Raw genomic sequence first — 72,089 nt, forward strand, 5'->3', positions numbered from 1 at the left:
TCTCACCTTTAGGCAAGTTCAGCAGTCCTCTCTCTGTGGGTTCTTTGTGTCCAGTTTATGAATCAGTCCAGGAAAGAGCAGTGTCTTGCCCAAATGGCTATCAAACTCCGTAAGGAGCCTCTTCAATGCCCATTTTCCTCTTGAAGTAGCTGGTGCTGCCAGGAGCAGACGTGTCACATTTTGATGAAAAGCCCGAAGTTATTAAAACATTTAAAATGTCATATTCTTTAGACTTTGAAAGATATGAAGAATTCCTATCTAACTGAAATATATCTCTATATATCCAGAAAATTCAACTAAAGTGCCAACAGGCTTGACTATTATTGACGAGTATCCATTAACAACCTAAATTTCCTAATTATACATTACATTTTTAAAATGAACTACACGATCACAATACCTTAATCAAGACCAGAAATAAATTTACATATAACAAAATTGACCTTAAATTTATGTCAGTAGAATAAAATTTATACCAATGTAAATTATTCATATCTATGTCATATCCCCCTTTAAATGTAAATAAACATTTATAAACAATATCTGGGAATGTGGACATAGTTTTTTCTCTCCAAACTTCTTTCTGCTGTATAGAGGCACTATTAATCTGGTCTCTTATGGTGTATTCTGTGTGCCAGGTTTCGTGCCATATCTAAACCTTATCTGTGCTGTTATTATGATAATTACCACAGTTCCTGCCTGAGATCAGCACAGTTCAGCATGGCAGAACAAGCCAAAGCTGCTCCTACCCCAACCATTTGGTGCCACTGAGCCGCGCACAATTCCAAGCACACAGCAAGTCCACATTGCCATCAAGCAAGCAACCAAGCATTTTACTCACAAAACCCCATCCAAATTCTCTTTCTCCTGCAAGAGACAGAGGTCAAAGTAGGAGTGCGGCTTTTTTTTTTTTTTTTTTTTTTGCCTCCAGGTAGGAGCCACATTCACCACTTTAACTCTGAGAATAAGCTTTTTATCTCAATTACAGCCTAATCTGCAACACAGACCACTATGCAGCCTGGAAACATCTCTCTGTATGGCGACAAAAATCTGCCATGCTTTCTCATCTGCCTAACCCTGATCCAACAGTCTCCACAGGCGGGGAGCTCAAAGCCATTCACATAGTTTCAGAGTACTTACTTCCCGATCCCAAGTGGGAAAACAAACATCCAGTCTCATAAAAATCATTGAAATACTTTAAAGCCAGAGTTTGCACTGACAGCACAGCCGAGGAAGCCACGTTTTAAAATGGTGGGGCTTTTTTTCTGCCACTATTTCTGAAACAGGATTTGCTATGGCACATCCTAGCAAACAGTAAAAGCTGTGTTAAACTCTCTTTCCCTTTTTTTAAAGCCCTCTCAGGTTTTTAAGTGGAATTGGTTACCACGTTGGGTACCCTTGTCAGAAAAGCAGTAGACTGTGTCCCACAACCCGAGAGGAGTATGGGCCCTTTATTCCATCTGCATACTGCCATCCAGCTTGTTTATTCCTCAAAATAACATCACACAAATTGCATTCATTTAAACACTGCCTGCCCTGTTACCTGTAACCTCTTATTGGCTAACTCTCACATCTTGACTAACCTATTTCTCATAATCTGCATGTTACCACGAGGTCGTGGCTTACTGGCACAAGTCTAGCCACTGTCCATCTTGGGAAAGGGAATCATGGCATCTGCCTGACTCTGCTTTCTTTCTCCCACCATTCTATTCAGCCTTCTCCACCTATCTTAGTTCTGCCCTTTCAAAAAGTCAAGGCAGTTTCTTTATTAACCAAAGAAAGAAACACATAGACAGAAGGCCCACCTACTCCATTCTGTAACATAGAAGGCTGGCTTGTTGGGGTTTTTTGTCCTGCCCAGTACCCCACTGCTAGCAAGCTCCAAAGAAAATCACACAGATATCTCTATAAGTTATAAAGCTGATTGGCCCATTTGTTCAAGCTTCATGTTAGCTCTTATGACTTATATTGATGCATTATTCTGATCTATTTTTGCCACATGACTTGGTACCTTTTTCAGCTGGCAGGACACATCCAGCTTCCTCGGTGGTCTGCACAAGACTGGGAAAATCAACTTCTTCCTTCCCAGAATTCTCCTGTTGTCATTGCATCACCTCTACTTCCTCTCTGGTTTTCTCACCTGTACTTCCTGCTGGATATTCAGCCTTTATTTAAAACATGATTGACAGAATACAGACAATTTTCCCACACCAACTAAGGATTTTATTATTATGGTTAACTGTCTATCAATCTTTATTTCTTAACTATACAATACATTTAAATTATCTGCAAAGACAATGCCTTAACCAAGAGCCGAAATACATGTACCAAAATCAACCTTTAATTTTTATCAGAAAACTAAGATCCATACCAAGGAAAAGGGGTCATCTTTATATAATACCCCACTTTAAAAAAATATCAACATTAATAATTATTTGGAAATTTGCACTTTGCTTTCTCCAATATGCTTCCTGCTGCTTGTTGGGAAACATTTTTATATGGTTTCTAGAGAGCTTTTGGCAGGTCTTGTTCCATCAAATCACATTAGCCTGGAAACAATCCACAGGTTCTCATCTTCTGTAGAAAAAAAACTGAACATATTTTCAAAAGTAACATATCCACCATGTGGTGATGGTGCACAACTTTAATCCCAGCACTTGGGACTCGGGAGTCAGAGGCAGGTGGATCTCCATGAGTTTGAGTCTAGCATGGTCTACAAGAGCTCATTCCAGAACAGGCTGCAAAGCTAGAGAGAAACCATGTCTTGAAAAACTGAAATACTAAAAGAATATATTTGGTCTCAAATTTCGATGCTTTTAAAATATATATTTTCATATATCATAGGAACCCCTGAACCAAATGTCCGTCTGCTATCTAAAAATTCAAAGATGTCACAGTAATACACATAATTCATTCACTTTGTGTACATTCTTTCTTTAAGTGACTGACTTTTTATATCACTTTATCATTTATTTTATTATCTTTACTCCTTTATGACAGTCTCTATTGTTTTATATTATATTTGCTGTCTCTAAAAAGAATTTGTTTAATTTTTTAAAGCTGTTTTATTATATACCTGCCTATATCAATTTTATTTTTAAGTCTATGAACAGTTTTAAACCAATATGACCTGCACAGAGGTTTATTTTTAATGAATCTACCTTTATTACATATGTGTAATCATTTTTCTGACAGGAAAGTTTTTTGTTTTTTATGTTTATCAGGTGTGAAAGATCATCCTGGCTCCTTTGCCTGTAGAATCTACCCAGTGCATGATGGCAGAGGTATGTTCAACACCTCCATGATGAATGATAATGCCCTAGCTCTAGGGACTCTTGGGGTCTATGTCAACATAAAGCAATTTGTAGCATACTGCTCATGAACCCCATTTAAGAGCTCTGAAGCTGGCCATTCTACAAGGTTCAGAATCATTTGTGCTTCCAGTGTGAACCAGGAAGCTGTCTCCTTAGTGAGTCATGTTTGTATTCACGGTCAACAACAACAACAAAAAGCCTTTCTGAAAATTGTGACTACCAAGAAGCCGCAATTGACTCCCCTTTTTGGGACTAAAATCCTTTCTAAAGCATTCGTATGCTTTATGTTGATGCTCGTTGTCAAACATTGGGCACCATGATGAAAGCAGAGACTCTGCTTTAAGTTTCACATGCACCCAGACCCAAATAATCACACAGAATCTATAACCATAAGAACAGTGTACGGCTAATGACTCACATGTATCTCTAGCTAGCTTTTATTCTTAAATTAACAGATTTCTATTATAGCCATATGATTGTGGCTTAATGCCATATTTCTGCTTTAGTAGCTACAAGGTATTTCTTTGATCCTGGCTATTCTTTCTCTGTATCTTGGTTGAGATTTCCTGCCTGATTATATTTGTCCTTGTCATAGGCCAAAGCAGGTTCTCTATTAACCAATAGTAATAAAACATAGTCACTGCATACAGAGTAGAATCACACGAAAAGAGATGAGTCAGCAACTCTGAAAGATACCACGAAATTTACTGTAGGATTAATTCCCATTTATAGAATCGAGAGCATTCTCTTTCTTTTTTCATATTTCAAACATAACTTGAATGCATGCACTTGTCAATTACACACAAACTGTGCTAATATATCATCAGTAAATTAAGGTCCTACCAGTCAGTCTCTGGCTATGTCCCATTTATACCTTCTCCTTGTTCTAAGCAAAACTTGAGTGTACACTGTCCCTGGTAAGGCAGACTGTTACTGACATCTGTATGAGACACGTTCCATGGACATTATAGAAGGTAGGTATTTAAAAACAATATGCACAAGAGGGTTTGAATAACGTACACATATGCCATATTTAGCACCAGTATTACATATGTTATTGCTTCCTCCTACAGCCTTCACTACTCAGTTTTCTTTTCTTTAGTTTTATTTTGGTCAAACTTTCATCATTGTCTTCTTTCTTAGTGGTCAGCATTTGTTCTCCTCGTTTTTCTTGTTCTATGTTGTGTACAACCTGTTTGATTTCTTTAAAAATAAAGACCCAAACAAAGAATCAAGATTTCTTCTGAAACCCGAGGACTGACTGTGTACAACTTTATCCTAAACCTCTGACTGAAGAAGCTTATATGATGTAGCACATTTCCTATGTTAGCATATGCTCGCAAAGACAGATATCTTCAACTAGGATGCTGAACACCTAACTGCAAAGTCCAGAGTAATAAAAAAGCAGATATTTGAAAAAAGAGACCATTTTTACAAATTGTAATGCATAGGGAGAAGAATCTGAAACTATTGATTTCCATACATATAAAAAAGATGAATATTTTTCAAAGTAGTATGGATAAATTCTGTTAGAAAGTACTTATTGACTGAAAAGAGTATCTCCAAGACAGTTAACCAAAATAAACCTTTACTACATTATAAATAAATTAGAATATGAGATTCATGTGGACCTGTAACAGAAATGAGCAATTTCAGTTACAGCATTTCTGCCTCAGTGGCTGGCTGATTTTTGTCTGGGACAGAGAGACACTTCAATCTAGTTAAGCTAATGCAACATCAAGTAGGCTACAAAGAAAATACAGTATTGCAAAGAGACTCACCATTGCTCAGAATGCTGCCAGATTTCTTCTGAGAGTGCCAGTTAAAGTTTCTGAGCCTGTACTTGTGACAGAGTATGGATATTTAGTATAAAAAAAGAAACATGCCCACAGTGACTGACACACAGATAAAAGACAAAGGTTTACATATAGAAATTTTGGGATATTTTACAAGTTTTCTTCAGCAATATATCACAAGGTAATTATTGTCGTTATTAGATCATAAAGAAGCAATTTAATGTTGATTTATAATTCTGAATGACTAATTTTTAATTATTGTACAATTTTCACTATCTTTTTATAGAATCACTTTTCTTGTTAGTGTTCCCCCCTATAAGGCATTCACTTATTTTTATTTTAATTTAATGATTTTCTTTTGTTATTTTCCAACATGATGATAACCTCTACTCTGCCTCCTATTCCACTCCTATGTTTGGATAGCCTTTTACTCTATTTCTCCACTGTATTTTCACAGTATGAAGGAGCTTCTCATGGACACAAGCAAAGCTTGACATAACAACTTGCCATAACACCAGGAACCTCTCCCTATATTTAATCAGAAAAATGCAATCCTGCATGAGGAAATGGTTTCACAGTATCAGCCAAATCCACAGGGTCAAACCAACCCCTCATGGCCAGGTGTCCCACAAATAGATCAAGCATCACAGCAATCACAAATAAGCAGAGGATCTAGGTGTGTCCCATGAAGGCACCGTGGTTTTTGGTATATCCACAGTAATTTTGAAAGACATTCACAGTTTGTCTTCTTTCTCTGTTAATTTTCATTTTCTGAGACTTAATTCCTTTTGGATACAATATATATTCCAAATATTCAAAAGTCTTTGTACTTTCACTGTGACAACAACTTAGCCTGCAAGGACAGGATTCTGCTGAAGCTGATAATATATTACAAAGAAACTTACTTCATTTATGTGGACAAGCAAGTCATCACCCGTAAAGAATAAAATAAACTTGTGGAAACTGAAAGGTAAGATTCTGTGCTGCCTGAGCCACTGATTTTTGCTATAATATAAAACATTCTGTCATACCCTGATGCAAGATTTTCTAATAATGTCATCAACTGGATTTTTGAAATTAACTGATAAAACACTAACTGCATATCTTTGTGATGGTAAAAAACAACCTTTTAAATCAAAAACAATGGTATAAGTATCTTTGTTATGGAAGAAACCGAAGGCAATGCAAGATATAAAGCTCCAATTAAGTCTCATTAACTCTTCTTAAATATTTTATAAATCTTCAATTTCAAGATTTCTTTGTTGGGGGAAGATCTTTAACTGTTTCTTTTTCCTGTAAAGCAGACATCAAAGCTAGCCAATGGCTAAATGAGTGTCCAATATATAAGAATATTCGAATATGATCAGAAATGTTATTTCTTTCTTAACAGTCTCAAAACAGACATAAAAATTACAATAGTATTGTTATAAGTCAGTTTTACTTCTCAAGCATCCAGCTTCTGTGTCTCCAATTAATGTTTGGTTACTGCATCATCCTGTAACAATTCATCAGGTCCCTGAATTAATTGAAATAAGTCGTCAGTCTGCTCTCCAGAAGACAGAAGTTTACTCCATGCCTTCCTGTCATTGAAGTCACTTGGGTATATACTGCTATTTCAAAATAGAAATTGGAGTGTTTTTTTTTTTGTAAGAAGAGATTTACAGTTTCCAACATCTGCGAAGGTAATATTGCTAAATTCCTCACTCTTTTCAGCTCTTGCTTAATTCTCCACCAGTTTCTACTTCTCAGCATTGCTCACCAGAAGTAAAGGACTTGAAAACTCCTTAATCTTGTACTTAGCAGATTCTCTCTATAGCTCTCTATGCATAGGCTGATCATAATCAAACAGTACTATAAATGTTTCCTCATCTAACATCTCCTGTGGTAGATAGGGGTGTCTTGTCTTGCTTCTACCCATTGCAGGGGGAACTTCCTTTTACCTATTATGTGCAAATACAAACTCTCCTAAATAAGCCACCACAAATGAAAAAGAATACTTTGTGCTAATTCCATGTTAAAATGTTCTTGGATTTTCACCTCAAATTTTCTGTGTCCAAGGTACCATGCTTGGGAAATCAAAGACCACACTTCTCTACAAATTTAAAAATTTCTGGTTTTGAAATTGATCCACCTATGTACCTCTACCTTGTAAATTATCTCCAAAGCAATTGCATAGTCAGTTAACTACTAACTTTCTGTTCCATTATAACTTTATTTACAATTATAATCCCTTGTTATTCAACCCATATTCACTTTTATTTTTTTCCCAATCATTTACTCTTTACTTAATACCTGTGGTATCCTCGACTTTTTGGTTTCGATCATGCAATACCTCCATTCTCCAGTTACACTTCTGAGGATCCATCATTTATTGTCCTGACCGATCCATTTCCATACTTGCGGAAGGGATAAGGATTAAGATCAAAATTTACAAGAGAAAATATATGGATTTAGAAGGACACCCAGTGAATACTGTTATATGTCCAAGTTTATTATTCAAAGATCTTATATAACTCAGTCAAAAAATGGATTGGGAGGCAAGACTTCCTTGCCATGATACAAAGAACAAACTAAGTAATTTTCTCTCAAAATCACCAGACAGGGAGCAACCATACCCTAGTTCAAAATACCCTTTTTTCTTCTCACAGTGTCCTGGAACAACACCTTAGGACAAATCATCCTAGCTTATACCTTTAAAAAAGCAATTGTAGTTCTGAACTCTCTGACCATTAGACAGCTGTAAAAGATTCACATGAGCACGTGTGAATTCATGAATTCTAAGTAATAAAACAAAATGCTTATTCTTGTGGTATATCCAAAACTCAGATCCCCGTATGCCTAAAGACAAGACTAATGATACCTGATGTTTATTAGAGTAATATCACTGAGATGAAACTTTAGATGTTTTCTCAAGGATGTTTGCCAAAATTGGCTAATAATGTTCCAGAAGGTGGATTCATACTGAATGATATACATCTGGCTTAAATGAACTCAGTTGTCATTAAACAGAAAAAAATAATACAATCTTCAGATTTAATAGTGATTTTGGAAATTGGTCAGTAGTTTTAAAATCAGAGATGTGATGGATTTTTAACCAAAATATTTGTATATTTATATAAAGAATATATTGTATGAGTAGGAATTGCATCAGAGAAAGAGAAACAAAAAGAAAAAAATAGTGTACCTGTGAAATTGGATTTAAGACCTCATAGACAAACTAACATAATTAATGATAGCATAAATATAATAAAAATTTTTAATGAAAGCATTTGATCTTATTTTATTCATCTTTTTCACACTGTGAGATAGTGTATTCCAGTTGGGTCTATTAGAAAAGGGCTCAAAATCAATAAATCCTTCTTCCATCTCAACATTTTTTGAGTTATGATATTGTAAATAAAATATATTATATATTATGTTCAACTTCATTAAAAATATACTAATATACATAAGATATGTTATATATTATACATATAGTGTTTTTAAATTATAATTCAGCTACATAAAAAATAAACAAAAATGACAAAAACAGATCAAAAACAGCCATCAGTCAGATGTATGTGACTGCCCAGACTTACCGTCAGAAATGTTGAGACAGGAATGAAAGCTTTCATTTACACAGCTCTAATCTATCAAAAACAACCTGAAACTCACTCAGCCAGTACACAGGGAGGAGAGAGACACAGATGATTCAGCAGCTCTGGTGGAGATCTCTATGTAAACTTCAGACCTGTGCTTTGTAATCCTCAGTTTGAGATCTCTCTCCTTATTGGTTCCTAATGCGTCTGTACTTGAATGCACGTGCTCCTCCAATAGGAGGCCACAGATTAAACAAAAATGTCTGTACTGAGCATTTTGCCATTCAGGCTACAGCCAAAAATCCAGTATTTAGCTGGTATTAGTCAAAGGCTGATTATAAACATCTCTAGACAAGGAATCATGTCTCACAGACCAGCAGGATATAGAGGAATTAGATTCGTAGGAAATGCAAAAAATTTCTGGAAATTTCCATTCTTCTGCCAAGAGTCTCCTGCTCCTGTTTATAAGACAGAAAAATATATTTATGTCTTAAAAGCAACTGCTTCAGATTTTATATTTGATTTCTGATTCAATGTTTGCTCTGTAATAACTGCAAGAAAGATTAACTTTGGGTTTCATCACCTGACAGAATCCGGATTTGTTTTGATAAACTGCACAATCAGAGATCCTCCTGAGATAATGACTATTGTAGGCAGTAAGTCTCACATAGCCACCTGGGTCTCCTTTAAAATTTAAAGTGTCATATTTGCTAGTCAGTTCGTTTATGGAATCTGTCATGGAATTTCTGAATGTCATACCAGCAAACCACAACTAAAAAGAAAGAGTGATAATAAGCCATCAGAAAACAGACAGAGAGACTTTCATGTAAATAGCCAGGACAGGTGGTTAAGTATCTGGATATGGAATTGCCCCCTAGTTACCACAGGATGGTTCTCTCTTTTGATTATCAAAATAAGTGCCTAAATTAAATAACATTTTCCTGTCATCCACTTACAATTTCATTGTTTCTGCTACAGAACACATTTAAATGAGGGAAATCAATCAACAGTTTGGAATGATTTCTGATGAAGGGTCCAGAGCGTTGGCTGCTCAGCCTTTCTGTCAGGTGGCTGCAACCACATACAATTGCTGGCCAATAAAGATTATATCCTCTTGCTCAATTTCACTGTAATTGCCTAGTTCAGGTAAATGAATTATAAAATTTGAAAGTTATTCCATTACTGCTAATATTACAATTTAGAAATGTAATAAATAATTTGCTTATACTATGGATGGTATTCTGCAGGGCTTATGTGATTTTTCTTATACATCTATTTATTTGGTTGTGGGAATTAGCTATGTTTTTAAAATTATATCTCTAAGAAAATGTTTTGATAACAGAGCCAAGAATGAGTCACTTTTATAAATGACACGGTCTTTACAGACTAATAATGAACAGCTAGCCAAATATATTAATACGATTGATAGGGATAACATTAATTGAAGAGACAAAATCCAATGTATGTTTAAGGGTCCTGAGAAATTATCTGAGATAATTCATACTGTTGAACTTAACAAGTTAATCTATTGAAAAGTTATATTAAGATATCAGATAAACTTTGTCTCTAGGGAGGTAATTAATATGCACTCTATCGAAATAATACCCAAGAATGAGACATTATCCTCACTGGACACATTTCATACCTCTGGATGACGTGTGCTGAATAAGGACCAGAAGCTAAACTGATCAATGAGGGGACTAGAACTGCACAAAGAATGGAGATTCAGACTTTACAAAAGTCTGTGGTAAAAATATATGAAACAACTGAGGAAATTATTGGAACTGATGGTCAGGGAGATGAAGTACAAGAACAGGGTTTAGCATCACCAGTATGGGTCAAGGTCAGGGATGACTTACTCAGAGTTTTAACAGCTTATCCAGTTATCTCCTTTGAGAAGTCATCGGGTGCAAAATACCCTAAGGTAGTCAAATAATATAAATGACAACTTGTAGGTATGAGTTATCTAAAGGAAATTAAGCAAGTAATAGTATCTTATGGCTTGCACTTACTTAGCATTTGTTTGGGAGAGGATTCAGGAATCAAGCAAGAGAATTGAATATTATACCAGGGTTAAACAGGTCAAGAAAGAATCCTATATTGACCTTTTACAAAAACTAAGGTTGTACAAGTAGAAGTAACAGACCCTGAAGAAAGACATATACTTTTAGAATCTCTGGCCTTTGAAAATTCCAATTTACAATGCACAAAGATTCTTGGGCCTGTGAAGATCAGATCAGCACCAATAGGTGAACTGATCTTACATACAATAAATTTAGAGACATTAGAATATAGTACTGAGGCTTGGGTAGGAGAAGCAATTTCAATGGTATGAGGAGATAACAAAATGCCAAATGAGCAGGAATTCTAGAAGCAAGGGAGGTTTAAGATCCTGAAAGGGAAACTTACAGAGAACGAAACCAAGCTCATGGGAAATCATGAACTCCACACCAACAGCTGTGAAACCTGTATTCCACTAATTTAGGTGATCTGTATGTGGGAGACAGATATGCAGCTTGGTATATTTAAGGGGCCTTGGAGGGGGAACAGGATCTGTTTCTGGTTCAATATCTAATTTTTGGAGACAATTCCATAAGTTGGGATGTCTAACTCATTTTCATATGGGAGTGTTTAGGAACTGCCTCAGCTTAATGTGCCAGGCTATGTTTCCTCCTTATAGGTGGCCTTACCTTTGGGAGCAATTGATGAGAATATGTTTTGGGGCGGCAAGCATAGGGAAGAGGAGTCAGTGTGAGAAGTGTAAGATGCAAAAAGGAATAAAAATGAATAACACAAAAGCAATTATATAATTTCCACCTTTTCAGTGATTCATCAATAGTATCTCATTTAAATTTATTGTTACATATGAAAACTCAATGTAGAACTGCAGAAACACTGGTAATTCATTCTAACAAAAACACAACAGTCTGTCTAGAGTCTTGCTGAGACACAATCTAGTCAGGATCTTTCTTAAATTCATCAAAATGACATATAATCCAAAAATATAAAGGAATATTACATAACCTGTTTTTTTCCAAAGATTATTAAATTATAAAAGTTTCCATTTCCGACCCTGCTCCCAACACCCTCCCACTTCCACGTCCCCCACTCCCTTTCCTCCTCCCTCTCCATCCCTAAGAGTAGTCATGGTTTCCTGCCCTGTGGGAAGTTCAAGTTCCTCCCCCCTCCCTCCAGGTCCAGGAAGGTGAGTATCCAGACAGACTGGATGCCAAAATTCCAGTATATGCAGAGGAAACAAGTCCCAGTGTCATTGTCAATGGCTTTTCAGAAAGACTCTGGGCCAGCCACATCCAGAGAATCCGGTCACATTCAGAGAATCTGGTTAGATCACGTGCTCGTTCAGTTCCAGTCCAGCTGGCCTTGGTGAACTCTCATTAGATCAGTCCCCTTGTATCAGTGGATGATGGCACCCATCGTAGTCCTGATTTCTTTTTTCATTTTCTTCATCCTTCTGCTCCTCATTTGGACCGTGGAGGGCTCAGTCCAGTGCTCCAATATGGGTCTCCATCTGTATCACCATCCAACTTCGGATGAAGGTTTCCTTTGCTCTTGCCTTCTTTGTTCACTTTCTCCTTCCTTCTGCCTCTCGTTTGGACCTAGGGAGCTAGGTTCAGTGTTCCGATGTGGGTCTCTGCCTCCATCTCCCTCCATCGCCAGATGAGGGTTCTATGGTGATATGCAAAATGTTCATCAGTATGTTTGTGGGCCAAGGCCGGTTCAGGCACCCTCTCCTCTGTCCAGAGAACAATCTGGGGATCTCTCCTTGGACCTGGGGTCCCCTTTATACTCAAGTCTCTTGTAAACCCTAAAATGGCTCCCTTAGTTTAGGTATATACTTCCCTGATCCCATATCTATCCATTCTCCCTCCCCCCATCCCAGTCACCCGATCTTTCCCAATTCCTCCCCTACTCCCTTCTCTCTAACCCTCTCCCCTTTCAACAGCCCCCCCACACCCCATGTACCCGAGGTTACCTGGCACTCTTGTCTATTTCCAATCTCCAGGAGGATAAGTACATGATTTTCATCAGGTTCACCTTCTTATTTAGCTTCTCTAGGATCACGAATAATAGGCTCAAAGACCTTTAATTATGGTTAGAATCCACTTATGAGTGAATACATACCATAATTCTCTTTTTGAATCTGGCTTACCTCACTCAGTAAAGCGTTTTCTATTTCCATCCATTTGCATGCAAAATTCAAGATGTCATTGTTTTTTACTGCTGAGTAAAACTCTAATGTATATATGTTCCACACATTTTTTAATCATTCTTCTATTGAGGGGCACCTAGGTTGTTTCCAGGTTCTGGCTAGTATAAATAGTGCTGCTATGAACATAGTTGAACAAATACTTTTGTAGTATGATAGGGCATCTCTTGGGTATATTCCCAAGAGTGGAATTGCTGGATCCTGAGGGAGGTTGACTCCCAGTTTCCTGAGAAACCGCAACACGGATTTCCACAGTGGCTGCACAAGTTTGCATTTCCAACCACAATGGATAAGTGTTCCCCTCATTCCACATCCTCTCCAGTATAGGCTGTCATTGGTGTTTTTGTTTTTGGCTATTCTGACAGGTGTAAGATGATATCTCAAAGTTGTTTTGATTTGCATTTCCCTGATCGCTAAGGAGGTTGAGCATGACCGTAAGTACTTTTTAGCCATTCGAAGTTCATCTGTTGTGAATTCTCTGTTCAGTTCAGTACCCCATTTTTTAATTGGGTTAATTAGAGTTTTAGTGTCTAGTTTCTTTAGTTGTTTGTATATTTTGGAGATCATACCTTTGTCTGTTGAGGGGTTTGTGAAGATCTTCTCCCAGTCAGAAGGTAGCCTTTTTGTCTTACTGACAGTGTCCTTTGCTTTACAGAAGCTTCTCAGTTTCAGTAGGTCCCACTTATTTATTGTTTCTCTTATTGTATGCACTCCTGGGGTTCTGCTTAGGAAGTGGTCTCCTGTGCCTATGTCTTGTAGACTACATGCTACTTTCTCTTCTATCAGGTTCAAAGTGGACGGATTAATGTTGATGTCTTTAATCCATTTGGACCTGAGTTTTGTGCATGGTGATAGATATGGATCTATTTTCATTCTTCTACAGGTTGACATCCAGTTATGCCAGCACCATTTGTTAAAGATGCTATCCTTCTTCCATTGTATAGCTTTAGTTCCCTTGTCAAAAATCAGGTGTTCATACGTTTGTGGGTTAATACCTGGGTCTTCTATTCGATTCCATAGGTCGACTTCTCTGTTGTTATGCCAATACCAAGCTGTTTTCAATACTGTTGCTCTGTAATAGAGTTTGAAGTCAGGGATGGTAATGCCTCCAGAAGTTTCTTTATTGTATAAGATTGTTTTGGCTACCCTGGGTTTTTTTGTTTTGCCATATAAACTTGATTATTGTTCTCTCCAGGTCTGTGAAGAAGTTTGATGGGATTTTGATGGGGATTGCATTGAATCTATAGATTGCTTTTGGAAGAATTGCCATTTTTACTATGTTGATTCTCCCAATCCAAGAGCAGGGGAGGTCTTTCCATTTTCTGGTATCCTCCTCAATTTCTTTCTTCAAGGACTTAAAGTTCTTATCAAATAGGTCTCTCACTTCCTTTGTTAGAGTTACCCCAAGATACTTTATGCTATTTGTGGCTATCATGAAAGGTGATGTTTCTCTGATTTCCCTCTCTGCTTCTTTATCCTTTGTGTATAGGAGGGCAATCGATTTTTTCGAGTTGATCTTGTATCATGCCACATTTCTAAAGGTGTTTATCAACTGTAGGAGTTCTTTGGTAGAGTTTTTGGGGTCGCTTATGTACACTATCATACCGTCTGCAAATAACGAAAGTTCATCTTTATCCTTTCCAATTTGTATCCCCTTGATCCCCTTATGTTGTCTTCTTGCTATTGCTAGAACTTCAAGCACTATATTGAAGAGGTATGGAGAGAGTGGACAGCCTTGTCGTGTTCCTGATTTTAGTGGAAAGGCTTTGAGTTTCTCTCCATTCAATTTGATGTTAGCTGTCTGCTTGCTGTATATTGCTTTTATTATATTTAAGCATGATCCTTGTATCCCCAGTCTCTCCAACACCTTTATCGTAAATGGGTGTTGAATTTTGTCAAATGCTTTTTCAGCATCCAATGAAATGATCATATGGTTTTTTTTCTTTCAGTTTATTTATATGATGGATTACATTGATTGATTTGCGTATGTTGAACCAGCCCTGCTTCTCTGGGATGAAGCCCACTTGATCATAATGGATGATTTTTCTGATGTATTCTTGGATTCGGTTTGCCAGTATTTTATTGAGTATTTTAGCGTCAATGTTCATGAGTGAGATTGGTCTGTAATTCTCTTTCTTGGTCGTGTCTTTGTGTGGTTTTGGTATCAGGGTAACTGTAGCCTCATAAAAAGAGTTTGGCAATGATTCTTCTGTTTCTATATTGTGAAATACATTAAGGATTATAGGTATTAGCTCTTCCTGGAAGTTCTGGTAGAATTCTGCATTGAAACCATCTGGTCCTGGGCTTTTTTTGGTAGGGAGATTTTTAATAACAGCTTCTAAATCTTCACGACTGACAGGTCTGTTTAGATTGTTCACCTGGTCTTGGTTCAACTTTGGTATATGGTACTTATCTAAAAAATGTCCATTTCTTTTACATTTTCCAACTTTGTGGCATATAAATTTTCGTAGTAAGATCTAATGATTCTCTGAATTTCCTCTGTGTCTGTGGTTATGTCCCCCTTTTTATTTCTGATCTTATTAATTTGTATGTTCTCTCTCTGCTGCATGATTAATTTGGATAGGGGTTTGTCGATCTTGTTGATTTTCTTCATGAACCATCTTTTTGATTCATTGATTCTTTGGATTGTTTTCTGTGTTTCTATTTTGTTGATTTCAGCCCTCAGTTTGATTATTTTCAGTCTTCTACTCCTCCTGGGTGAATCAGCTTCTTTTTTTTCTAGAGCTTTCAAGTGTGCTGTTAAGTCTCCAATGTGTGCTTTCTCTGCTTTCTTTATTTGGGCAACTATTTCTATGAACTTTCCTCTTAGCACTGCTTTCATAGTGTCCCATAAGTTTGAGTATGTTGTGTCTTTATTTTCATTAAATTCAAGGAAGACTTTAATTTCTTTCTTTATTTCTTCCTTGACCCAGGGGTGATTCAGTAGTTGACTGTTCAACTTCCATGAATTTGTTGGCTTCCTGGGGGTAGTACTGTTGTTGAATTCTAACTTTAATCCATGGTGGTCTGACAAGACACAGGTGGTTACTAATATTTCTTTGTATCTGTGAAAGTTTGCTTTGTTACCAAGTATGTGATCAATTTTAAAGAAGGTGCCATGAGCTGCAGAGATGAAGGTATATTCTTTCTTATTTGGGTGGAACGTTCTATAGATGTCTGTTAAGTTCATTTGATTCAATACCTCCAATAATTCTCTTATTTCTCTGTTAGGTTTCTGTCTGATTGACCAGTCCATTGGTGAGAGAGGAGTGTTGAAGTCTCCTACTATTAGTGTGTGTTATTTGATGACTGCCTTGACTTCTAAAAGTTTTTCTTTTACATAAGTGGGTGCATTTATATAAGGGGCATAGATATTCAGGATTGAGACTTCCTCCTGATGAATTGTTCCTGTTATGAGTATGAAATGTCCATCTCCATCTCTTCTGATTGATTTTAGTTTGAAGTCAATTTTGTTAGATATTAGAATGGCCACACCCGCTTGTTTCTTAGGTCTGTTTGCTTGGAAAACCATTTCCCAATGTTTTACTCTTTGTAGATGTCTATCTTTGTGGTTGAGGCATGTTTCTTGTAAACAGCAGAATGTTGTATCCTGCTTTTGTATCCAATCTCTTAGTCTGTTCCTTTTTATAGGTGAGTTGAGTCCATTAATATTGAGTGATATTAATGACCAGTGGTTGCTGATTCCAGTTATTATTTTTTTTTGTGTGTGTGTAGTAGAGTTTGTGTGTTTCTCTTCTTTGGGTTGTGGTTGTGAAGGGGCGCTAGATTTCTTGGTTATTGTAGGCAGTGATGGCAATGTTGGATTCCTTGGGTTGTAATTTTCCTTCTATTACTTTCTGTAAGTCTGGGTTTGTGGCTAGGAATTGTTTAAATTTATTTTTATCCTGAAGTATTTTGTTTTCTCTGTTGATAGTGAATGATTGCTTGGCTGGGTATAGTAGTCTGGGTTTGCATCCATGGTCTCTTAGTTTCTGCAGTACCTCTATCCAGGATCTTCTGGCTTTCATGGTTTCCATAGAGAAGTCCGGTGTAATTCTGATAGGTTTACCTTTATAAGTTACTTGCCCTTTTTCCTTTGCAGCTCTTAATATTCTTTTTTAATCTGTATGTTTTGTGTTTTGATTATTATATGGTGAGGGGATTTTTTTTTGGATCAATTCTATTCGGTGTTCTGTATGCTTCTTGAACCTTCATAGGAATATCATTCTTTAGGTTGGGAAAGTTTTCTTCTATAATTTTCTTGAATATATTTTCTGGGCCTTTGATCTGCAGTTCTTCTCCTTCTTCAATCCCTATTATTCTTAGATTTGGTTTTTTTTATTGTTTCCCAGATTTCTTGAATATTTTGTCATGAGAATTTATTGGATTTGCTGTTTTCTTTGATCAGAGCATTTATTTTCTCTATGGTATCTTCAGACTCTGAGATTCGTTCTTCCATCTCTTGTATCCTATTGGTTATGCTTGATTCTGTAGTCTCTGTTCGTTTACCTAGATTTTCCATATCCGGCCGGTTCTCGATTTTTGTTTTCTTCATTGCCTCCATTTCAGTTTTCAATTCTTGAACTGTTTCCATTACCTGTTTGATTGTTTTTTCTTGGTTTCCCAGTGTATCATTCATGGATTTACTCATTTCTTCGAACTTTTTGTTATATTTCTCATCCATTTCTTTACTCATTTCTTCAATATTTTTGTTGTACTTCTCATCCAGTTCTTTAAGGGAGTTATTCATATCCTGTTTCAGGGACTCTATTGCTTTCATAATGGTACTTTTTTTCCACTTCTTTTAGTTTAAGGTGTTCAAGTCCTTCTATCGTAGGTTCGTTGGGATCTGGTGTTTTCATGTTGTTTTTTAGATTGTTTGACGAGGTCTTGCCTGGGTGTCTGCCCATCTCTTCCTTCAAATGCTCTCTATTGGATCTTCTGGTAGCGGGTCAGATTCCCTTGTTTGGCAGGGACTTCACTGACAGAATGCCCACCTTTCCTCAGGGAGGCTACTGAAGCACAGGCACTCCCTCCTTCCGGGATGTGCCTACAGCCCAGGCCCAGCACAAAAGGCAGCTGAGCTGGGGAAATTTTATGGTCCCAGGTGGAAGGGAGAAATATAGGAATTTGTACCAGGGTGGAAGCTGGGATGGCAGGCAGGAGAGCTTAGCAGGGTGGAGCCAGCACTGCAGGGTGACCTGGGAGTCTATGGGGTCGGGAAAAGTCCGAGCTTCTCCTCGCCAGGCCCCTGCCATGGGCCAGAAGCAAACTCACCTTTCCAATGGCCCTCTGCTAGAAGTCAGGGCCCCTTTCTGGTCAGGAATGTCGCTGAGCTGACACTGGGTGCATTTCCAAATTTTCAAATGTCAGATCTTTAGACATTTTGCATGTGATCAGAGGTTATAGACTATTCAAAAGACATTTTGAATATCCTCTTTAACTAACTTTACTTTTGCCTTTGCTTCTTTGGTAAGAAACTGATTTGTCCATTTCCAAACATTTCAAATCTTTTAAATTTTTATTTCCTTTTGGCAGATTGTAATAAATGGTGGCCATAGTTTCAGCAGCCAATTTCAGTTTTCTGCTTTCAGATGAAATGTCTTTTCATTCATTCCTATAATTGTTAATATTTCTTGTTTCCTAAATGATAACATAGCTCATCATAACACACATTGGCATTTTTATATGCTAGGCATTTTAAGAAGTTATTTCCTTGCTTCTTCTCCAATTACAGTTCTTTCTACTGTTTGTTTTAGCCAAGCTAGGAATTCAATATAAGGCTCATTAGATTTCTGGATGACTATAATCCAACAACCATTGCTCTCTCCCATGGGGCAAAGATGCTCCAGTGCTCCCATACCTATTTCTCTCAGGAATTCATGTATTTCAACTAGGGTATTAGCCTGATGGGTTATTACAAGCTCCACTTGCCTGGTAACACAGAAAAAATAATTTCCCTTAGCACACGATTGTTGCTGGCTGTATTAATTTGAGCCTTCTCAAATTTAAAAACCCATATTTGCCATTGCAAATATTTATGCTCATTTTTATCCATTTTGTCTACTTTATCTTTTGATAATACTTTCTCTTCTATCCCCATAACATTGTCCACTATAAAATCATAACGCCTCTAAAACTAAAATTTATTAATTCTAATAAAATAGGCAGTTGTAGGGAAATTTCTTGATCCAAATGCTTAATAGTAATCTTTAAGAGCCTCTCTTACACTCTATCATTTTTTCTAATCTATAAACATCTTTTATGTACACAAAAACCTTAACTTTTAATTTTAATATTTACCCCCCATGCCTTGAATACATGTCTCATTTCTTGCTAAGTAATTGTCCTGTGATCGGTGTTGTGCTTATCGAGTTTTTGAACACACAGCAGGTTCCTGTGCTTCTCTTCCTTTTACTTATTCTTCACTTTATATGTGTGTCTCTGAACAGCTTCTTCACTGAATCCCCCATGTTCCAGCCAAATGATGGACACCAATTTACCCTGACACACATTAAGTCAATGCATCCCCAGAGGGGAAGTGAGAATGAGATGGGACAAGAGACACAGGAGATGGAGACATACAGGATTCTGATCAAGTCTTGTTTATCCAAGGGTAAAATCCTGTTAAATATAGGGTAAGGGAAAGGAGAAAATTCTCCTCGTGTACATGGTTAACTAGGCAACTTACTAGACAATAACTATGGTCTAATGGTCAGGAATAAAGTCCCTAATAGCAACAAGAAGAAAATTCAGAATATTCAGGATAAGGGAACAATGAAGCCTAACCACTTGGAGAGTTAGTATTTGACAGATCGGAGCAGCACGAGAAGCCAAGCACAACAGGATGCGCGAAACTCAATCAGGGAGCAGTAACTCTCCCACAAAAATTATTATATTTTATTGTGTAGATATGATTGTACACATCAGAATTCCATACTTAATACTCACTGTTGTGATTTTATATAACCAATTTATCACTGACCTTTCTAATAAAAAAGCCTATCAATATTACTATACAGTAGAAAATGATCCTTTCTTCTTAGCCTTCAACGTTTGTCAGTGGCTTTTATGCTAATTGTGTTAATTTAGAGAGTTTTCCATCTCTTTTGACACTTCAATGAGGGATGTCATTGTGCTAAGCATTTTTCATTGTTTCTTTGCTTTCATTTAATTTTATTAGGCATTTAAGATTTCTAATGTTTTGTTTTAATAATTTAACTTTATCAGTTTTCTTTTTGTGGCAAGTTATAGTCAATGTGTCTAGTGGGTCTACAGATAAATAGGACAGAGTTAGAAATTATATTCCTAATAAAAGTTGCAGAGGAAGTTTATGATATTATATTTTTTTTACCACTATCTCCCTAACAATATGGAGTATGCTCGATTGCTGCATTTGGCAAATTTTTCTCTTTTTCAATCATATATCTGCATTTTTAAAAAATATAAGAGTAAAAATTTAGAGATGTCTATGCATATGAAACTAGTAATACCCTCGATGAGCTAAATTTTGACAAATTATGTCATTTAAAGTAACTGGAAAATCACACATTTAACCTTGATATGTTGTACTCTTGTGAGTTGTGGTTTTCATAGTAATAGTTTAGGATGAGTATAAGTAGAAATTATAGCTATAATCATGGTTTAAGAGAATGACTTTCAGATCCTAATAGTGCAAACAGTTATTTAAATGCTTTATTTTTAAAATAAACAGTAAAACTTAATTTTATTTCCTAATATGTAGTTTTGTATGGGAGACTTCTGAATGTTGCTCTTATTTGATATATGTGTGGATTATATAAGAACATCAAAGACATTGTAGTGATCCTACAGTTTTAGTTCAGGAGGTAGACAAAAATTGTAGAATCAAATGCAAAATGCAAAAAATAGAATCAGAGGAAAGAAAGTGGTAGAGAAGTGAGTTTCATATAAAAACATCTTTGTCTACTCTAAATAATAACCCTTATCTTATTTTCTGCTTTTATGTTCAAAAATTAACAGACTCATAGAGCGCTCTGTCCATGAATTGGTAATTTGAAATATTAACAACTGGATCTATTTATAATATATACGTGTGAAAAAAAATCTGGTATACTAACATTATCATATTGTCCCAGGCCATGGAGCATATATAGTGAATGAAGGAATCACTGAGTTTTTCTTTCTTGTATTCATACCACATGTGGCACAGTTCAAGAGTGTGGCCTGCTATTATACTAACACATACAAATAGTAATTGATTTATATTTATGTATACTTGTATTATTGAATCCCATATCAATCAAATTTTCCAGAAGGATATATTACTAAAGTATACAGGAAGTGCACTGTATGCAAATTTTAAAACTCCAGAATTGACAAAGACATCTCATTTCCCAGATAATCACCCAAAGGTTTTTGGTATGGTTGGAGCATCCATCATTAGACTACAGGCCCATATTATTTGGCAGACTTTTCCACAAACAGGAAACAAAAATAAAATAGATACTTTTACCTATATGGCAGCTTGTCAATAATTTTTTGTATGTCCTACAAAATGTATTGAAGATTCTTTTATGAAGCAGGATCCCCAAAGGACTCTCTCACCATTTGTAGGGAGCTTTAGACATCATTTTTTCAATGAGTCCTTCAAGTTCAAGTTCAGTCAAACAGTTCAGGCAAGAGCAGTCTTTTTTTTTTTGAAATGGCTAACCAACTCCATAAAGAGCCTCTTTGTTGACCATTCTTTTCTTGTAGTAGACTGGTGCTGCCATGTGCAGATGTGTCTCATTATCATGAAAAATCCTTGATGATCAAAACAATTTTAAATGACATATTCTGTAGTCTTTAAAGGGTTTGAAGAATACCTATCCATCTGAAATACATCTCTGTACATCTTGAAAATCTAACTAACATGACTCCACGCTTGACTATTTTAGATTATTATTTATTAAACAACATATTTGACCAAAAATGAATTAGTGACCCCTACAACAAATTATAATGTAAAAACTGTCTATAATGCAGACATGCAATGTTGAAGAGATAAAAGAATGGACAAGAAAAGGGAGTGGTAAAATTGAATTACTAGAAAGCAAGAGTGGCAAGATTTGAATGGAGTGTTGGTCATCGCAGGAAAATTATTGAAAGAAAGAAAAGCTTTGCTTTAATGCCTTTGTGATCAGATTTAAAGATGCCTAGGAAATTCATAAAAAGCATCCACCATTAAATACTCTAAAGGAAGACAAGTTTATACTTTGTGTAGTCAAAGATCCAATACTAGGCTGTTAAATTTTAACTAGATCAGCCTAGGTATAAATTTGTTCAAATTGTATTGTATGAAAAAAACGAAGATATGAAGAACTAAATTGTATAATTAGGGCCTATGTAGACAACAGGTAGGTATTCAAGAATTAGAGGCCTACAGTCACCCATTGTGTGCATGAAGTGTCTAAAAGCTAGAGAAAGTAGGAGTACATTTACAGCTCATCTGCATACATAGGTTTATGGCATAACTGTAGGCATTCTCAAAGAAAAACTCTGTACTAAGATAACAATTATTTCTAAGATTTACAAAAGTCAAAATTTAAAAACAAAATGCAGGTAAGCAGAAAGATCTAGCCTGATAAGTAATGTGGGTGTCCCCTCTGTATGCTCTGAATACCATTATTGAATAAAGAAACTACTTTTGACGTATAGAAGGGCAGAACTTGGGTAGGCACGGAAAACTAAATTGAATGCTAGGAGAAACGAGGTAGAGTCACAGAAAAGTCTTGGTGCCCAGCTGGAACCACACGAAAATTTTCCCAGTAAGCCACAGTCACATGACAATGCACAGATTAATGGAGATTGGATAATTATATGTAAGAGTTAGTCAATAAAAGGCTAGAGTTAATGGGATGAACAGTGATTTAAATAAAACAGATTCTGTGTGATTATTTCAGGTCTAAGATGCTTGTAACCAAAAACTGGCCTTCTTTACAACAATTTGGTACACCTGTAGCCTACTAGAATTCACTTAAAATCTGAGAGAGTGTGGAAAAGGATTCTAGACATAAAAGAACAGAGGTAATCAGGGCTTCTTATTAGCCTTTCTTTTGTAGGTGGATTGCAGCAGCTCCTTTAAGAACAGTTTTCCTGACACAGCAATTGCAGTTGAAATGCTACACAATTTTGAAATCCAGGCATCCTGGGAAGTGTCTATAGTGACATTTGACTCTATCAAGAGACCAAGCATTTAAGTGGGTTTTATAAGCACTATGTTACAAACTGCTTAATGACTTGACATAGACTCACTGTATACTTGAAGTTGGGGTAATGTGCACACCTTGTAGAAGAGTAGGGCATCCAGTGAATACTTTTACCTGTCTCAAAATTATTATTATGTATACATTCTTCTTATGTATGTCAATATAAAATTGAGTATGATCCAAGACTTCCTTTCCATGGTACAAAGACCATACAAAGTAATTTCTTCTACACATCTCCAAACAGGTAGTAACCACTCACTAGGTAAAATACTCTTTTGTCTAGGCACAATGTTCTGTAATAACAAATTAGGTCCTAGCATCCTAGCTTATACACTTGAAGCAGCAAGAGTAGGTCTGAACTCTCTGACCTTTAGACATGTTGAAAAGGATTCATATAAGTACATGTGAACTCATGACTTCCAAGATATAAAACAAAATGCTTAATTCTTGTGGTATATCAAAAATTCAGAAATCCCAGCATGCCTAATGGCAGGACTAATGATGCCTGATCCATATCATAGTGAGATAACTGAGAACGAAGATTAGATGTTTTTTCAAGGATGTTTACCAAAATTAACTAGTAATGTTCCAGAAGGTGGATTCATACTGAATGACATAAAACTTGCTTAAATGAACTGAGTTGTCAATAAAGAGTTAAAAGTATACAGTCTTCAAATGTAATAGTGATTTTGGAAATTGGGCAGTAGTTTTAAAATTGGGATGTGATGGATTTTTTTCCAAAATTATTGTATATTAATATAGAAGGTATTTTCAATGGTCCAAAGAGATACCAAAATGTAAATTGAGCAGGAATTATATGAGCAAAGGAGGTTGAAGATCTTGAGGAGCTTCAACCAAGAAGCTTCTCAAGACAGAACCAAGCTCTTGGGATATCATGAACTCTATATCAACTGCTATGAAGCCTGTATTTCACGGATCTAGCGTAACTGTTTGTGGGAGATAGATATGTAACTTGGTCAATTTAAGCGGTTGGGAGGGACAACAGGACTTATTTCTGGTACAAGATCTAATTTTGGGGGATAATTTCATAACTTTTGATGTCTATCTCATCTTGATATGGTAGGGTTTGTACTGCATCAGCTTAATATTCTAAGTTAAGTTGCTCCCCCACTATGGGTGGCCTATCCTTTGGGTGGAATTTGTGAGGTTGTACTGTGGGAAGGGAAACATGTGGAAGAAGAATCTGTGGCAGAACTTTTTAGAGTGTGTAAAATGATTGAAAAGTAAATAAAAAGAATGCAATTGCATAAATCCCATCTTATCAGTGATCCATTAATATTATCTCATTTAAATTAATAACCAACATTTAAAAAAAGACCAGCAGAGACATTGACACATGCATATTTATACACACAGCAGTCTATCTAGAGTCTTTTTTGTCTGAACATTCTTTACTAAACAACTGTATTGTTATTTTATTAGATTAGACAAAAGTTTAACTACAATATTTGTTGCATTTGTAGTTGGCTCCTCACCTTTGGGTCCCTCAGAGACTAGCTTCATTGTTGAGGTCTCAGGGAGCCATGATTATCACTGAACCTCTGGTACATTATTGGATCCATTCTTACACTGAGAAGCATATAACCCATTGTAAATAAACCTTGTAAAGTATTTGGATGTAGGACAACTTATGGAGTTATGCTCTTGGTAGTCACCTGCACCCAGCTCATAAAACATCTCTTAAAGAGCCATTCCACTGTTTCATACTAGCATTGATCTTAGTTGAACAAAGACACTATTCAGAATCCACATTTAATTCAATTTTTTGATTGCTTAGAATCTTTTAGTTATATATTTTACTTTGTCTTATACTAATTAGTTCCCTACATCAGAATATCATTATTAGGTTGATTTATGTTTCCCACTAGACAGCTCCTGAGTAACCACAGAGAAAATTATTATTTAATCTAAACACTCAGGAAATAGCTCAGTTTATTACTAACTTACGTGTAAATACTTAAATTAATTCTCTTTCTAATATGTGCTATGCAAGGTGGATTACATCCACTTTCCACAACTTCTCATGATACTCATAATTCTCCATTTTCCTAACTACTTTTTGTCTGTTTCTTCAGTCAAAACTTATCCTATTTAAAAATTATTCTGTCAGAATATTTCTTAAATCAAAATGACAAATATTCACACAATATAAAGGAATATTCTGTACCCTGTTCTTGATTAGTATGTACTCACTCCCTACTTATTACATTTTATTTATATTCTGATGTAGAAATAAAATGCCCTTTTTGCTATCTGCTTGAGAAATTTTATGATTACATTTATTCATAATAGTGTTGGTATGTATTATTTAATACGTATTTTTAGTTTAAATTATCTATGTTTATTCCTTACATTTCTCCCTTACTCAGCAGTGATTTCATCCTCAATGCTCATGTCTACAAACTGAAGAACAACCACACGAACATGGATTTAAACCTGCCCAGCTGATGCTTAATATCTTGCCACAAACTGGGCTGAGATCTACAGTTGCCTTCAAATATGGGATTAATACACAGGCCCATTTTTTCGTCAGGCTGCCCCTCCTACCCTGTGACATAAAGTAAGCATATAAAGCAAATAATACAATTTCAAAGAGTAAAACCACCGTGACTTTGTTTCCAAGGAGATAAAGAAAACCTAGTAAAAAGAAATATTCCAGAACTTATACTTTCTGTCTATGACTTGCAATTATTCAAAAGCCAAATCACATTTAAGTAACACTAAGTTAAATGTAAATGTAATTTTTTGCTTGTTTATATATGATTTACCTGATACCTTAAAAAGACACATCACTAACACAGGCAATTTCATTATTAATTTATTTTATTTCATTTGAACATATCATAGTAGCATTTGTATTTATATTTTTTTGTTCACACTATATCTAGACTTGGCTAGATAGTCTTCCAGAGAATGGGTTCCCTAAAATCAGAACATGCAGGATGAATCAATCCTGGTCCCACTGCCGCTGTATCCAAAGTCTGCCCCAGTCATCCAAATCTCCCTCACAATCAGAGTGCCTAGTTTGTTAGTATGCTAGTTCTCTCACTGTCAGGCCAGAGTTTCCAGGCTACCATAAGCTCAGGTAACCTTTTTCAATGGGTTTTCCCATCATGACCTTGATCTCTTCCATGTATTATTCCTATTCCCATTATTCAACTGGACTTTAGGAACTCAGCCATGTGAACAAATGTGGATCTCTACATCTGTTTCCATAATTTACTGGATTTAGGTTCTATGATGACATTTCTGATAGTAATCAATCTGACAACAAGGCAATGGCTGTTCAAGTATACTTTCCACTATTACATAGAGTCTTAGTAGTGGTCATCCTTGTGAATTCCTCCAATTCTAAAGTTTAGCTATTCCTATAATAGTTCTTTCATTGAATAGAACTTTTTCTTTGCTCTCGGTCTCGTTCCATCCCCTATCTAGACAATTCTGTTACTTCCAGTTCTTTCTACTCCATTTCTCTCTCTCTCCTTACAATCTGCATTCTTTTCCCACCATACCCATACTTTCCCGTTTTTTCATCATATTTGTCTTTTTGGCTCTACCCAGGGTTATCATTTTTTTAATTTATGTTCACATTTTTACTTAGATTCTGTGAACCTTGGCTATATGTTTCCTATCCTATGCTTTATAATAACTGTTCACCTATGCTTTAGTTCAAACCATCTTCATGTTTCTGGTCTGAGTTACCTCATTTCAGAGCCCACGTTTTTTATCTACTTGTGGTCAATGGGCATGGATTTTCTTCCATGTTATTCTGATTACATTAAACGCTTAAGGATTATAGAGGAAGAACACAGACATTTGCTCATATCTGGACATTATTATATACAATTAAGAAAATATAATTTGACATTGGTGTTTACACCAATATATATTTGGTGAGTAAAAATAGTACAATGATCTTTAGAGTGGTCAACTCTGTGGTCTGTGATTTATACCCATCTAAATTTTTATGCCTTCGTGGTTACATTGAAAGCTGAGACAGTCAGGTAGCAGTCTCAGTCAGGAATATGCTCATTTAGAAATTTGTAAACCTGCAATTAATTTTTAGAATACTGATTTTCTAATGCAACCATGCTGGTATTATACAATTTCAGGATATTAGAGAAGTGTGGTATCAGAAAGTTTTCTGAGTATTCATAGCCAGTTAGGGTAGAATAGCACATTTCAGTCTCAGGAGGAAACTTATCTCAATTACACAAGTTTAAATAAATATCTGCATCAAACCTCTATTTGATTAATATATTAGCACTTTTGCCCCAATCAATTTCAAAAAACTGGAACTAAATGCATAATTCTTGTAGTATATCCAGTACTCTAAAGCACAATAAGCATAGAGGAAAGACAATGAGGCCAAACCCTTATTAGCGCAGTTATTTGTAGTATTGAGATAATTGAGTAAGAAATTTAGAATTATTATCAGCATAGCTTGCCATGTGAGGAAATCACATACCAATAGATAGTTTCTAAACAATTGTCCTACATCTTCCTGATATGAATTTTGAATACATTAAAGAAAGAAAAATATGTTTAGATTTAATAGTGATGATAACATTTTGAGAGAAATTCTAGTATTTGGAATCTATTGGATGTTTCAAACAAATGCTTATAAAATTATATTAAGGGAATATTTTATATATATATATATATTCATTACATATGGTAAGAAACACTATGAAAGTTGCTTCTTAAAAAGTGGGGTGTAAATATATATAAGGACTTTAAACAGTCAAACATAAATGTTAAGAATATAAATAAATTTAAATTACTTCCCATTAATGAATTAATTTGAATTCATTTTTTTAATCATTAAGACACAGTGGCATATATTATTACAGTCAGATCTATTTAAAATGGGACATGAAATCAACATTTCTACCTACAATCCATCCATCTCCTTATACAACATTTTTATGAAATTACATATATTATGTATTGTAATTTAACTACATAAATCATTGTAATCATATATTATACTTAGATATAACACATATTACATGTATATATATAACATAATTAATTATAATTCAATCGCATAAATAAATGCACATAAAAACAGACAAAAACAAATCACAAAGAATCAGAAGCCAAAAGCACTTGACAGCAAAAAGTCACAATAAAAAAACCAAACATAGAAATGGAGGCTTTCGTGTATACAGCTAGAATCTAGGCAAAAGCAGCTGCATTGTTGCTGTGGCAACCAGTCATAATGAGCCAGGTTTGGTTGTTGTTAACTGGAGACAAATGAAAGGGTAAATTACATTTTATCCTGTGTTCCCCTTTAAATGGCTCTGCTACTTTTTACAACACATAGGGAGGAGGGAGACACAGATGAATTATCGGCTCTGGATGAGATCACCATGGTAAATTCAGTCCTGCACTTACCGGTCCTTGGTTTGAGATCTCTCTTCTTATTGGTTCATAGATGACATAAAAAGGTCTGCACTGAGGGATTTTGCCAGCCAGGCTCCTGGCTAAAATCCAGCTTTTAGCTGGAATTTAGTCAGGAGATTGGCGATAAACAAACTTAGAGATCAAAATCTGTTCCAGAGACCTGCAGGAGACAGAGACCATAGATACCTAGTAAAAGCAAAAATTTCTGAGATTTCCCCATGCTTCTGCTAAGAGTCACCTGTTCCTGTTTGCAGTATAGGAAATATGCTTCAGTCTATGTAGCAACTGCTTCAGCCTTAATATCTGTGATTTCTTGATAAGTCTTTGATTATGCATTTTCTGTAATCAAATTTTACTTTGGGAGTCAATACCTGACAGAAACCGTGAATGTACTGATCTTACACACCACACCTGTTCCCATATCCACCCTTCCTCCATCTCAACCATTTCAATCCCCCAAACTCTCCCCAATTCTCCCCTTCATCCTCCATTCTCCCCACGCCACGCCCATCCCCATGCTTCCAACTTAAACAAATGTAGAACTATATACAATAAGAACGGATATGAAGTATAAAAATTACAGTTACCAGAGAAATCCTGTCATGAAGAACCAAAAAAATAGATTTATACCTATCATACATAATATCAAGTTAAAAATGTATTCTAAATATTTCAATAAATATTCTATCTTAAGTAGTCTAAGACTTATATTAGTAATGGTTTGGTCAAGTCATGAGGGAATGGAATTATGACTACATAGTTATCAACACCATTAAAAACTTGAGAGGAAAATAATATTACTTTAGTAAACATGAGGGACAGAGAAGCAACTTTCAAATGTGCAATAAATGACAGAGGCAAGGAGAGCTAATAATATCATCAGCATAGCGGGTCCTTCCTAGTCAGGCTCTCACCATATGACAGCTCTCAACTCCAAATATTTATAACTGAAATCCGAATCTACAAAGGCCCAGAAATGGCATCCTTCTCTTGACAATTATATGAGACTAATCCCAGGGTTATTAGCATTCAGGTACTAGTATATTCCCAGTATTGCAGTTCGGAGTCACCTGTTATGGTCTGTGCATCATGTCTGTCCCATCGTCTAAATTCTCTTCTTCTCTTTAAACTTCTGTCTTGAAGACTGCAGTATCTGCAAAGAAATAATTCCCTCAAGGTTTTAGTATATGACAGCATCCAGAGTAGTCATGTCCTTTCCTGTGGAAGTTACTAGAAAACAATGGTGACAAGATTTGAATGGGTCCTTATTGATTGCAGAAAAATTCTTGAAAGAATCACGGCATTTGTATGGATGCTAATGTGGCAGGACTTAAAGACAGCTAGGAAGTTCATGGAAGGAATGCATCATAAAGCAATCTAGGGGAAGCCAATTTTATGACCTGTGTGGGTAAATATCTATTGCAACTTTATACTATGCTGCCAAATTTAGCAAGAACAACCTAGGAATAACCACATTCCTTATTCTGCTGTATGAAACAACCAAAAGCTGAAGAACTGAAATTTTGTACAGTTAGGACCTATATAGAAAATAGGTATGTATTCAAGCAGTAGAGTTCTAAAGTCATCCCCGTTGTGGATTGATTATTTTAAATGTAGAAAATGTAGTACTTTCATGTCTCATCTGAATACACAGGTTTATGGCATAGCTGTAGGTATTCTCAAGGTTATTCTTTGTACTAATATAACAATTATCTAAGATCTAAAAATCCATACTACATAGAAAACTTTGATGTAAGCTGAGGAATCTAAGCATCACCTGCATATGTAATTAAAGGAAGAGGAGAGCAGCCACATCCAAATCTATCAATTCATGCATTGATGGTGGAAATAAGGTGTTCCAATGATGAGATTTAGGTAATGGATGTTGTTAAACTCAGGGAAAATTAATTTGAATTTTGCATGTCCTATCAAATGGAACATCATTTTTCATTCGCATATAACACTTATATGTCAGAGATATAAATGGTAACAATACATCAGAACTACACATCCTCCAGAAGACCATGCCTATATAAAACTTAGTTTGTAATTAGCTTTGAATATTCTCACACTTTCTCAGAACAGGTGACAATGAAATTCATTCTCTTAATTCTAGAGTTTTGAAAGTTGCACACAATTAAATTTCTGCTAACTTAGGTAATATCATCTCCTTTTGGAGAGACTGATGAACCTGAAGAGTAAATAGTTATAATTATAATTTTCCTTGGTAATATTAAAATATAAAATAGATATAAATATCATAACTGTTATTTTTATTAGATAACTGTTTCGTTATATACAATTATAGTAGGAAGAGTCACTGAGAAGTCATGAAGCTGCTGCCAGAAACAGATGCCTTTCCTGGAGCCTGCTGAAATTTTCCAGTAAGCCAGTAAGTCATGACCTCATGGTGGTCTACTGATTAGTAGAGATGGGTTAGTTTAGGATATGAGAGCTAGCTAGCAGTAGTCTTAATTTATTGGCCAGACAGTATATAAATAATATGGTTTCTGATTGGTTATTTCACGTCAGGGCATTAGGATTCAAGTCATCAGCTTCTGCCAACAGATCTACTCCTTATGATATGCTGTTTTCAAATAAGATATTTTTGGGGGGATATAAATTGAATCTACACATGACATGAAGTATTTTTTAGTCAAAGAATAATGGTAAGTAGTATGTATTAATAAGGTGTAATTGCAAGAAACACTGCAAATTTTAATTCTATGAACAAATGTGCATGAGTAATATTGTTGTAAAATGATGTTTTATGGCAAAAAAGCTAATGTTTAACACTCTAGTGCATATTAACCTGCGTGCTTACTCTCAACCTTACAATGCTCTTGTTTTCTCATGAAAACATCGTTTGTTAGAATATTTATTTTATCTTTTTTATGTTATGATCATACTTCAAATTTTGGAATTTTCCATACCAAGTTATTTATGTATTCCCCCATTTTTTTCTTTCTCTACGTTTTATAGCTGTCTGATTATTTTAAAATCAAGCACTCCAAAACAAAGACACAAATCTCTTCTGAAACATAAGTGATGATGATAGAATCTCTATGCTCTAACCCAGGGTGAAGACACTCCTATGATGTTTAACATTTTTTATGCTCATCTGGTTAACAGTGGACATGTGATCTCTAAAAAGATGCCTGATTCCATGATGCTGGCTTCTTTAAAGGGGAGTCAAGTTCTAACAAAGAGCAGCTATATCTAAGAAAGAGCATTTTGCAAATTGCAATGCAGGAGGTGAAGACTTTGAAATTAGTGAATTATTTGTAGATTGAGGAATATGTATCCATATCCAAAAATGTGTGCATAAATTCGGGCAGAAAATGTTTTTCATAATACATAAATACCTCCAGTCATGTTAAGCTAATGAAACCTTAACTATTTTACAAAGAATAATATTATGAGTTTGAAATGGATATCTATAGAAAGAAGCAATTTTAGTTAAATGGTTTCACCCTTAGATGAAGACTGATTTTGAGAAAAAAAGGAGAAACTTTCACCTAGTTAAGCGAATAAACATCAGTTTACTTACAATGAAATCATAACCCTGATGAAGCTCACCATTTCTCAGAATGGTGTCAAAGTTCTTTTGAGAATCACAGAATTCCTAAGGTGTAATAATCACAGGCTATGCCTGACTGAGAGGAGTAAGAAACATGCCCACTGTCAATGACACAACAAAGTAGAGTAAAGCAAAGGTTGAGAGGTAGTAATTTGAAATTTTTATAAATTTTTTCAATATTTCTTCACACAGCTAATCATTATTAATATTGGTTGGTAAAAAAGTAATTTAATTTAAATTTACAAGACATAATTGCTTTCTATTTTTATCTCATTTTTCTATTTTCTATTTTTAAGAATCTGGTTTTAATTTGTGTTCCTTATATTTACAACATGCGAATGACCTTTATATCTATTTATTTGGTCATTCATTCATTTATTCATTTATGTAAATTTTTTGGCAAACCTGACAGCAGATTCCCCCTCCATATCTTTACCAACTCCCTCCCTTAGACCTTTAATGTGCTCCTCCACAGTATTCACATGATATGTGGCAAGCCTCTCATGGATGCTAGAATAGCATGACATATACCTCTACAATAAGACCAACACCTCCCTCTGTATTTATGTAGTGTAAGGCTAGTATGAGGAGCATGGTATAGAGCAGCATCCCAACAGCATGGACAAAAAATCTCCAGACAGGAATGGAGGCTTCCATGTATAAAGGTAGATTCCAGGCAAAGCAGCTGCCAGCTCACTAAACCTGTCACACTTTGCCAGTTTTGTCCGCTGTTAACTCGAGGCAAAAAGCAGGGTAAATTACATTTTATCATGTGTTCTCCTGTCAATTGCCCGATTTCTTTTCACAATACAACATAAGGAGGGAGACACAGATGACTCATCAGCTCAGGATGGGATCATCAATTAGGAGCAGTCCTGTGCTTTCCAGTCTTTGATTAGAGATCTCTCTTCTTATTGGTTCCTATTGCGCATAAATAGGTCTGCACTGAGGGATGTTGCCAGTGGGGCTTTGACTAAAGTCCTGCTGAAAGCTGGACTTTAGTCAAAGCCTCACTGTAAAAAACACCAGAAAATAAAATGTGTCCCAAAGACCTGCAGGATAAAGAAGTAATAGGAAAAGCAAGGAATTTGTGAGAAGAGTCACCCGTTTCTTTTTTGCAGTGCAGAAAATGTGCTCTAGTCTGAAGCCACTGATTCAGCCCTAATATCTGTGCTTCCTAGGTTAGGTTTAGATTGTGTATTTTCAGAAATGATGATTTTCTTAGAAATCTATACATGACGATACTGGAATGTTCTGATCTTTTGCGCCTTAGGAGGACTCACTAAGATAATTGCTATGTTGGCAAATAGCCTCAGGGACCTGGGACTCTGAAAATTTCAAGTGTAAAATTCCCCAATAAGTGTTTACGACTCTGGCACGGCATTTCTGAATGTGATACCAGTAAGCTGAAATCGGCAGCACAGTATCACAATCAGCCACCGGCAGGGAGGAATGGAAAATTTCAGGTAGACAGGCAGGATACAGATCCAAGAAGTCGGATATTTGATTAGCTCCTCATGATGATTTCCCTTTTGAGAGTTGGATTTTGGTCCTAGGTAAACTACGTTATTTCCTGCCATCTACTTTCAGTTTCATATTTTTCTGTCGCAGCAAACATTGAGATGGAGAGAGAAATGCGTCAGCAGCTCTGACGCAGATCTCCAAGGTTACCACAGACTTTGTTTCTATTGTTGGAATTGAGATAATTCTCTTCATTGTTCCGGGGAAATATGACTGCACACACTCTTTCAGTCAGAGCCAAGGAGAGCTAATAATATTGTCAGCATAGCTGATCCTTCCTAGTCAGGCTCTGGCTCTATGCCAGTTCTCAGATGCAAATTTTTTTTAACTGAAACCCGAATGTACATTGGCCCAGACAAGGAAGACTGCTCTTGACAATTATATGAGGAAAATCCCAGGGTAATTAGCAGTCAGGTACTGGTCCATTCCGAGTTTTTTATTTTGGAGTCACCTGTTATGGTTTCTGCTTCATGTCTCTCCCTGCTTCTAAAACCTCTCTTTCTGTTTAAACTTGTGGCACTATTAACTCTTACTTGAACACTGCAGTACCTGCAAAGAAAAAAAACCCTTAGGTTTTAATATATGATAGGGTCAAGGGGATTCATGCTTTTTCCCTTTCTGAGTTTCATTTTGAAAATTGGCATGACATTGCAAGGCTTTTTTTTTGTGAAAACAGAATCATTGAAAATATTATACAGTAACAAATGAAAGCACTCCCTACCTGTGACAAAGACTCTGAATTAGAATAAGTTATACAAGAGGAAACCTACTTTTTATCACCCTATTGCTTTTAAGGTTCTCACAGTCTCAAATTTGCTGTTTTGATACACATAGTCTCTTTGTATTTACATAAAAAAATTCTCTTGTTCATTGTACTTTCTGACTTTTTGCACATTACTAATTAGTAAATCAGGCAGCATGAGCTTTTTAGAAATCCAGTGTTTATTTTTGATGGTTGTGATGTATTGCATACTTCCCTTGAAAATAATTAGCACAATAGATATCTTTGTTATTGTGTGTCTTCTTTTTTATATTTGAAAAAGTGCTGAAACTATCTTGTTCATTCATCTCAGACTCTAAATGCATATATCTGCTAGTAATGTTGAGACTGGAAAAATGGGTACTTTGGAATCAAGAGCCTCCATTTCAATCTCTTCCAATATTTTGGCATCTTTAAAATATACATGTATGACTTCCAATTAGGTTTTAAAGATATGAAACACCATGTCATAGGACCAAACAGGCTCTTATTTTATATTGAAAGACCTTCCCAGCACATCATTATGCTATTTTCCAACTATGGCAAAGGAAAATCTTTGATGACGTTCAAACTGATGCTCAGATAAATGAGCATATCAATATTTCATTAGACTCTGGGAGAACAAAATGTATTATTTTATGTAAGTCTGTCATTATTGTAGACTTAGATTCTGAGTCATTAAATTGTTAGAATAATACCTTCCATCATAGAGTCTTATAACAATGTTTACTTGATTTCTTGATATTTTGGCCATTATGACAAATGTATATCTGAAGACTTCTTACTCTTTTCTTTTTTCAAGTATGTAGCTAATGTGAGTGAAGAATTTTGGTCATGATAATTTCTGTCCCTCTCTCACCTTTCAGACGCTCACCCCAACGCCTACCACCACTCCCAAGCTCCCAATTTTTATCAGATTTAATTTTTTTCTGGAATTTATAGCCAATGCTTTTTGTGGGTCTATGGATAATATATTTTGGGCAGAGTTAGAACTTATATTCCTTCAGAAATGTTACAGTTGAAGTTTCTGATTATGTTATCACTACCTCGCTAACATTATAGAGTAGGCTCGATCATGGCTTCTTTTTAGCCAGTCTTTTGCAGGTGGCTTTCTGCAGCTCCTTTAAGAGCAGCTTTCCTGTTACAGCAATAGCAGTAAGAAAAGCACATCATTTTGAAATGCTGGCATCCTGGGCAGTGTTTCTAGAGTGACCTTTGGCTCTATCAAGTCATGTTGCCCCTCCCACTCTATGATATGAAGTAAACACAGCAACAAAATTTCAAAGAGTAAAATTCCCCTGACTATAAATTCTTAAATGAGATAAAGAAAATCTGGTAACTGGAAAAATTACATTAGACCCACCTCTTACTCTGGACTCTGCTCCTACACATCATTTTCACAGTATGAAGGAGGTTTCTCATGGACACCAGAAAACCTGGCATGACAGCTTGGCATAACACCAGGCATTTCTCCCTATATTTAGGCAGAGAAGTGCAATCCTGCATGAGGCACAGATTTCTATGTAACATCCAAAGTCACAGGTACAAATCATTTTCTCACTACTAACTGTCCCAAAATTAGACCAAGCCTCACAAATGTCACAGATAAGCAGAGGAGTTGGTGGATCCCATGAAGCCACTATGGTTTTATATCTCACAGTAATTTCGGAAAGTCATTCCAAATTTGTCATCTTTTTCTCTTGATTTCTGATTTCTTAGGCTTAATTTCTTCTGGATAAAACATATATCCCAAATATTCAAAAGACGGATTTTTCCCCTTCACTGTGGCAATTACTAACCCTGCAGAAACAGGACTCAGCTGAAGCTGACAATATATTTCAAACAAACTTACTTCACTTATAAGGACAAGCAAGTCACCATCCTTTAATGGATAATATAAACTTGTTGAAATTGATCTCTAATAATTTTTGTAGCCTGAGAAAAATATTTCTGGCATAATGTAAATTTTTGCCATACCCTGAGTCAAGATATTCTAATTATATCTTCTAATTGGATTTTTGAAATAAACTGATGAAACACTGTATGCAAATCTTTCACAATTTTGGGGAACCCAGAGAAAGGTATAAAAAATCTTTTATTTCTGAAACAATATTATAGGTATCTTTTGCTATGGATGATTGAGAAGGCAATGGAAGCATTAATTGCTCTAATTAACTCTTCATGAATCTTATTTCAATCTCCAATTTTCAGATTTTATTGTTAGGGGTAACATCTATAACATATTTTTTTCAGTGAAACAGATGTCACTGACTGCATGAAACTCCAATATCTGAAGATAGTCAAGAGTAATCAGAAAATATTTACCTTTCCTTCTAAATGGTCTCAAAGCAAAATTATACTGCCATAGTATTGTCATTGGCTAGCTATTCATTTCCCAATCATCCAGCTTCTATATATCCAGTTAATCTGTTTGATTAGTATGTCTCCTTGAAACAGATCATCATGACCCTGATTAAATTTACATAAGTCTTCAGTCTCCTTTCCAGGAGACAGAAGTTTATTCCAGGCATTCTTTCCAGTTGATTTAACTTGGGCATATGCTGCTATTTCAAAATTTAATTGAAGATTTCTTTTTCTATGAAGTTCCTCACCTGTAAGCATATAAAAAGAGAAGGGAATTTATTGGGTCAGATTTCTCTCATCTGCTGACCAACATTTTTATGCATGTTTGGTTTTTCCATAACAGATAGTGTCCATTTGAAGGCCAGCTATGTCCATGTTGCTTTTAATTTTTTGAGTTGCTCAAATGGGCTCAGGGCACCTAACTTATTATTTGTCCTGCACATATCTTTGCTCTATTGCTAATAACATTTGTTCTTTCTCTCCTCAGCTGGTACCTTCTTTGAAACAAGCTTGCTTGTGAGATACACAACAAATTCTGAGTGTTTGCACTACTCCAGTAGGTCTGTGCCTCATTGCTTGATCTAAACCAGCCCTTGTGTAGGAAGAGGATTGCTTTCCTGATGAGATTTACAGACTTTCCTAATTCTGTGAAAGTGATATTGCTAAATCTCTTAAGGTTTTTAGTTCCTGCTTAATTTTCCACTATTTTCTAATTCTCAGTAGAAAATGAAATGCTCCTGCTTCCTCACCAGGAGCAAATGACTTGAGACCTCCTTATTCTTTTTATTAGTGGTTTCTTCCTATAGCTCTCTAGGCACAGGCTGATCATAAAAAACGATACTATAAATGTTTCCTCATCTAACAGCTCCTGTGGTGCATAGGAGTGTTCTGTACCACTTCTGATCATTGCAAGGGAAACTACTTTTTACTATCATGGTGCGAATCCAAACTCACCCTTATAAGCTGCCACTAATTATAGAATACTTTGTGCTGACTCCAGGTTATAATGGTCTTGGATTTTCACCTCAATTTTTCTGTTTGCAAGATCCTTGGGAAATCAAAGACACAGGTGCTCTACGAATTATAAAGTTTCTCTTCTTGAAACTGTTACACATGAGCTGCTCTGGCTTTTAAAATATCTCTAAGTGAATTTGGGGTTCTCAGTCCAGTGTTCCAAAGTGGGTCTCTGTCTCTATCTCCATCTGTAGCTGGACGGAGGTTCTCTGGTGATATTCAAGATAAACATCAGTGTGACTATGGACAAGGCCAGTTTAGGCACCCTCTCCTTCATTGCCCAGCGTTCTAGCAGGGGGCATCACCATAGACACATGGGAACCCATCTAGAGCCAAGTGTCTTGCCAATCCAAAAATGGCTCCCTTAATTGAGATATCTTCTTGCCTGCTCCCATATCTGTCGTTTCTACATGTTAAACTTCCCACTTTTCCAAGCATTCCCCATCCCTCCATTCTCTCTTCTTTCCCCTTTCTCCATCACCCACTACCATGCTCAAGTACAAGGTAGTACTACCACTACCAAGTTTTGCCTGGCAATCTTGTCTGCTACCTATTTCCAGGAGGATCTATATATGTTTTTCTTTGGGTTTACCTTATTATTTAGCTTCTGTAGGATCATGAACTATAGGCTCAATGTCCATTGTTTATGACTAGAATCCACTTATGAGTGAGTACAAACAATGTTCATATTTTTGGGTCTGGGTCATCTCACTCAGGATAGTGTTTTTTATTTCCAACCATTTGCATGTAAAATTCAATCTGTCATTGCTTTTACCGCTGAATAGTCCTCTAATGTGTAGACGTGCCACATATTCTTTTTAAATTCTTCCATTGAGTGGCATATCTAGGTTGTTTCCAGGTTTTGACTATTACAAATAATACTGCTATAAACATAGTTGAACAAATGCTTTTGTTGTATGATTGGGCATCTCTTGGGTATATTCTCAAGAGTGGTATTGCTGGATCCTGAGGTAGGTTGATTACCAAATTTCTGAGAAACTGCCACACTGATTTCCAAAATGTTGTACAAGTTCGCATTCCCATCAGCAATTGTTGAGTGGTCCTGCATCGTCCATATAGGCTATCATTGTTGCTTTTGATTTCATCCATTCTGACAGGTGTAAAATGGTATCTCAAAGTTGTTTTGATTTGCATTTCCGTTCTTCATAGTGTAAATGTGCTCACAGTTTTTTATCTATTTTTGGTCAATGGGCATGGATTTTCTTCCACGTTGTTCTTATTACATCAAGCGCTTATGGATTATATAGGAAGAGCACACACATTTGCGCATTTCTGGACATTATTATCTACAATTAAGAAAAGGTAATTTAACATTGCTTTTTATAGAGGACCATATCAAATTTGGTGAGTAAGAATAATACAATGATCTTTCGAGTGGTCAACTCTGTAGTCGGTGATTTATACTTATCTTAATTTTTAAGCCTTCATGGTTACATTGAAAGCTGAGATGGTCAGGTAGCAGTCTCAGACAGGAACTTTCTAATTTGGAAATTTGTAAAGATGCAATTCATTTTTATTATACTGATTTTCCAAGCAGGCATGCTGGTATTAATCAATTTCAGGACATTAGAGAAGTGTGGGAACAGAAAGTTTTCTGAGTATTCACAGCCAGTTAAGGTAGAATGGCACATTTTAGTCCCAGGAGGAAACCTATCTCAATTACGCAAGTTTAAATAAATATCTGCATCAAACCACTCTTTGATTAATATATAAGCACTTTTGCCCTAATCAATATCAAACAACAGGAACTAAATGCATAATTCTTACAGTATATCCAGTACTCAAAGTGCAACATGCATAGAGGGAAGACAATGAAGCCAAACCCTTATTAGAGGAGCTATTTGTAGTATAGAGCTGCTGAGTAGGAAATTTAGAATTATTATCAACATAGCTTCCCAGGTAGGGAAATCATGTACCAATAGATGGTTTCTAATTAATGGTCCTACAACTTTCTTAAATATATTTAATATACATTAAAGATAGAAAAATTTTGTTTAGATTTAATAGTGATTATGAAATCTTGGGAAAAAATTCTAGTATTTGGAATCTATTTAATTTTTATTAATTTTTAAAACAAATACATATAAATTTAATAAGAGAATATTTCATGCACATTTTATATATTAATTACATATGATAAGAAACACTATGGAAGTTGCCTCTTGCAAAGGAGGGGGTGAATATATGTATAATGACTGTAATGAGTCAAACATAAATGTTAAGAATATCAATATATTTAATTTTTTTCCACAATTGAATTAACTTGAATTCATTTTTTTATCATTAAGACAGAGTAGAATATGTTATTCCAGTCAGGTCTATTTTCTTTTTCTTTTTTTTTTCCTTGTAACATCAGTTAGGTTTTATTTTTTTTTTCGATTTGTTTATTCAAGTATGCGAAAACACTCTTTCCACTTCCTCCACTCCTCCCAATACCTTCTTGCTCCCCCCACTCCCTCTCCTCCTCCCTCACCATTCCCAAGAGCAGTCAGGGTTTCCTGCCCCATGGAAAATCCAAGATCCTCCCCGCTCCCTCCAGGTCCAGGAAGGTGAGCATCCAAACAGGCCAGGATCCCAAAAAGCCAGTCCATGCAGAAGAAACAAGACCCAGTGCCATTGTCAATGGCTTCTCAGTCTTCATTTGGACCTTGGGGGCTCAGTCAGCCTCCATGTCAGCCACGTTCAGAGAATCTGGTTTGATCACATGCTCGTTCAGTCCCAGTCCAGCTGGCTTGGTGAGCTCCCATCCGACCAGTCCCCTTGTATCAGTGGGTGAACGCACCCCTCGCAGTCCCGACCTCCAGTGCTCCAATGTGGGTCTCCGTCTCTATCTCCAACCATCGTCTGATAAAGGCCCCCTCTTATTTTGCTTTCCTTGTTCACGATCTCCCTTCCTCTGTTTCTCATTTGGACCTAGGGAGCCAAGTCCAGTGCTCCAATATGTGTCTCTGTCTCTATCTCCATCCATCGCCATATGAAGTTTCTGTGGTGACGGGCAAAATATTCATCAGTATGGTTATGGGCCAAGGCCAGTTCAGGCACCCTCTCCTCTGCTGCCCAGAGTACCATCTGGGGACCTCTCCTTGGACCTGGGAACCTCTCCAGAATCAAGTCTCTTGCAAACCCTAAAATGACTCCCTTAGTTGAGATATAAACTTCCCTGCTCCCATAACCATCCTTCCTCCCTTCCCCCTCCCATTTCCCCAAGCCATCCCCAGTCCTCCCCCTCTCCCCTCTCCCTAATCAACTCCCCTTACTTCCACTCCCCCCACCCCCGTGCACCCAAGTTTGCCTGACAATCTTGCCTACTTCTAATATCCAGGAGGATAACTACATGATTTTCTTCGGTTCACCTTCTTATCTAGCTTCTCAAGGATCACAAATTACAGACTCAAAGACCTTTAACTATGGCTAGAATCCACTTATGAGTGAGTACATACCATGTTCCTCTTTTGGGGTCTGGGTTACCTCACTCAGTAAAGCATTTTCTATTTCCATCCATTATTATTACAGTCAGGTCCATTTTCAATGGGACTTGAAATCAACATTTCTTCCTACAATCCATCCATCTCCTTATACAACACTCTAATGGACATAAATATATTATGCATTTTAATTTAACTACATGAATCATTGTATTCATACCTTATATTAAGATAAAAAACATATTACATGTATTATATATAACATGATTAATGATAATTCAACTGCATAAACAAACACAAATAAAAGCAGACCACAAAGAATCAGAAGCCAGATACACTTGACATTGCAAAGTCACAATAAAAAAACAAAGATATAAATGGAGGCTTTCATATATACAGCTAAAATGTAGGCAAAAGCAGCTGCATTGTTGCTGTGGCAACCAGTCATAATGAGCCAGGTTTGTCTGTTGTTAACTGGAGGCAAATCAAAGGGAAAATACATTTCATCCTGTGTTTCCCTTTAAATGGCTCTGCTTCTTTTAACTATGCATAGGGAGGAGGAAGACACAGATGACACATCAGCTCTGAATGAGATCACCATGTTAAATGCAGTTCTGTTCTTTCCAGTCCTTTCTTTGAGAGCTCTCTTCTTATTGGTTCCTAGATTACATAAAAAGGTCTGCACTGAGGAATTTTGCCAGCCAGGCTCCTGGTTAAAGTCCAGCTTTTAGCTGGAATTTAGTCAGGAGATTGGCTATAAACAAATTCAGAGAACAAAATCTGTTCCAGAGACCTACAGGAGACAGAAGCAATAGATACCTCGTAAAAGCCAAGAATTTCTGAGATTCTCCCTGCTTCTGATAAGAGCCACCTGTTCCTGTTTGCAGTGCAGGGATTGTGCTTCAATGTATGAAGCCACTGCTTCAGCCTTAATATCTGTGATTTCTTGATTAGCCTTTGATTATGCATTTTCTGGAATCAAATTTTACTTTGGGATTCAATACCTGACAGAAACTGGGAATGTACTGATCATATGCACCATTGGAAGACCCACTATAATAATTGCTATGTTACAGAATAGCTTCAAGCATCTCAGATTCTGAAAATCTCAAGCGGCAGTTTCCACAATCAGTGTGTTTAGGGAAGATGCCACGGCATTTCTGAATGTGATACCTGTCAGCTGCAATTGGCAGCAAAAAATAATAATCAGCGTTCCGCAGACAGAAATTTTGGATTTCAGGAAGATAGGCAGGATACAGACCCAAGAAGTGGGATATATGACCATCTCCTGATTTCCTCCCAGTGGTTTCCCCTTTGATGATTGGATTCTGGTCTGAGGTAAACTGCATTTTTTTTCTTCTCATCCACTTTCATATTTTCTACCTGACAGTATTGTAATATTTCTGCAAATTCATTGCCAGCTAGGCAAGAATGGCACCTATTACTGTCAAAGGAGAAATCTAATCTCAGATATTCTAGCTCCAATAAACATCTGCATGAAATCAGTATTTGATTAATGTAAAAAAAAAAAACACTTCCCAATGAAATTTCAAAAACTGAACTAAACACATTATTTATCCAGTGCTCAGAAATCCTAGTATACCTAATGGCAGGACAAATGAAGCTGAACCCTTATTTAAGGGGATATTTAATGTATTTAACTACTTGAAAAGAAAAGTTCCAGTTATTTTCAGAGTGGCTTGCCATGAAATATGTTGTTACAATGGATGGCTTGAAATTGGTGGACATCAAACTTCCTTATATAAATTCTCTTATTATATTAAATATTTATATATACATATATAAATATGCATATGTGTTTCAGTTTTAATTGTGATTAGAATTCTAATATTTTAATCTACTTGTTTTTTAAATAAATGATTACAAATTATTATTTAGACAATATTTATGTATATCGATTGCATGTAAGGAACCAAAATATGAAGGCAGCCTCATGCAAAGGCAAATGTGGAAATAATTATTAGCATTAAAATAAGCAAATACAAATGTTAAAAATTTAAAAAATTTTTTTCCAGAAATCAATTAAACTGAATTCATTTCTTTATCATTAAGACACTATGGGCTACTATAGTACAGTTGGATCTATATGGGAGAGGTTTTCAAATATATATTTCATTCTACAATCCACCCACTTCGTTGTACAGCACTCTAATCAACTTAAATATATTTTGTATTATAATTAAACAACATGAGAAATTATAATTGCATTATTTATTTGTATAAAATATAAAGTATCTTATTATATGTAACAAATTTAATTATAATTTGACTGCATAAAAAACACACGTAAAAACAGAAAAAAATAAAAAATAATCAGAAGCCAGATACACTTGGCAGCACAGATTCACAATCAAAATTGTCCAGACAGGAAAGGAGGCTTCCATGTATATAGGTAGATTCGAGGCAAAAGCAGCTGCCAACTCGCTCAACTTGTCACATTTTGCCAGTTTTATCCCCTGTTAACTGTAAGCAAAATGCAGGGTAAATTACATTTCATCCTGTGTTCCCCTGTCAATTGCTCGGCTTCTTTTCACAATACACGCTAAGGAGGCAGACACAGATGACACATGAGTTCTGGATGAGTTCATCATGTTAAATGCAGTCCTGTACTTTCCGGTCCTTGATTAGAGATTTCTCTTCTTATTGGTTCCTACATGGCATAAAAAGGTCTGCACTGAGGGATTTTGCCAGTGGGGCTTTGACTAAAGTCCTGCTAAAAGCTGGACTTAAGTAAAGGCCTCCTCGTAAAGAACACCAGAGATGAAAATGTGCCCCAGAGACCTGCAGGATACAGAAGCCATAGGAAACGCAAGGAATTTGTGAGAAGAGTCAACCATTTCTGTTTGCAGTGCAGGAAATGTGCTATAGTCTGAAGCCACTGATTCAGCCGTAAAATCTGTGATTCCTAGGTTCGTTTTAGATTATGTATTTTCTGAAATGATGATTTTCTTAGAAAGTCTATACATGACAATACTGGAATGTACTGATCTTAGGCGCCATTGGAGGCTTCAGTAAGATAATTGCTAAGTTGACAAATAGCCTCAGGCACCTGGGAACCTGAAAATTTCAAGTGTAAGCTTCCCCAATAAGTGTTTAGGAACTGTGTCATGGCATTTCTGAATGCTATACCAGTAAGCTGCAATCGGCAGCACAGTATCACAATCAGTCACCCGCAGGGAGGAATGGAAAATTTCAGGTACACATGCAGGACACAGACCCAAGAAGTCAGATATATTCACCTCCTACTTACCTCACAATGATTTCCCTTTTTGATATTTGGATTCTGGTCCTAGGGAAACTACATTATTTCCTGCCATCTACTTTCACTTTCATATTTTTCTGTTGGAGCAAACATTGAGATGGGAGGGAGAAATGAGTCAGCAGCTCTGATGCGGATCTCCATGGTAACCACAGGCTTTTTTTCCTATTGGTGGAATTGAGATCATTCTTCTCTTTGTTCAGGGGAAATTTGAATTCACACAGTCCTTCAGTCAGAGGCAAGGAGAGCTAATAATATTGTCAGTATAGAGGGTCATGCCTTGTCAGGCTCTGGCTATATGCCAGCTCTCAGTTGCAAATATTTATAACTGAAATCTGAATGTTCATTGAACCAGACATGGCAGACTGCTCTTGACAAGTATATGAGATAAATCCCAGGTTAATTATCAGTCAGGTACTGGTCCATTCCGAGTATTACAGTTCGGTGTTACCTGCTATGGTCTGTGAATCCTGTCCATCCCTGCTTTAAAACCTCTCCTTCTCTTTAAACTCGTGGCACTATTCTCTCTGTCTTGAACACTGGTATTTCCAAAAAATTAATTCGCTTAAGGTTTTAGTATATGACAGCGTCAAGGGGAGTCATACCCTTTCCTCTTTTTTCTGAGTTTCATTGTGAAAATTGGTATGGCATAGCATTTTTTTCATGAAAGGTAATCATTGAAAATATTATATAGAAACACATGAAAACACTATGCTACCTGTCAGTAAAGACTCTGAATTAGAATAAGGTATTCAAGAGGAGACCTACTTCTTATCATTCTATTGCTTTTAAGGTTCTCACAGTCTCAAATTTGCTGTTTTGATTGACATAGTCTTTCTGTATTTGCTTATAAATACTCTTGTGCATGATTCTCACTTTTTGCCCATTCCTAATTAGGAAATCAGAAAGCATGATCTTTTTGGAAATCCAGGGTTTATTGATGATGTCAACGAGGTATTATATACTTTCCTTGAAAATGATTAATTTATACAGTACATACCTTTTTATTGTGTGTCTTGTGTTTTATGCTTTAAAACAGTGATGCACTTATCTTGTATGTTCATCTCAGACTCTAAATGCGTATGTCTGCTAGTAATTTTGAGACTGGAAAACTTTGGTACTTTGGAATCAAAAGCCTCCATTTCAATCTGTTACAATATTTCTGCCATCTTTAAAATATGCATGTATGAGACTTCCAGGTAGATTTTAAAGACTTGAAACACTATAATATAGGACCACACAGGCTCTTTTTTCTTATAGAAAGAGCTTCCCTGCACATCATCATGCTGTTTTCCAACTAGGGACAAAGGAAAATCTCTGATGAGGGTCAAAGGATGCTCAGATATATGAACATATCAATATTTCAGTAGAGTTTGAGAGAATAAAATGTATTATTTTAATGTAAGTCTATCATCACCGTAGACTTAGATTCCTAGCCATTAAAGCTGGTTGAGTTACACCTTCCATCATATAGTCTTAATAACATTATTTACTTGACTTCTTGATATTTTCACCATTATAACAAATATATATCTGAAGACTTCTTACTCTTTTCTTTTTTCAGGTATACGGCTAATAAGAGTGCAGAATATTAGTTATGCTAATATCAGGATTAATCTTCAATTAGAGCACAAGTAGGTAATACCCATTAATTTACTAATAATATTTGAAGTATTGACATTCTGTGATAATCAATGTATGTAAGAACATCCAAAACATGTTCTTTCCACCGCTTTGGCAGTTGTAAGCATATTTTTGAAATGGTGTGTGAATCTCTAATATTGACTTATAGTCATGAATTTGGCCAATAAACAAATATAACAACACCACTACTTGAATCTGAGTGAGAAAATGCGCATAGTATAAGGAGTTCAGTATTACAATCTCTCTCCTAGTATACTATGAAGCACCTTAATTACTTTCTAATATTTATATAATTTTATGTACATCTACATGTATGAAATTGATTATGCCTAATTATATGCATGCAAGTGTATACTTTCTTCACATAATTTAGAATTTCATACATGAGTACTCTATGTTATTTCATGCTCATTCTTTCTCCTTTAAAACAATGCTTATATTAAAAGTATGAAATAAATCCTACCACATAATAAAATAATTATATTTTATTGTGATACATGGTTATTGCTACTGACCAAAAGATGTTGTGATTTTTTGTAACCAATGTAGCATTGATCTTTTCTAATTTAAAGGCCTATCAATATGACTATATAGAAAAGAAATGATCCTTTCATTCTCAGGCTCCAATATTTTTCGGTGGCTTTTTTGCTAAAAGTGTTACTTTTAGAGACTTTTTCCACAGTAGGAGATATTATTATGCTAAGCATTTTTCATTGTTTCTTTGATTGTATTTAATTTTAATTGGCATTTAAGATTTCCAAAATTTATTCTTTAATACTGTAACTTTGTGTTTTAAATTTTTTTTAATTTTCCATTCAAAAATATACACTTCCTCCCCTCTTCCCAATCCCCTCACACTCTGCTACACACCCTACTTCCTCCTCTCCCTGCTTGAGAGAGGGCAAGGAAGCCTTCCCAAATGGTAGTCGGAGGCCCTTCACTCTACATCTAGGCCAAGAAGCTGTGCATCCAAATAGACTAGAGTCTCAAAAAGCCAGAACATGCCCTAAAATCAAGTCCCAGTGCCTTTATCAATGGCTTCCCATTTAGCCCCCATTGTCAGCCACAGAGAATCCAATTTGATCCCATGCTCATTCAGTCATAGTCCAGATGGATTTGGTTAGCCCCCATTAGAACAGGAACATTGCCTCAGTTGGTGGAGCTCATGGTCCTGACTTTTTGCTCATCTTCTCCCTCCTTCTGCCCTTCAACTGGACCTTAGGAGCTCAGTCCACTGCTCTGATGAGGGTCTCTGTCTCTATCTCCTTCTGTCATCAGAGGAAGCTTTTATGGTGGTATTCAAAATAATCATCAGTGTGATAGTGGGGCAAGGACAGTTCAGGCACCCTCTCCTCTGCTGACCAAGGACCTAGCTGGGAACATCTCATGGAATCCTGGGTCGCCACTAGAGTCAAGTCTCTTGACAACCCTAAAATGGCTCCCTTAATGTAGATATATTCTTTCCTGCTCCTATATCCACCCTTCTTCCATCTCCACTTTCCCACTCCTCCAAGCTCTTTCCAGTATTCCCTTCTTCCTTCTCTCTCCCCCTCTCCTCTTTCAGACATCCACTCCCACCCTTACCACCACCCCCATGCTCCCAACTTTTATGTCTTTTAATTTTTTCTCAGGAATTTGTAGCCAATGCTTTTTGTGGGTCTATGGATAATTTATTTAGGGCAGAGTTAGAGATTATATTCCTTCAGAAAAGTTGCAGATGAAGTTTCTCATTGTATTATCACTACATCGCTAACATTACAGAGTAGGCTCGATCATGACTTCTTTTTAGCCAGTCTTTTGTATGAGTCCTGCAGCACTACCATTAAAAGCAGTTTCCTGATACAGCAATAGCTGTAAGAAAAGCACACCGTTTTGAAATGCAGGCATCCTGAGCAGGTTTTCTAGAGTGACCTTTGGCTTTATCAAGTCATGCTGCCCCTCCCACTCTATGATATGAAGTAAACAAAGCAACACAATTTCAAAGAGTAAAATTCCCCTGACTGTAAATACTTAACAGAGAAAAAGAAAATCAGGTAACTGGAAAAATTATATCAGACCCACTTTTTACTCTGGACTCTGCTCCTCTACAGTATTTTCTCAGTATGAAGGAGGTTTCTCATGTACACCAGAAAATTGGCATAATACCTCGGCATAACACCAGGCACCTCTCCCTATATTTAGGCAGATAAAATCAATCCTGCATGAGGTACAGATTTCTATGTAACATCCAAAGAAACAGGTACAAATCATTCTCTCACTGTCAACTGTACCAAAATTAGACCAAGCCTCACAAATGTCACAGATAAGCAGGGTATTTGGTGGATCCCATGAAGCCACCGTGGTTTTATATCTCATATTAACTTATGAAAGTCATTCCAAGTTTGTCTTCTTTTTCTCTTGATTTCTGATTTTTTAGGCTTAATTTCTTCTGGGTATAACATATATCCCAAATATTCAAAACACGGATTTTTCCCTTTCCCTGTGGCCATTACTAAATATTACAAAATCCTGCAGAGACAGGATTCAGCTGATGCTGACAATATATTTCAAACAAAATTACTTCATTTATGAGGACAAGCAAGTCATCATTCTTTAACGGATAATATAAACCTGTTTAAATTGATCTCTAATGATTTGTGTAGCCTGAGAAACATATTTCTGGCATAAGGTAAAATTTTTTGCCATACTCTGACTCAAGATATTCTAATGATATCTTCTAATTGGATTTTTGAAATGAACTGAAGAAACACTAAATGCAAATCTTTGACAATTTTGAGGAACCCAGGGAAAGTTTAAAAACAATATTTTATGTCTAAAACAATATTATAGGTATCTTTTGTTATGGATGATTGAGAAGGCAATGGAAGCATTAATTACTCTAATTATCTCTTCGTGAATTTTATATCAATCTCCAATTTACAGATTTCATTGTTAGAGGTAACATCTATAACATCTTTTTCCTGTGAAGAAGATGTCACTGGCTGCATGAGAGTCCAATATCTGCAGATACTCAGGTGTAATCAGAAATATTTACCTTTCTTTCTAAATGATGTCAAAGCAAACTTAAACTGCAATAGTATTGTCATTGGCTTGCTATTCATCTCCCAAACGTCCAGCTTCTGTATCTCTTGTTAATCTGTTTGATTAGTATGTCATCATGTAACAGTTCACCATGATCCTGATTAAATTTATATAAGTCCTCAGTCTGCTTTCCAGGAGACAGAAATTTATTCCAGGCTTTCTTTCCAGTTGAAATAACTTGGGCATATGCTGCTATTTCAAAATTTAATAGAAGATTTCAATTTCTACGAAGTCCCTCACAAGTAAGCATATAAAAAGAAAAGAGAATTATTCAGTCAGATTTCTCTCATCTGCGGACCAACATTTTTTCTTCATTTGAAGCAAGCTATGTCCATATTGCTTTTAATTCTTTGAGTTGTTCAAATGGTCTCGGGGCACGTAAGTTATTATTTTTCCTGCACATATCTTTGCTCTATTGCTAATAATATTTGTTCTTTCTCTCCTCAGCTGGTACCTTCTTTGAAACTAGCTTGCTTGAGAGATATGCAACAAATTCTGAGTTGTTACACTACTCCAGGAGGTCTCTGCACTATTGCTTGACTCTAAACCAGCCCTTGGGTAGGAAGAGGAGTGTTTTCCTGATGAGATTTACAGACCTTCCTAATTCTGTGAAAGTGATATTGCTAAATCTCTTAAGGTTTATGCTCCTGCTTAATTCTCCACCATTTCCTACTTCTCAGTATCCTTACCAATAACAAAGGACTTGAGAGCTCCTTATTCTTTTACTTAGCGGCTTCTTCCTATAGCTGTCTAGGCACAGGCTGATCATAAGCAAACAGTACTGTAAATGTTTCCTCATCTAACAGCTCTTCTGGTGCATAACAGTGTTCTGTATCACTTCTGATCATTGCAAAGGGAACTACTTTTTACCTATCATGGTGCAAATCCAAACTCACCCTTAAGAGCTGCCACTAATTATAGAATACTTTGTGCTGATTCCAGGTTATAATGGTGTTGGATTTTCACCTCAATTTTTCTTTTTCCAAAATCCTTGGGAAATCAAAGGCAGAACTGGTCTACAAATTCTAAAAATTTCTCTTCTTGAAACTGTTACACATATGTTGCTCTAGCTTTTAAAATATCTCTAAGTGGATTTGGGGAGCTCAGTCCAGGGTTCCAATTTGAGTTTCTGTCTCTATCTCTATCTTTAGCTGGGCAAGGTTCTATGGTGATATTCATGATAATCATCAGTCTAACTATGGACAAGGCCAGTTTAGGCACCCTCTCCTTTACTGTCCAGGATTCTAGTTTGGGACATCACCATGGACACCTAGGAACTCCTCTAGAGCCTAGCCTCTTGCAAACCCCAAAATGGCTCGCTTGATTAAGATATCTTCTTGCCTGCTCCCATAACTGTCCTTCCTACATCTCAACCATCCCACTTTTCCAAGCATTCCCCAGCCCTCCATTCTCCCTTCTCGCCTCTTCCCCCCATCCCCTACTCCCATGCTTCCAATTTTTGCCTGGCAATCTTGTCTACTACCTATTTCCAGGAGGATCAATATGTGTTTTTCTTTGGGTTTACCTTATTACTTAGTTTCTGTAGGATTATGAATTATAGGCTCAATGTCCGTGGTTATGGCTAGAATCCACTTATGAGTGAGTACTTACAATATTCATATTTTTGGGTCTGGGCTATCTCACTCAGGATAGTGTTTTCTATTTCCAATCATTTGCTTGTGAAACTCAAGATTTCATTGTTTATTACCGCTGAGTAGTCCTCTAATGTGTAGGTGTGCCACATTTTCTTTTTCAGTTCTTCCATTAAGGGTCATATCTAGGTTGTTTCCAGATTTTGGCTATCACAAATCATGCTGCTATAAACATAATTGAATAAATGTTTTTGTTGTATGATTGGGCATCTCTTGGGTATATTCTCAAGAGTAGTATTGCTGGATCCTGGGGTAGGTTGATTCCCAATGTTCTTAGAAACCGCCACACTGATTTCAAAAAAGGTTGCACAAGTTTGCATTCCCATCAGCAATGGTTGAGTGTTCCCCCATATTCCAAATATGCTATCATTGGTGTTTTTGATTTCATCCATTCTGACAGGTGTAAGATGGTATCTCAACGTTGTTTTGATTTGCTTTTCCCTGATTGCTAAGGAAGTTGAATATGACTATAAGTATCTTTTTGCCATTTGAAATTCTGTTGAGAATTCTCTGTTCAGTTCATTACCACATTTTTAAATTGGGTTATTTAGAATTTTTATGTCTAGTATCCTGAGTTCATTATATATTTTGGAAAACAGTCTTTTGTCTGATGTTGGGTTGGTGAAGATTTTTCTCCATTCATTAGGCTGCCTTTTTGTCATAATGACTGTGTCCTATGCTTTACAGAAGCTTCTAAGCTTGTAATATTTTGTATTATTTTAGCTTCTTTGTCAAAAATCATGTGTTCATAGGTTTGTGGATTAATATCCATGTTTTTAGTTCTAATCCATTGGTCACTATCTCTGTTTTTATGTCAATAACAAGCTGGATTCATTACTTTAGTTCTTTAATAGCATTTGATGTTAGGGATGGTAATGCCACCGGAAGTTCCTTTACTGTATAGTATTATTTTGCCTATCCTGGGCTTTTGTTTTTCCATATTTATGTATTGATGTAGATATAAATTGTCATTTTTGCAATTAACTTTAGAAATTTTATGATTAAAATTTATTTGTAAATAGCGTTGGTACATATTATTTTATATGTATTTTTATTCTAAAATATCTATGTTTATTCCTTACATATTTCACTTACTCAGCAGTGATTTCATCCTCAATGCTCATGTCTAAAAACTGAAGGACAACCACATGAACATGGAATTTAAACTGCTCAGCTGATGCTTAATATCTTACCTGAGATTTGACTGTGACCTATAACTGCCTTAAAACATGATATTAATGAACTGGCACATTTTTTAATCACGCTGTCCCTCTTATTCTGTGATATGAGAGAAGCAAATAATACAATTGCAAAGAGTAAAAACACTGTAACTTTACTTGTTTCCAAGGAGATAAAGAAAACCTAGTAAAGGCAGATATTCCAGCACTCATATTTTTTCTGTCTATGACTTGCAATTATTCAAAAGCTGAATCACATTTAAATAACCATAAGTTATATGTAAGGACTCTCTTTTGATTTTTAATGTTTTTTATTGCTTGTTTATATACTATTAACGTGATACCTTAAAAAGACACATCACTAACACAGGTAATTTCCTTAGGGGTTTATTTTATTTCATATGAATATATCATAGTTCCACTTTTTAATTTATCTTGTTTCCACTAAATCTAGACTTTTCTAGGGAGCCTCCCAGAGAATGGGATCCCTATACTCAGAATATGCAGGATGAATCAATCCTGGTCCCACTGCCACTGCTCCTCCAGTCTTCCCCAGTCATACAACTCTCCCTCTCATTCAGAGTGCTTAGTTTTGTTGTATGCTAGTTCCCTCACTGATAGAACAGAATTTATAGGCTACCATTAGCTCAGATAATCTGTGTCTGTGTGTATTTCCTTAAAGACCTTGGTTTCTTTGCTTGTATTCTTATTACATCAGATCTTCAACTGGACTGTAGGTATGCAGCCATGTGATCAACTGTGGATCTCTGCATCTGCTTCCATACTTTACTGGATTTAGGTTTTATGGTGACAGTTAAGATAGTCCTCAATCTGACACAAGGCAAGGGATGTTCAAGTACCCTCTCCATTATTGAATAGGGTCTTAGTTGTGATCCTCTGAATCATGGCGGCTTGCTTGATGGGGATTCTGTCTGCCATGTTCCCGTAATCAAGTTCCAAAGAAAATCAGATGGAGTTCTATATTAATCGTAAACTAATTGTCCCAATACCAAAGGCATCTTATTAACTCTTATAACTTATATTAACCCATTTTTTTTCTTATTTATGTTAGCCATATGACTCAGTACCTTTTTCAGCACGGCAGGTCAAATCCTGCTTCTTTGTCTGAACAGGACTGGGGAGAAATGGGCTTTCTCCTTCCCAGAATTTTATTGTTATCCTTGACCCACCTCTTCTTTTTGTTTGGTTGTCCTTTCTATACTTCCTGACTGGCTCCTGTCCAATCAGTGTTTATTTAAAACATAATTGACAGAGTACAGAATTGTCCCACACCATTCATCCTTGTGAATTCCTCCCATTCTTGTGTTTAGCTATTCCCATAAATTTTTGTCAATGGATAGAACTTTTTTATTGCTCTCTGTGTCTTTCCATCCCCAATCTTCTCAATCCTGTTAATTCTAGTTCTTTCCTCTCCATTTCTCTCTTTGTCCTTACTTTCTGCATTCCATTTAACCTTACCCATATTTTCCCATTTTTCATCATATTTGTCTTTTTCCTCTTCCCAGGGTTATCATTTTTTTAAATAATGTTACCCTTACTACTTAGATTCTCTGTGGTCCTGGGCTATAGGTTCCCTATTCTATGCTTTATATTTGTTGTTCAACAATGATTTGTTACAAACCATCCTTATGATTCTGGTCTGGGTTTTTCACTACAGATGGATTTTTATATGTTCATTCATTTGCCTGAAAATTTCAAGATGTCTTTGTTTTTACTGCAGAGTAGTTCTTTTTTTTTAATTAGACACTGAATAGTTCTTCATAGTGTAAATCTGCCCTCATTTTTATTTTCTATTTGTGGTCAATGGGCAAGGATTTTCTTCCATGTTGTTCTTATTACATTAAACGCTTAAGAATTATAGAGGAAGAACACAGACATTTGTGCATTTCTGGACATTATTATCTACAATTATGAAAAGATAATTTAACATTGTTTTTTACAGAGGACCATATCAAATTTGATGTGTAAGAATAATACAATGATCTATAGAGTGGTCAACTCTGTGGTCTGTGATTTATACTTATCTTATTTTTTTAAGCCTTCATGATTACATTGAAAGTTGAGACATTCAGGTAGCAGTTTCAGACAGGAATATTCTAATTTGGAAATTTGTAAACCTGCAATTCATTTTTATAACACTGATTTTCTAATGCAGGAATGCTGGTATTAATCAATTTCAGGACATTAGAGAAGTGTGGCAACAGAAAGTTTTCTGAGTATTCATGGCCAGTAAAGGTAGAATGGCAAAGAATTTCTGAGATTCCCCCTGCTTCTGATACGAATCACCTGTTCCTGTTTGCAGTGCAGGGATAGTGCTTCAATCTATAAATCCACTGCTTCAGCATTAATATCTGTGATTTCTTGATTAGCATTTGATTATGCATTTTCTGTAATCAAATTTTACTTTGGGAGTCAATACCTGACAAAAACTGGGAATGTACTGATCATATGCAACATTGGAAGATCCACTATGGTAATTGCTATGTTATGGAATAGCTTCAAGCATCCATGATTCTGAAAATTTCAAGTGGAAGATTCTACAATCAGTGTGTTTAGGGAACATGACACGGCATTTCTGAATGTGATACCAGTAAGGTGTAATTGGCAGCGAAGTAAAAATATCAGCAATCCGCAGGATACAGACCCAAGAAGTGGGATATATTACCATTTCCTGATTACCTCACAGTTGTTTCCCCTTTGGTGATTGGATTTTGTTCTGAGGTAGACTGCATTTTTTTCTCTCATCCACTTTCATTTTTATTTTTTCTACCTGACAGTATTGTAATATTTCTGTTTATTCATTGCCAGCTAGTCTAGAATGATGCATTATAGTCAAAGGAGAAATCCAATCTCAGATATTCTATCTCCAATAAACATCTGCATGAAATCAGCATTTGATTATTATTAAAAAAACACTTCCCCAATGAAATATCAAACACTGGAACTAAATGCATTATTCTTGTAGTTTATCCAGTGCTCAGAAATCCTAGTATGCCTAATGGCAGGACAAATGAAACTGAATCCTTATTAAAGGGGCTATTAAACATATTTAACTAATTGAAAAGTAAAGTTACAGTTATTTTCAGAGTGGCTTGCCATGAAATGTGCTATGTTTCAATAGATGGCTTGAAATTGGTGGACATCAAACTTCCTTAAATAAAATCTCTTATTAAATATTTATGTATTTATAAATATGTATATGTGTGTGTTTCAGTTTTAATAGTGCTTATGAGATTTAGAGAAAACTTCTAATATTTTAATCTAACTGTTTTTTAAATAAATTATTATGAATAATTATTTAGACAATATTTATGTATATTGATTGCATGTAAGAAACCAAAATATGAAGGCAGACTCACGCAAAGGCAATTGTTGAAATATCTATAAGCATTAAAACAAACAAATGCAAATGTTAACATTTTAAAAATATTTAATTTTTCCTGAAATCATTTAAACTAAATTCATTTCTTTATCATTAAGACACTATGGGCTAAGAGATAACAGTTGGGTCTCTATGGGAGAGGGTTTCAAATATACGTTTAATTCTACAATCCACCCACTTCCTTGTACAGCATTCTAATCAGCGTAAATATATTATGTATTATAATTAAACTACATGAAAAAAATACTTATTTTTCTTATTTGTATAAAATTTAAAACATCTTATTATATGTAACAAATTTAATTATAATTTGAATGCATAAAAAATACACACGTAAATACAGAAAAAATCAGAAAGAATCAGAAGCAAGATACACTTGGCAGGACAGATTCACAATCAAAAATCTCCAGACAGGAAAGGAGGCTTCCACGTATATAGGAAGATTCAAGGCAAAAGCAACTGCCAGCTTGCTCAACCTGTCACATTTTGCCAGTTTTGTCTGCTGTCTACTGTAAAGCAAAATGCAGGGTAAATTACATTTCATCCTGTGTTCCCCTGTCAATTCCTCGGCTTCTTTTCACAATACACAGTAAGGAGGGAGACACAGATGACTCACCAGTTCTGGATGAGATCATCAAGTTAAATGTCCTGTACTTTCCAGTACTCATATTTTTTGTATCTATGACTTGCAATTATTCAAAACTGAATCACATTTAAATAACCATAAGATATATGTAAAGACTCTCTTTTGCTTTTTAATGTTTTTTATTGCTTGTTTATATACTATTTATGTGATACTTTAAAAAGACACATCACTAACACAGGTAATTTTCTTAGGGGTTTATTTTATTTCATATGAATATATCATAGTTCCACTTTTTATTTTATCTTGTTTGCACTAAATCTAGACTTTCTAGGAAGCCTGCCAGAGAATGGGATCCCTATACTCAGAATATGCAGGATGAATCAATCCTGGTCCCACTGCCACTGCTCCTCCAGTCTTCCCCAGTCATACAAATCTCCCGCTCTTTCAGAGTACTTAGTTTTGTTGTCTGCTAGTTCCCTCACTGACAGAACAGAATTTATAGGCTACCATTAGCTCAGATAATCTGTGTCTGTGTGTATTTCCTTAAAGACCTTGATTTCTTTGCTTGGATTCTTATTACATCAGATCTTCAACTGGACTGTAGGTATGCAGCCATGTGGTCAACTGTGGATCTCTGCATCTGCTTCCATACTTTACTGGATTTAGGTTTTATGGTGACATTTAAGATAGTCCTCAATCTGACACAAGGCATGGGATGCTCAAGTACCCTCTCCATTATTGCATTGGATCTTAGTTGTGGTCATCTGAAACATGGCGGTCTTCTTCATGGGGATTCTGTCCTGTCAGGTTCCTGCAATCAAGTTCCAAAGAAAATCAAAGAGTTTTATATTAATCATAAACTGATTGACCCAATAGCTCAGGCATCTTATTAACTCTTTTTTTAATTTATAAAAGTTTATTAATTTATAAAAGTTTCCATTTATGCCCCTCTTTCCAACACCCTCCCACTCCCTCCACTCCTTCTCCTCCTCCCTCTCCATCCCTAAGAGCAGTCAGGGTTTCCTTCCTTGTGGGAAGTTGAAGTTTCTCCCTCCTCCCTCCAGGTCCAGGAAGGTGAGCATCCAAACAGACTCGATTCCAAAAATCCAGTATGTGCAGAGGAAATAAGTCCCAGTGTCATTGTCAATGGCTTTTCACAAAGACCCCATGCCAGCCACATTCCAAGGATCTGGTTGGATCATGTGCTCCTTCAGTCCCAGTCCAACTGGCCTTGGTGAATTCTCATTAGATCAGTGGGTGAATGCACTCCTCACGGTCCTGCCTTGCTAGTTCATGTTCTCCCTCCTTCTGCTCCTCATTTAGACCTTGGGGGCTCAGTCCAGTGCTCCAATGTGGGTCTCTGTCTCAATCTCCATCCATCAACGGGTGAAGGTTCCCTCTGATCTTGCCTTCTTTGCTCATGTTCTCTTTCCTTCTACTTCTCATTTGGACCTAGGGAGTAAAGTCCAGTGTTCCAATGTGGGCCTCTGTCTCTATATCCATCCTTCCCCAGATGAAGGTTCTATGGTGATATGCAAAATATTCATCAGTATGGTTATGGGGGGTGGGAGGAAGGAAGGATATGGGAGCAGGGAAGTATATATCTCAACTAAGGGAGTCATTTTAGGATTTACAAGAGACTTGATTATAAAGGGGATCCCAGGTCCAAGGAGAGATCCCCAGATTGTTCTCTGGACAGGGGAGACAAATCTTAAACTTCTCTGTTAGTTGCAGTTTAAAACTACACAGATTAACACATGTGTAGACACAAGGCATTAGTGGCCATATTTTCCTCTCATGGTTCTATGAAAATCCAGATTTATTCCTGAGGTATCATGGAATCCTTATTACCTCTGTAGGTCAGGGAAGTTGTTGAGTCCATGCTGACTACAGTAGACTGTTTCCCATTTTCCATTAACCCCATTTAACTTTATGTCATGGACCTCGTAAAAGAGACATACATATGTTAGCAGCACTCAGCCTAGAGCCGTTCTTTGTTTGCCCTTAGGATTGAGTTCAGCCAAGGAAAGAGGTTATCAAGAAACTGCTTTTGGCTCCAGTACTGGGTGGTTTGTCTCTTTTCAAATACTTTTTTATGAATTATGTTGAATATCTGGCCCTTACTGGGAGTACTATTTGTAGGTACAATATTTTATCCCACCAGATGGTTCCCAAATAACCGCAGAGAGACTGTTAATCATTATAAATGCTCTTTCAATGGATTAGGCTTGTTACTGGTTCCACCCTAGATTGTATACCCTTTTTTTCTTATCTAGGCTATGTCATGTGAATTATTAAATTTCTCAATATAACAAGGTCATGTCCTTCGTTCTGTAGCACCTCACAATACTGTGACTCCTTCCCTATTTCCCTAGAAGCCTCCTAGTATGTTTCTCTCAGCTAATTTTTCATGCCTAGGTATGAGCCATGACATTTATTTATTATTTCAGTCTATGAAATATATATTCACACTTTCTAAAGGGATATTGTTCACCACGGTCTTGAATTTTTCATTCCCACACCATTTTTATTGCATTTTATTTATAAGCCTACAAAAACATACATTTCCTTTCTTGCATCTATTTAAAAAGTTTCATGATGAAAATATGTTTATAAACATACTTGGATAATATTATTTTCTGTGTATGTTTAATTTAAAATATCTGTAATTATTCTTAATTATTTCATTTATAAAGAAGTGCATGCAAAATGTTATGCCACAGATTTAGAATTGATCTAGAGCTGCCTTAATATATAGGATAAAACTTAGAATATATCAACTTTAAAATTTGCTATGTACTCTCAAGAGATTATAAATATGATTCTACTTTATTTGGTAATGAATATAAGAAGGGAAGATACCTCTGACTAAGAACCTGTGAATGAATGAATTTCAAATGGCTTTGCAGTTAGATACTATGGTAAGTTTCATTGAAGGACCAATGTTTTAACTATATCCATACATTGTTATGTGTAGTTTGAACTCAGAATATAACAACATATAAAATATGCTTTTAATATTCCCCAAATTTTGTATCAATTGCTTTCTCTTAAAATGTCCACGAAAATCTTTTATCTTAGTCATGCTGACCCTCCCATTTGGTGATATGAAGTAAACACAGCAACAAAATTTCTAAGAATAAAATTCCACTTACTATAAATATTTAATTGAGATGAATAAAACCTGGTCTCTGGAAAAAATTGTTGGGTCCTTTTTCTCTCATGTATGGCCCAACATTTATTCTTCATGTTTGGTTTTCCACCCTTATAAGCCCTCACAAATTAATAGAATTCTATGTGCTGATTCCAGGTTATAATGGTCTTGGATTTTTCACCTCAATTTTTCTGTTTCCAAGATATCACCATCCTTGAGAAATCAAGACATAGCTGCTCTACAAATTCAAAAATTTCTGTTCTTGAAACTGTTACACATGAGCTCCTCTAGATTTTAAAATATCTCCAAGTGAACCTTGGGATATCAGCCCAGTGCTCTGATGTGGCTCTCTGTCTCTATCTCCATCTGTAGCCAGACGAAGGTTCTATTGTAATATTTAAGATAGTCATCAGTTTGACTATGGGACAAGGCCAATTCAGGCACCCTCTCCTCCACTGCCCAAAGTCCTATATCGGGACATCCCCATGAACACCTTGGAACCCCTCTTGGGGCAAGCTTTTTGCCAATCTCGAAATGGCTTCCTTAATTAAGATATCTGCTTTCCTGCTCCCAAATCTGTTCCTCCTCCATATCGACCATCCCACTCCCCCAAAACTCCCCAACCCTCCCCTTCTCCTTTCTCTCTCCCTGTCTCTACTTTCACTTGCCACACACCCACTCCCATACTCCCAACTTTTGCCTACAGATCTTGTCTGCTTCCAATTTCTAGGAGAATCTATATATGTTTTTCTTTGGATTCACCTTATTACTTAGCTTCTCTAGCATGACAAACTATAGGCTCATTGCCCTTTGTTTAAGGCTGGAATCCACTAATGTGTGAGTATATACCATATTCATATTTTTTGGGTCTGGGTTATTTCACTCAGGAGAGTGTTTTTTATTTCCATCCATTTGCTTTAAAATTCAAGATGTCTTTTTTTTCCACTGAGTAGTACTCTAATATGTATATGCCACACTCTCTTTATCTATTCTTCCATTGAGGGGCATATAGGTTGTTTCCAGGTTCTGGCTATTACAAATAATGCTACTATGAACATAGGTGAACAAAGACATTCAGAGTATGTTTGAGAATCTTTTGGGTATATTCCCAAGAGTGGTATTGATGGAACTTGATGTAGGTTGACTCCCACTTTTTTGAGAAACTGCCTCGCTGATTTCCAAAGTGGTTGTACAAGTTTGCATTCCCACCAGCAATGGATGAGTGTTCTTACTCCACATCCTCTTCAGCATAGGTTATCATTGGTGTTTTTGATTTTAGCCATTCTGACAGGTATAAGATGGTATCTCAAAGTTGTTTTGATTTGCATTTCCCTGATAGATAAGGAAGTTATATATGACCTTAATTATCTTTTGGCCATTTGAACTTCTTCTGTTGAGAATTCTCTGTTAAGTTCAGTACCATATTTTTTAATTGGGTTTCTTCGAAATAAAATGTCCATTTCCCTGAGTTCTTTATATATTTTGGAGATCAGCCCTTAGTCTGATGTAGGGTTGGTGAAGATCTTTCCCCATTCTGTAGGTTGCTTTTTTGTATTAATGACTGTATTCTTTGCTTTACAGAAGCTTCTCAGTTTCAGGAGGTCCCATTTATTCATTGTTTCTCTTAATGTCTGTGCTTCTGCAGTTATACATTGGAAGTGGTCTCCTGTGCCCATGTTTTGCAGACTACTTCCCACTTTTTCTTCTATCAGGTTCAGTGTGGTTAGATTGCTATTGAGGCCTTTGATCCGACTTGAGTTTTGTGCATGATGATGAATATGAAATCACTTTGAGTTTCTCTCCATTTAATTTGATGTTAGCTTTTGGCTTACTATAGTCAGGACCACGAGGGGTTGGTCCACTCACTGAGACAGTGTGCCTGATCTAATGGGAGCACATCAAATCCAGTTGGACTGGGACTAAATGTGCATGGGATCAAACTGCACCCTCTGAAAATGGCTGACAATTTGGGCATGATGTAGGAAGTCCTTTTGTATTTGTTTTTCTTTCATTGATTGAATAAAGAAACTGCCTTGGACCTTTGATAGGACAGCAATTGGATAGGTGGACTGGATAGAACAGAATGCTGGGAAGAAGGACAGACAGGCAGACACAATGGTTCTCCTGTCCAAGATGCCATGGTTCTCCTGCCCAAGATGGATACTAGTTAGACTCATGCTGGTAAGGCACTGTCAAGTGGTGATACACATTTATGTAGATGAGATAAACTAATATGTGAGAATTAGCCAATAAGAGGTTAAAAATAATGGGCCAGGTAGTGTTTAAATGATATAGTTTCTGTGTGATTATTTCAGGTGTAAGCTTGCAGGGCAGCTGGGATGAAAAGCAGGCACACTCCCTCCATCTACAGAGTGGAAACTAAAGGACCCACACTCTAAACAATAAGAGCCGAATTAGAAGCTAATGATAATGGGCCTGGGATTTGTCTCTAATGCATGCATTGACTTTTGGGGATCCTAGTATATTTGGATGCTTAACCTCCTATGCCTGAATGGTGTGGGGGGAGGGCCTTGGGCTGAACACTGGACAGTATACCCTGTCCTCTGTTAGGACTGAAAGGGATGGGGAAATGGGAGGGTAGTGGGACAAAGGGACAAAGCAGAAATTTTGAAAGTTATTATTTATAAAGTAATAAAAAAGTAACAAACAATAAAAAGTTAAAATATCTCCAAGCAATTGTATAGCAAAAAAATTACTAATTTTCTGCTATATTACAAATTGATTTACATCTATATTCCCATGTTATGCAACCCATGTTCACTCTTAATATTTTTCCATGCACTTATTCTTTAGTAAACAGCTGTGCTATTTTCAGCTTGCATTATCCTTAATTCTATACTGTCATACTCGAGCTTCACTTCTGAGCAGCATTAAGTCAGGGTTTTGACTATACTATTCCCAGTTGGGATTAAGATTAAGATAGAAATGTGCAAAAGAAATATTATAGATTTTGTAGGGCATCCTGTGAATACGTTTATCTGTTTCAAGTTTATCATTCATAGTTCTTATGTACCTCAATATAAATTTGCGTATGAGCCAAGATTTCCTTTCCATGGTACAAAGATCATAAAAGGAATTAATCTACACCTCTCTAAACAGGTAGTAACCACTCACTAGGTAAATATACTCTTTTGTCTAGAGACACTGTTCTGTAACAACACTTTAGGTCCAAGCATCCTAGCTTATACACTTGAAGCAGCAAGAGTAGGTCTGAATTCTCTGACCTTTAGACATGTTGAAAAGGATTCATATAAGTAAATGTGAACTCATGAATTCCAAGAAATAGAACAGAATGTTTAATTCTTGTGGTATATCAAAAATTCAGAAATCCCAGCATGCCTAATGGTAGAACTAATGATGCCTGAAACATATCAGTGTGAAATCATTGAAATGAACATTAGATATTTTTTTCAAGGATGTTTACCAAAATTGGCTACTAATGTTCCAGTAGGTGGATTAATACTGAATGACCGACAACTTGCTTAAATGAACTGAGTTGTCATTAAAGAGATAAAAGCATACAATCTTCGGATATAATAGTGATTTTTGAAATTGAGCAGTAGTTTTTAAATTGGTATGTGATGGATTTTTTCCCAAAATTTTTGTATATTAATATTGTAGAAGCAATTTTCAATGGTCCAAAGAGATACCAAAATGCCAACTGAGCAGGAACTATATGATCAAGGGATGTTGAAGATCTTGAGAATATTACGGAGACAGAAGCAAGCTCATGAGAAATCATGAACTCTATACCAACTACTATGAAGCCTGTATTCCACTGATCTAGACTAACTGTTTGTGGGAGATAGATGTGTAGCTTGGTCAATTTAAGAGGTTGGGAGGGGGACCAGGACTCATTTCTGGTACAAGATCTAATTTTTAGAGATAAATTCATATCTTTGGATGTCTAACTCATCTTGACATGGTAGGATTTGAACTGCTTCAGCTTTATTTGCCAAGTTATGTTGCCCCCCCCTCCATGGGTGGCCTATCCTTTGGGAGGAATTTTTGTGGATGTATTGTGGGGAGGAAAACATGTGGAAGAAAAATCTTGGGAGAACTTTATTTAGAATGTAAAATGAAGGTAAAGTAAATAAAAAGAAAGAAATTACTTAAATTCATCTTATCACTGATCCATAAATATTATCTCATTTAAATTCATAACTAACATTTAAAAAGAGACGAGCAGAGAAACTGGCACATGAATATTTATAAACAAAGAGCAGTTCATCTGGAGCATTTTCTGTCTGAACTTTCTTTACTAAACAACTGCATTGTTCTTTTATTAGATGAGACAAACGTTAAACTACAATATTCATTGTAATTTAACACTGCTCACAGTTGCTTGGCATTTGTAGCTGGCTCCTCACCTTTGGGCTCCTCAGAGACTAGCTTCATGGTTGAGGTCTCAGGGAGCCATGATTATCACTGCACCTATGGGACATTATTGGGTCCATTCTTACACTGAGTAGCATACAGCTCATTGTTAATAAACCTTATAAAGTATTTGGATGGAAGACAACTTAAGGGAGTTATGCTCTTGGTAGTCACCAGCACCCAGCTCATAAAACATTTCTTAAAGGGCCATTCCACTGTTTCACACTAGCATTGTTCCTAGCTGAACAGAGTCACTATTCAGAATAGACATTTGATTCAATTTTTTGATTGCTTAGAAACTTTTAGATATATATTTTAATTTGTCTTATACTATTTAGTTTCCCACATCAGAATATCATTAGAAGGCAGAGTTTTGTTTCCCACTAGACAGTTCCTGAGTAACCACAGAGAAAATTATTATTCATTCTAAACACTCAGGAAATAGCTCAGGTTATTACTAACTTACATGTAAATATTTAAATTAATTATATTTCTTATATGTGCTCTGCCATGTGGATTACATCCACGTTTCACAGCTTTTCATGATACTGATAATTCTCCAATTTCCCTAACTACTTTTTGTCTGTTTTTCAGCTGAAACTTATCCTACTTAAAAAATATGCAGTCACAATATTTCTTAAATCAATCCAAATGACATGTACTTCACACAATATAAAGGAGTATTCTGTACCCTGTTCTTGATTAGTAGGTACCCACACCCTACTTATTACATTTAATTTATGTGCTGATGTAGAAATAAATTTTGATTTTTGCTTTCTGCTTGAGAAATTTTAGGATTACCTTTATTCATAATAGTGTTGGTATGTATTACTTTATATGTAATTTTAGTATAAGATATCTATGTTTATTTCTTACAATTCTCACTTACTCAGTAGTGATTTCACCATCAATGATCATGTCTACAAACTGAAGAACAACCACATGAACTTGGAATTTAAACCTGCCCAGCTAATGCTTAATATCTTACCACATACTGGACTTTGATCTACACCTGCCTTAAAATATGGAATTAATAAACACACCCAATTTTTAGTCATGCTGCTCCTCCCAATCTGTAACATGAAGTAAGCATATAAAGCAAATAATACAATTTCAAAAAGTTAAACCACTGTGACTTTAATTGTTTCCAATTAGATAAAGAAAACCTAGTAAAAAGAAATATTCCAGTACTCAATTTCTCTTCATGACTTGCAATTATTCAAGAGTCAAATAACATTTAAATAACACTAAGTTAAATGTAAATGTAATTTTTTGCTTGGTTATATATGATTTACCTGATTTCTTAAAAAGACACACCACTAACACAGGCAATTTCATTATTAATTTATTTTATTTCATTTCAACATAACATAGTTGCATTTGTATTTTATATTTTTTTTGGTCTCACTATATCTTGCCTTTGCTAGATAGTCTTCCAGAGAATGGGTTCCCTAAAATTAGAACATGCAGGATGAATCAATCCCGGTCCCACTGCCCCTGGTCCCAAATTCTGCCCCAATCCTACAAATCTCCCTCACATTCAGAGTGCCTAGTTTGTTAGTATGCTAGTTTCCTCATTGTCAGGCCAGAGTTTCTAGGCTATCATTAGTTCAGGTAAGCTGTTTCAGTGGGTTTTCCCATTATGACCTTGATCTCTTGCTTGTATTATTACTACTCCCATTCTTTAACTGGACGTTGGGATCTCAGCCATATTATCAACTGTGGATCTCTACATCTGCTTCCACAATTAACAGGATTTAGGTTCTATGATGACATTTAAGATAGTCATCAGTCTGAAAACAAGGAAAGGACTGTTCAAGTACCCTTTCCACTATTACATAGCGTCTTAGTTGTGGCTATGACGCTTGTGAATTCCTCCAATTCTAAAGTTTAGCTCTTCCTATAATATTTCTGTCAATGAACAGAACTTTTTCTTTTCTCTCTGTCTCCATCACCGATCTTTACAATTCTGTTCCTTTCAGTTCTTTCCTCTCCATTTCTCCCTTATCCTCACTTTCAGCATTCCCTTTTCACCTTACCCATCTTTTTCCATTTTTTCATCATAGTTATCGTTTTGCTCTTCCCAGGGTTATCAATTTTTAACTAACGTTCACCTTATGACTTGGATTCTCTGTGGTACTGGACTATAGGTTCCCTAACTATGCTTTATAATGTTTGTTCACCTATGATTTGGTTCAAACCATCCTCAGGATTCTGGTCTAAGTTTCCTCACTTAAGATGAATTTTTATAGAATCGTTCATTTGCCTGAAAATTTCAATATGTCTTTGTTTTTTTCTGCTGAGTAGTTCTCCATAGTGTTTTTGTTCCCACAGTATTTTTATCTACTTTTGGTCAAAGGGCATGGATTTTCTTCCATGTTGTTCTTATTACATAAAATGCTTAAGGATTATAGAGGAAGAACACAGACATTTGTGTATTTCTGGTCATTATTATCTACAATTAAGGAAAGATAATTTGACATTGTTTTTACAGAGTATCATATCATATTTGGTGAGTAAGAATAATACAATGATCTTTAGAGTGGTTAACTGTGTGGTCTGTGATTTATACTCATCTTAATTTTTATGCTTCATGGTTACATATAACATATACAGTCATATAGCAGTCTCAATCAGGAATATTCTCATCTGGAAAAAGTAAACCTGCAATTCATTTTTTAAATGCTGATTTTCTAATGAAGGCATGCTGGTATTAATCCATTTCAGGACATTAGAGACATTTGGAAAGAGAAAGTTTTCTGACTATTCATGGCCAGTTAGGGTAGAATAGCACAATTCAGTCCCAGGAGGAAACCTATCTCAATTACGCGTGTTTGAATAAATATATGCATAAAACCACTCTTTGATTAATATGTAAGCACTATTGCCCTAATCAAAATTAAAGAACTGAAACTAAATACATAATTCTTGTAGTATATCCAGTACTCAAAAACACGATATGCATAGAGGAAAGACAATGAAGTCAAACCCTTATTAGAACAGGTATTTGTAGTACTGAGCTAATTGAGTAAGAAATTTAGAATTATTATCAGCATAGTTTGCCAGGTAGGGACATCATGTACCAATACATGGTTTCTAGTTAATGTTCCTACAACCTCCTTAAATATATTTTATATATATTAAAGATAGAAAAATTTCTTTAGATTTAATAATGATTATGAAATCTTGAGAGAAATTCTCGTATTTGAAATATATTGGATTTTAAAACAAATACATATAAATTTATTAAGAGACTATTTCATACATACTATATATATTAATTACATATGATAAGAAATATTATGTAAGTTGCCTCTTGTAAAGGTGGGGGTGAATATATCTATAATGACTGTAATGAGTCAAACATAAATGTTAAGAATATAAATATATTTAATTTTTTTCCCAAAATTGAAATAACTTGAATTCACTTTTTTATCATTAAGACACAGCGGAATACGTTATTACAGTCGGGTCCATTTTCAAGGGAACTTTAAATCAACATTTCTTCCTACAGTCCATCCATCTCCTTATACAACATTCTAATGGACTTAAATATATTATGTATTGCAATGTAACTACATGAATCATTGTATTCATACCTTATATTAAGTTATAATACATATTACATGTATTATACATAACACGATTAAATATAATTCAACAGCATAAACAAACACACATAAAAACAGACAAAAACAGATCATAGGGAATCAAAGCCAGATGGACTTGATATTGCAAAGTCGCAATTACAAACCAAAGATATAAATGGAGGCTTTCATGTATACAGCTGAAATCTAGGAAAAAGCACCTGCATTGTTGCTGTGGCAACCAGTCATAATGAGCCAGATTTGTCGGTTGTTAACTGGAGGCAAATCAAAGAGAAAATACATTTTATCCTGTGTTTCCCTTTAAATGGCTCTGCTTCTTTTAACTATGCATAGGGAGGAGGGAGACACAGATGACACATCAGCTCTGAATGAGATCACCATGTTAAATGCAGTTCTGTGCTTTCCAGTCCTTCGTTTGAAAGCCCTCTTCTTATTGGTTCCTAGATGACATAAAAAGGTCTGCACTGAGGGATTTTGCCAGCCAGGCTCCTGGCTGAAGTCCAGCTTTTACCTGGACTTTAGTCAGGTGATTGGCTATGAACAAACTCAGAGAACAAAATCTGTTGCTGAGACCTACAGGAGACAGAAGCAATAGATACCTCATAAAAGCAAAGAATTTCTGAGATTCTCCCTTCTTCTGACACGAACCACCTGATCCTGTTTGCAGTGCAGGGATTGGGCTTCAATGTATGAAGACACTGCTTGAGCCTTAATATCTGTGATTTCTTGATTAGCCTTTGATCATGCATTTCCTGTAATCAAATTTTACTTTGGGAGTCAATACCTGGCAGGAACTGGAAATGTACTGAACGCATGCGCCATTGGAAGACCCACTATAATAATTGCTATGTTATAGAATAGCGTCAGGCATCCCTGATTCAGAAAATCTCAAGTGGCAGTTTCCACAATCAGTGTGTTTAGGGAACATGCCACAACATTTCTGAATGTGATACCTGTAAGCTGCAATTGTCAGCGAAAAATAATAACCAGCAATCTGCAGCTAGAAATGTTGGATTTCAGGAAGATAGGCAGGATACAGACCCAAGAAGTGGGACATATGACCATCTCCTGATTACCTCGCATTGGTTTCCCCTATGATGATTGGATTCTGGTCTGAGGTAAACTGCATTTTTTTCCTCTCATCTACTCTCACTTTCATATTTTCTACCTGACAGTATTGTAAGATTTCTGCATATTCATTGCCAGCTAGGCAAGAATAGCACCTATTGCTGTCAAAGGAGAAATCTAATCTCAGATATTCTGGCTCCAATAAACATCTGCATGAAACCAGCATTTGATTAATGTAAAAAAATCCACTTCTCCAATGAAATTTCAAAAACTGAAACTAAACGCATTGTTCATCCAGTGCTCAGAAATCCTAGTATGCCTAACAGCGGGACAAATGAAGCTAAATCCTTATTTAAGGGGCTATTTAACGAATTTAACTAATTGAAAAGAAAAGTTACAGTTATTTTCAGAGTGGCTGGCCATGAAATGGGCTATGTTACAATGGATGGCTTGAAATTGGTGGATATCAAACTTCCTTAAATTAATTCTCTTACTAGATTAAATATTTATATATATAAATATGCATATGTGTGTGTTTCAGTTTTAAATGTTATTATGATTCTAATATTTTAATCTACTTGTTTTTTAAATAAATGATTACGAATTATTATTTAGACAATATTTATGTATATAGATTGCATGTAAGAAACCAAATTATGAAGTCAGCTTCATGCAAAGGCAAATGTGGAAATAACTATAAGCATTAAAACAAGCAAAGACAAATGTTAACAATTTAAAAATATTTAATTATTTCCAGAAATCAATTAAACTGAATTCATATCTTTATCATTAAGACACTATGGGCGACTATATTACAGTTGGGTCTATAAGGGTGAGGGTTTCAGATATACATTTCATTCTACAATCCACCCACTTCCTTGTACAGCACTCTAATCAACTTAAATATATTTTGTACTATAATTAAACAATATGAAAAATTATACTTGCATTTCTTATTTGTATAAAATATGAAATATTTTATTATATGTAACAAATATAATTATAATTTGACTGCAATAAAAAGAAACACATGTAAAAACAGAAAAAAATCAAAAAGAATCAGAAGCCAGATACACTGGGCAGGACAGATTCACAATCAAAAATCTCCTGACAGGAAAGGAGCTTTCCATGTATATAGGTAGATTCAAGGCAAAAGCTGCTGTCACCTCGCTCAACCTGTCACATTTTGCCAAGTTTTATCTGCTGTAAACTGTAAGCAAAATGTATGGTAAATTACATTTCATCCTGTGTTCCCCTGTCAATTGCTCGGCTTCTTTTCACAATACACGCTAAGGAGGGAGACACAGATGACACATCAGTTATGGATGAGATCATCAAGTTAAATTCAGTCCTGTGCTTTCCGGTCCTTGATTAGAGATCTCTCTTCTTATTGGTTCCTACAAGGCATAAAGAGGTCTGCACTGAGGGATTTTGCCAGTGGGGCTTTGACTAAAGTCCTGCTAAAAGCTGGACTTTAGTCAAGGCCTCCTGGTAAAGAACAACAGAGATGAAAATGTGCCCCAGAGACCTGCAGGATACAGAAGCCATAGGAAACACAAGGAATTTGTGAGAAGAGTCAACCATTTCTGTTTGCAGTGCAGGAAATGTGCTCTAGTCTGAAGCCACTGATTCAGCCGTAAAATCTGTGATGCCTAGGTTCGTTTTAGGTTATGTATTTTCTGAAAAGATGATTTTCTTAGAAAGTCTATACATGACAATACTGGGATGTACTGATCTTAGGCGCCATTGGAGGCCTCAGTAAGATAATTGCTATGTTGGCAAATAGCCTCAGGCACCTGGGAACGTGAAAATTTCAAGTGTAAGATTCCCCAATGAGTGTTTAGGAACTATGACATGGAATTTCTGAATGCGATACCAGTAAGCTGCAATCGGCAGCACAGTATCACAATCAGCCACCCGCAGGGAGGAATGGAAAATTTCAGGAGACATGCAGGATACAGACTCAAGAAGTCCGATATGTTCACCTCCTACTTTCCTCACAATGATTTCCCTTTTTGATATTTGGATTCTGGTCCTAGGGAAACTACATTATTTCCTGCCATCTACTTTCACTTTCATATTTTTCTGTCGGAGCAAACATTGAGATGGGAGGGAGAAATGAGTCAGCAGCTCTGGTGCAGATCTCCATGGTTACCACAGGCTTTGTTCCTATTGGTGGAATTGAGATCATTCTGCTCATTGTTCGGGGGAAATTTGAATTCACACAGTCCTTCAGTCAGAGGCAAGGAGAGCTTATAATATCGTCAGCATAGTGGGTCATTCCTAGTCAGGGTCTGGCTATATGCCAGCTCCAGCTGCAAATATTTATAACTGAAATCTGAATGTACATTGGTCCAGACATGGCAGACTGCTCTTGACAAGTATATGAGATAAATCCCAGGGTAATTATCAATCAGGTACTGGCCCATTCCCAGTATTACAGTTTGGTGTCACCTGTTATGGTTTGTGAATCCTGTCCATCCCTGTTTCTGAAACCTCGACTTCTCTTTAATCTTGTGGCACTATTATCTCTGTCTTGAACACTGGTATTTCCAAAAAATTAATTCGCTTAAGGTTTTAGTATATGACAGCGTCAAGGGAGTCATACCCTTTCCTCTTTTCTCTGAGTTTCATTGTGAATATTGGTATGGCATAGCATTTTTTTTCATGAAAGAGAATCATTGAAAATATTATACAGTAACATATGAAAGCACTATGCTACCTATCAGTAAAGACTCTGAATTAGAATAAGGTATTCAAGAGGAAAATTACTTCTTATCATTCTATTGCTTTTAAGATTCTCACAGTCTCAAATTCGCTGTTTTGATTGACATTCTGTATTTGCTTATAAATACTCTTGGACATGATTCTCACTCTTTGCCCATTCCTAGTTAGGAAATCAGAAAGCATGATCATTTTGGAAATCCAGGGTTTATTGATGATGGCAGCGAGGTATTATATACTTTCCTTGAAAATGATTAATACAGTACATTCCTTTTTATTGTATGTCTTGTGTTTTATGCTTTAAAACAGTGATGCACTTATCTTGTATGTTCATCTCAGACTCTAAATGCGTATGTCTGCTAGCAATTTTGAGACTGGAAAACTTTGGTACTTTGGAATCAAAAGCCTCCATTTCAATCTGTTACAATATGTCTGCCATCTTTAAAATATGCATGTACGAGACTTTCAGGTAGATTTTAAAGACTTGAAACACCATAATATAGGACCACGCAGGCTCTTATTTTTTATAGAAAGAGCTTCCCTTCACATTATCATGCTGTTTTCCACCTAGGGACAAAGGAAAATCTTTTATGAGGGTCAAATGATGCTCAGATATATGAACATATCAATATTTTAGTAGAGTTTGAGAGAATAAAATGTACTATTTTAATGTAAGTCTGTCATCATCGTAGACTTAGATTCCTAGCCATTAAAGCTGGTTGAGTTACACCTTCCATCATATAGTCTTAATAACAATATTTACTTGATTTCTTGATATTTTCACCATTATGACAATGATATATCTGAAGACTTCTTACTCTTTTCTTTTTTCAGGTATGCAGCTAATGAGAGTGCAGAATATTGGTCATGCTAATATCAGGATTAATCTTCAATTAGAGCACAAGTAGTAATACCATTTAATTTCCTAATAATATCTGAAGTATTGACATTCTATGATGATGAAAGTATGTAGGAACATCCAAAACATGTTCTTTCCACCACTTTGGCAGTTGTAAGCATATTTCTGAAATGGTTTGTGAATCTCTAGTTTTG

At 35.9% G+C, this 72,089-nt stretch overlaps 2 long non-coding RNA genes across 3 annotated transcripts in view; both read right to left on the bottom strand.

Moving 5' to 3' along the window:
* Window positions 1–26,023: 26,023 nt before the first annotated feature.
* On the bottom strand, window positions 26,024–44,777 carry LOC148118169 (uncharacterized). 2 transcript variants are annotated; one of them, XR_015736363.1, is made up of 5 exons: window positions 36,762–37,109; window positions 35,800–35,910; window positions 29,646–29,728; window positions 28,567–28,735; window positions 26,024–28,415 (listed from the first exon to the last, which is right to left on the bottom strand). It is a non-coding gene; the product is annotated as an uncharacterized LOC148118169 (long non-coding RNA). The 2 variants fall into 2 exon arrangements; XR_015736362.1 differs by lacking the exons at window positions 35,800–35,910; window positions 36,762–37,109 and adding an exon at window positions 44,532–44,777.
* A 10,834-nt stretch (window positions 44,778–55,611) lies between these two features.
* Window positions 55,612–72,089, bottom strand: part of LOC148118170 (uncharacterized) — a 25,875-nt gene continuing 9,397 nt past the window's right edge. Inside the window, exon 3 of the long non-coding RNA XR_015736338.1 lies at window positions 55,612–56,895. This is a non-coding gene — a long non-coding RNA (uncharacterized LOC148118170). The remainder of the gene's footprint in view (window positions 56,896–72,089) is intronic.

The sequence above is a fragment of the Myodes glareolus genome, chromosome 24, assembly GCF_982192425.1.
Source record: "Myodes glareolus chromosome 24, mMyoGla1.1, whole genome shotgun sequence".
NCBI classification, from domain to species: Eukaryota; Metazoa; Chordata; class Mammalia; order Rodentia; family Cricetidae; genus Myodes; species Myodes glareolus.